The 71,673-nt window shown below is 48.5% G+C and overlaps 1 long non-coding RNA gene and 1 other non-coding gene across 2 annotated transcripts; both read left to right on the top strand.

Moving 5' to 3' along the window:
- Window positions 1–1,859: 1,859 nt before the first annotated feature.
- On the top strand, window positions 1,860–1,966 carry LOC142862263 (U6 spliceosomal RNA). The gene has a single exon (XR_012913338.1). It is a non-coding gene; the product is annotated as a U6 spliceosomal RNA (small nuclear RNA).
- Window positions 1,967–37,785: 35,819 nt separating this feature from the next.
- On the top strand, window positions 37,786–51,920 carry LOC105856336 (uncharacterized). Its single transcript, XR_012912998.1, has 4 exons — window positions 37,786–37,870; window positions 48,442–48,509; window positions 50,481–50,512; window positions 51,203–51,920. It is a non-coding gene; the product is annotated as an uncharacterized LOC105856336 (long non-coding RNA).
- Window positions 51,921–71,673: the final 19,753 nt, after the last annotated feature.

The following is a 71,673-nucleotide window of genomic DNA, read 5'->3' as shown; positions in this document are numbered from 1 at the left end:
ATTAAGAAGCTCAAGACTTTTACAGACTAATTTTAGCTAAACAAGGAAATAGAATCCAATAGCTACTAGGAAACACAAATGAGCCTGGCTTGCTAGTAGTTCCTGGAAGTCTGTGTTTTCCAATAAATCCATGTGAATCATACAGTGAAAGAAAAGCCACAGAGCCTCCCAGTATTGCTGCCAAAGTGGATCTGACTAGGTGGCCTCTCACTGTAAGAGATTAAAATGAAGCCTCCTGCAGCACTTTTCTCCAGATACACAAAGAAGGGACTGGGCTGAGGCTCAAGGGCATAGTTCCAGTCCCTGTTGGCAAGGGCAAGGCAGGGCTCCAGTCCTGCCAAAGGGTGCAAAGGACAAGATTGTTTCCTAGGAAAGAAACCAGGGAAGGAGACCAAAGTGGAACCAGCTGATATGCAGCTAGTACGTGGAACCTGAAAACTGCTTTAATGCTACTTCAGGGTCAGATTATTGGGCCTGGTACAGTGGCTCATGCCTGTAATCTCAGCAATTTACCAGGTGAGGTAGGAGGATGGCTTGAGGCCAGGAGTTCAAGACCAGGTTGAGTGACACAGCAACACCACACCCCCACAAAAAGTAGAAAAATTGATGGTGCGATCCTGTAGTTTTGGCTACTCCAGAGGCTGATGCAGGAGGATCGCTTGAGCTCAGGAGTTCGAGGCTGCAGTGAGCTATGATTGCACCACTGCACTCCAACCTGGGTGACAAAGTGAGACTTTGTCTCAGAAAAAAAAAAAAAAAAAGATTATTATGAAAACTAAAGGGAGTCTGAGCCTTCGAGTAACACGACTGGAGGGGTCAGTGCAAAAGAAGTAAAGTGGGCCAGAAGGGGTGGCATTAGCAGAGCATGCATTTGTGGCCAATACTACTTGTTGGAAGAGGTTGCTTGGAAAAGGTTTGCAAATACCACAAACATAGGATTCAAGGTGGCTTTGTGTATTGTGATATTGGTTTCAGCACTAGCAGTAGGTGAATAATTATATATAGCCACAGTCCAGAACATTAAAACACAATTCCAAATTTTCTGTGCATATTTAATAACCCAAGATGATCATGATATAATGTTGAGTTTTGAAAAGAAGTATATACTCTTTTTACACTTTTATTTTCCATAGTCTTGAAAGTGAACATGCATTAGTTATAAAACAAAAGTTTTATTAGATTTATTTTAAAATATATTATTTACAATTTTTTTAGCCTTTATATTTGTTTTTCTAAAAACAGGGATACTGAACAATGGAAAATGACAAAATTATGTACATATGTATTTTTTTTTTTTTTTTTTTTTTTTTTTTTTTTTTTTGAGACAGAGTCTCGCTTTGTTGTCCAGGCTAGAGTGAGTGCCGTGGCGTCAGCCTAGCTCACAGCAACCTCAAACTCCTGGGCTCCAGTGATCCTTCTGCCTCAGCCTCCCGAGTAGCTGGGACTACAGGCATGCGCCACCATGCCCGGCTAATTTTTTATATATATATATCAGTTGGCCAATTAATTTCTTTCTATTTATAGTAGAGACGGGGTCTCGCTCTTGCTCAGGCTGGTTTTGAACTCCTGACCTTGAGCAATCCGCCCGCCTCGGCCTCCCAAGAGCTAGGATTACAGGCGTGAGCCACAGCGCCCGGCCTGTATTTTAATAATTAGTTTTTAATAATACATACTTGTAAAAATTAAAAAGAAAGTAAAAACTATCCAAATCCTCCCAATTGGAAATAATTTTTGTCAATATTCAGTGCTAACCTTTCGATGCATACCTGCACATAGAAATATAGATTAATTCTTAATTATACTTTTAGAAAAACAGAAATAATTTCACAGATGTTATAGTTTTTAATAAAACAAATCCAGTGCTTGCCTCGGCAGCACACATACTAAAATTGGAACTATACAGAGGCAATTAGCATGGCCCCTGAGCAAGGATGACACGCAAATTCATGAAGTGTTCCATATAAAAGAAAAAAATTAAAAATAAATTAAAAATAAAACAAATCCAATTGAATGTTACTGGAAAAGAAATTGAAGTGAAACTGAATAACTTTAACTTGAGCTAAACTTCAGTAAATGTTTCCATCTAATTCAATTATAATGAATTCATTCCTAAAAAATATATCCAAAATTAGAAAAAAAAGATAATGAAAGGTTCTGAGATCACTAATGAAAGGTTAGTGAGGTTTTGTTTTTGTTGTTGTTGTTTCAAATTATTTACTACTTCTACTGACTGCCTAGAGGAAGTGAGTGTGCCTGGCCTTTTCCCTGGACACCCCTCCCCAGATTCCTGTTATAATGTTTACGACGTTTTCTTTTCAAAAACCAAGATTCTCACAGCTGTTTAATCTTAATCCTGTGTTGAATTAGCCAAAGTATGATTAGTCTGTTTTACTGTGGTTTCTCTGTTCCTCAGTTCATTGTTTTGATTCATCCCTTAATAGGAATTCATTGACCAATACGTGTTTTGAAGAGTAGCACAGAGATGCTGTATTTTTGTATGTTTGAGAATACCTGTTTGTCGTCTTTATACTTACAGGACACCATGGGCAGCTACAAAATTATTGTGTTATACTTCCTTTTCTTCTGTACACATTACTTTCCTGTCTTCTGGTAGTAAGTGTTGTGGAGATTTCTGATACCAACCTGACTTTTTTTCTGTAGAAGAAAACTGTAGAAGTTTTTTTTATCTTAATACCAAGTGATTTTCTTTATCCTTGAGGTTCCAGAACTTCACTATGTTTTGGTATTGATTCTTCTTTTACCCTATTGTTGTTTTTTGTTTGTTTTTGTCTTTTTTTTTTTTTTTTTTTTGAGACAGAGTCTCACTCTGTTGTCTGGGCTAGAGTGTTGTGGTGTCAGCCTAGCTCACAGCAAAGTCCAACTCCTGAGCTCAAGCAATCGTCCTTCCACAGTCTCCCAGAGTGCTAGGATTACAGGCCTGAGCCACGGCTCCTGGCCCATATCTCCCTTTTAGACAGATTTCTACCGGCAGTTGAAGGAAGGATGGATGTGAGGAAATGAGATCAAAGAAAAGAAAATGAGGAAAGTACAGTATGATGGAGAGAGCTCTTGTTCAGGAGTCATGAAATGCAGGTTCAGGTGTGGCTCTGCTACAAACCAGCTGTGTGTATTAAACACTTCGGCCAATGATTTCCCCTCTCTGAGCTTCTCTCTTCTTACATGTAAAATGGCTGAATGAGATGGTGATTTTACCTAAAGCTCCTGAGATGAGGGTTCCTAGGTCTTCTTCCTTGGGATCAGAATAGAACATGTTTAGGTGTGACTGTTCTATAAATGTGTGGAGGTTCTCATGCTCTGCTCAGCAATGTATCTGATATTTTAAACACTTTCCATTTTCCCAAGCATTTTTACATTAATGACATATCCACATTACAACATGTTCATTGTGACAAGCTGGAGCCCTTTCATTAGAAGCTGAATAGGAGTATAAAGAAAACTCAGAAGTAGGCCTTTACTTATTAACGAAAGTAAATCTAGCTGGCTCACCTTCACCTCTGCAAAATTGTGCTGTGGACCAAAAACTCTGGGTATGAGGTAGTTAATTCCCTAACATGTAAGTTGTATAACAAATAATCTTAGGTCCAGAAGAAAGGTTATTGGGTCGGTCTTTCGGATTATTCCCACATAACACCAAGTTCCAAGAAATAGTTCTTAGGCATTTGTAGGATGTTCGAGAGAGCTCTTGGGATAAGAAAAGTTGCAGCTGTTTGAGTGTGTTGTAATTTTAGATGATGTGTTGCCACATCTTACTAGTTTGGTTAAACTGCCATGGGTAGATAGACCTAGTTCCTCAAGGCTGAGACACGGCTTAATAGGCTAGTTTCTATAAAAGGAAAGATCCGTAGGCTTTATTGTTTTTTGTTGTTGTTTTTTCTTTTTTAAAAAATAATACATGCTACCTTCACATATATAGTCAGTTGATTTTTAACAGTGGTGCCAAAACAATTCAATGGTGTAAGAATATTCTTTTCAACAAATGATGCTGGGACAACTAGATACCCACATGCACAGGAATAAAGGTGGACCCCTCCCTCACACTGTACACAAAAATTATCTCAAAAAGACCTAAATGTAAGAACTAAAATTCTAAAAAGAAAATACAGGAATAATTCTTCCTGATCTTGGATTTGGTGATGATTTCTTAAATATGACACCAAAAACAAAACCAACAAAAGAAAAAATAAACTGGACTTCATCAAAATTGAAAACTTTCTTAAATAATTGCATCTATCTGGAAAAAAAATAAAAAACTGAAAACTTTCATGCATCAAAGGACACTATCAAGAGAATGAAAAGACAACCCACAGAATGAAGATAATATCTACAGATCACATACTATACGGCATATATTTAGAATATATAACGAACTCTTACAACAAAATGACAATCTAATTGAAAAATGAGCAAAGGACTTGAGTAAACATTTCTCCAAAGAAGACATACAAACAACCCACAATCACATTAAAAGATGTTCAACATCATTAGTGGTATGTAAATCAAAACCACAGTGGGGACTGGCCACAGGACTCACGCCTGTAATCCTAGCACTCTGGAAGGCAGAGGTGGGAGGATCCCTTGACCTCTAGAGTTGAAGACCAGCCTGAACAGGAGTGAGACCCGTCTCTACTAAAATAGAGAAAATTAGCCAGGCATGGTGGCGCATGCCTGTAGTCCCAGCTACCCTGGAGGCTGAGGCAGGAGGATCACTTGAGCCTGGGAATTTGAGGCTGCAGTGAGCTAGGCTGATGCCACTGCACTCTAGCTGCAGCAACAGAGTGAGACTACATCTCAAAAACAAAAAACAAACAAAAAAAAATCAGTGAGATGCCACTTCACACCTACATAATTTTTTTTAAAAAGGAAAAATAACAAGTGTTGGCAAGGATACAATTCTATTCCTAGGTAAATGCCCAAAAGAATTGAAAACAAAAACCTATGTATGAATGTTCACAGCAACACTATTCACTATTCAATATTTGGAAACAACCCAAATATTTGTCTTTGTCAACTGATGAATGGATAAACAAAATGTAGTATATTAGTGTATCTATGCAATAGAATATTATTTGGCCATAGATATGCATGAAATACTGGTACATGCTGCAGCATGGATGAACCTAGAAAACATTATGCTAAGTGAAAAAGGTCAGACGCAAAAGGCCATATACTGTATATTCCATTTATAAGAAATGCCTGGAATAGGCAAATCCACAGAGGCAGAGAAGAGATAAATGGTTGCCAGGGCCTGGGAGGAGGGGAAACAGAGAGTGACTCCTATGAGGTTTATTTTGGGGGTGATGAAAATGTTCTAGAATTGATTGTGATGATGGCTGCACAACTCTGTGAATATACTTTAAAAAACACCTCATATGCTGAATTGTTCACTTTAAATGGATGAATTGCATGGTATGTAAATTATGTCACAAAAAAACCTGTTGTTTAAAAAGTAATAATACATGCTCATTGTAAAAACAGCATAGAAATAGATCAAGTGAAAAAAATTAATGTCTCCCTCCTCAGAGAGATCCATAGCTAACTAGTCGGTGTGTAACATTCTAAACCTTCCATACTTTACCAATACAAATGCAGATTTACATACAAGCACATATCATACTATTCTACAATAAAAGTACTTCCCAGCCTTGCTAGAAGAATCATCAAATAAATAAATCCCCTCTGCCATTCACCTTAGAATTACACATAAGGAAGTAGTTCAATTATAAATTTATTTTTTCAATTCAAGCCGGGCGCGGTGGCTCACGCCTGTAATCCTAGCTCTCTGGGAGGCCGAGGCTGGTGGATTGCTCAAGGTCAGGAGTTCAAAACCAGCCTGAGCAAGAGCGAGACCCCGTCTCTACTATAAATAGAAAGAAATTAATTGGCCAACTAATATATATATATATAAAAAAAAATTAGCCGGGCATGGTGGCACATGCCTGTAGTCCCAGCTACTTGGGAGGCTGAGGCAGTAGGATTGCTTGAGCCCAGGAGTTTGAGGTTGCTGTGAGCGAGGCTGACGCCACGGCACTCACTCTAGCCTGGGCAACAAAGCGAGACTCTGTCTCAAAAAAAATAAAAAAATAAAAAAATAAAAAAATAAATAAATTTATTTTTTCGATTCAAGACCAATTTATTCACAAGTTTTGCCAACACAGAAATACTTTCCTTGAAGTGCTTTCAATTCACTTTAACACCTCTTGCTTAAAATTTCAACTGTAATGCCCATATTCCTAATTTATTTATTTATTTATTTTTGAGACAGGATCTCACTCTGTTGCCTTGGGCTGGAGTGCAGTGGTGTCATCATAGCTCACTGGAACTTCAAACTCCTGGGCTCAAGCAATCCTTCTGCCTCAGCCTCCCAAGTAGCTGGGACTACAGGCATGCGCCACCATGCCCAGCTAATTCTGTATTCTTGGTAAAGACAGTGTCTTGCTATGTTGCTCAGGCTGCTCTTGAACTCCTGGCCTCAATGGATACTCCTGGCTCAGCCTTACAAAGTGCTAGGATTACAGGCATTAGCCACAGCACCCAATCCCTTCAATTATAAATTAATGCCTGCAGTGCCCTAGGCCTCTACCCTGGGATGTCACCTGGGGGCTCATATTTGAAACCACTCTTCATTTTTCTGCCCATAGTGCCTAAATATCAGAGGCAGATCAGCTGCTCAGCAAAGTAACTGCCTCTCTTTGAAATACCTCACCTGGAATGCCCCAGGAGGAGTTTTGTGTATGCCATATAACCTCTGCTTTAAGTCAAACCAGTCATCCAAACACACTTTCCAACATTATCGAAAAGCTATGTAGCTGTTTCACATGACAACGTGAATGAACAAGTTTAGTTTTATAATGTTTCAGGTCAGTTTATATAGTGCTTCTAAGATAGCCCCTCTGAGGAGGTCAGGGCCTTCGGGAGGAATCAGCCCGCTGACCTGTATCTGCAGATTCGAGCAGTGGTGTTAACCCTTCCTGTGTGATGGGGAAGTGACCCGGCTCACGATGAGTGACAGAAAGAGGGTTTTGGAGAAGAACGCTTGGGAATAAAAGGAACGGTGCTACCTTAAGAGTAACACTCAGGTGTGGTAAGGGAACTGAGGGTTACCTGGGGGTGCTCGTTAGGTCATGGCATAAACGGGTCAGGGAGAGGCAGAGGGCACAGAGTGAGCAAGTTCCAGCAGGACGTGATCGGGACAGACGCTTTAGGCCTGGAGCCTCCCTCGGGGGTTCATGTGATGACTGTGCAGGGGCTCCAGGCTGCCCGTGGGGGAGCTTTAGTCCCCACAAGCTTAATAGGATCAAGAATAAAGGTCTTTCTTAGAAACAGCTGGGGCTTCGTGGGCCCAGCAAGCAAAGCAGGTTTCTGGCATTGGGAGCCCGGGGTCACCTGCAGGCCCTGAGGAGTGGGCGGACCCTGTGCTTTAAGGGAGAGAGAAAGTCCTGAGTCCTGCTGGGACCCTGCCCCGGGCAGCTTCTCCTCAGTGAATTCACCTCATCCTGAGGGGAAGTGAACAAGCGTATTTGGAAATTATTCCAGGATAAGGAATCTGGCTGGTATGTCTCTTTCTAGAAAACTCTCAGTGCTATTCTACCTGAAGTGGTTCACCCCCAGGCTCGGACTGAGTGTCTCCCTCACCCCACTGCTGTGCCCGTGCACTGGGAACTGAGGATTGACACAGCTGGGCTTCGTCTCACATCACAGACCTCTCGGCTGACTGAATCGAGAACTTTCCGTGCCTACGGTTGTGACTAGCATGGCAGCTGCTCAATAAATAGTCCCTTCCTTTTTTCTTTTCTTTTCTTTTTACTTTAGGTTGTGATGGAAACCAAGTTCATGAATCTCCTTGATCTCTGAATTCTTCAAACACCACCACCCAGCAGTGCCTTTGAATAATTTTTGAAACTAGTCACATGTAGGAGTTCTTTGGCCTTAAGGTCTTAGGAATTAATCTGAATTTATGGTTTCTAATTTGGCAATTAGTCTTTCTTTGACCCCAAGTTCAGACTCAATACCGTCACTGAGAGCCAGCCCAGGGCTCCAGCGGGGGGCTCAGAGGCTCCGGGGCGGCTAGCCGTGGTGAGGTGGCCGGGCGCCCTGGGGGAGGCCGCTTCTGCTTTGCTCACGTCTACGCGGCCTGTGCTGAGAGCGGGGCTGGCCGTAAGCAGGACAGCCCCCAGGGAGCTCCCGGGCTAGGGAGAGACGAGGACATAAATGTCTCCGTGCCATGGTCAGGGCGGAGACGGAGCGCGAGGGGCGTGCGGAGGAAGGTCTCGGAAGAGAGGTCCTTCACCAGCCCGAGATTTAGGGAAAGTCCCGTTGACAGTGCTGACTGTTCCGTGGGCCCCGAGCCACGACTGAGCGCGTGGAAGGTCGGCTGGGGAAGAGGCGGGAGCGGAGCACGGCAGGTAGGAAACCCCAAGCATCGGGGCGCAAGCTGTGGTGTGGCTGCTCGGGTGGTGGCACGACAGCGGGGCAGCGGTGTGAAACGGAGCACTTCACCTCTTCCGAGCCATTTCCTTTCTGTTGCCACTTCCTTGTCCCCTTTTAAGTGAAACCTTATCAGGAGCCTAAAAATGATAATAGCTGACATATATTCGGTTTTTACTCTGTATCCGGCACTATTCTACCTGCTTCAAATTTATTAACTTGTTTTATTCTCAGTCCTTTGAGTAGATGCTCTTATTACTCCCATTTTACAGATGAGGAAAGTGAGTCAGGGAGAGGTTAAGTAACTTGTCCAAGGTACATCTAGGGCCATGTGGTCTCTCATCTCTGCGTTAGCCGACAGGTGGCCTCTGTGGCCCTGGCTTCACCTGGCCACTCTCCGTCCAGACTAACTAGAGTGGTATTTGTAAATCACAGGGGTCGATCTGCAGGCTGGTACAGTGGAATTACCTGGGGTGTTTGCGGCGCCACTCTGCAATCCTGAATCTAACGGGGTGGGTGACCAAGAATCTGCATTTGTTTTACAAACTCCCCAGACGAACCTGAGGCACAGTGACGTTTGGGGAACCTCTGGGCTGGAGTCTCCGAGGTGCAATTCCACATTCCTGCAGAGAAAATGGGGGTGAACATCAGGTCAGCTGGCCTAGGATGGCAACATTATTTGGTCTTTTGCTTAGGAGAACAGGCATGGGAGCAAGCTTTCTGTTGAGAAGGCCAGAGCAGATTCTCTAAGAAAGGACTGTGGGGGCCAGGCACAGTGGCTCATGCCTGTAATCCTAGCACTCTAGGAGACTAAGGTGGGAGGATCTCTTGAGGCCAGCAGTTCTAGGCCAGCCTGAGCAAGAGCAAGACCCATCTTTATAAAAAATAAAAAATTAGCCAGGCGTGGGGGAGCATGCCTGTAGCCCAGCCACTCAGAAGGCTGAGGTAAATGGATCGCTTACGGCCAGGAGTATGAGGTTGCAGTGAGCTATGAGGATGCCACTGCACTCTGACCCCAGCGAAAGGGAAAGACTGTCTCAGAGGGGAAAAAAAAGGGCTGTGCGGGTGAGTGCTTTCTCTAGGAATCTCTTGGCACCCAGTGTTCTGGGGGGAAACCTCTGCGTGTACCCCAAAGTATGCCACCCCCTTACCCAGTGTACAGAATAATATAACCTTAGCTCTGGCCGCAGTTACTTCCTGCGAGACCTCAGAAGCGGCCGCGGGTTCTGGGGTCTTGGTTCCTGGTCGGGCTCCCCCGGCCCACAGGCCCGTCTCAGCTCCTCCCGCCTCACGGGGAGAGTGCAGCTCCTCTGCTTTTCACAGCGCTGCTCTGCGGACACTTTTCTCTCCCCTCACCCTCCAGCCCAGTGTCATCCTTAACTTTGGAAATCACTACTTCCCAAAGAAAAGCCCTGCATCTGTAATGTAAGAGATGGAGACACTTTTCCACTGATCTTGGCTGAGCTGAAGAAGAATCTAAACGTCTCGACACTCCTATGACACAGCCTGCAGAAGTGTCTGTAGAGCGCAGGGAGCAGTGGTGCGGTAGGTGACAGTGTGGGCACTTGTGATCCCTCGGCCCCCAGGTGGGGCTGCAACGCATTCTGCAGGGCAGGGCGGGGCGGGGCGGGGACTGTCAGGGAGGCCAGAGCCAGAGGCACTCGGAGCCCTGAAACGTGAAGGAAACCCAAGGCTGACACTCAGGGGAGTCAGGAAGGGCTGGGGGGTCAGAGCCAGGAGACGGGACCTAAGGAACTGGGGCTGGCGAGCGAGCGTTTGCTTTGCTCGTCCAGGCCCCTGGGCTTTCTGGCAGACAGAGGAAGCAGGGATTTGTTTAGTAAAGAATGAGTCACTGCATCTCCCAAGTATTCAACCAACATTATCCTCATAATCTTGCGTTTCGTTCATCAGTCTGTACAAAGTTACAGAGCTGATTCCATGTCCCAGCAGTTTTCCTTAGCACGAGTCTAAACATTTAAGATTCTGATCAGGTGCCAGCTTCGCTGCCACTCTCCAACCTGCCTACAATGCCCCGTGGAATCCCTGCGCCAGTTTCAGCATCCTGCCCAGGTTCCGATTTCGCACGTGGTTTCCTGGACGGATCCTCCGTGATCCCACAAGTAGTTTCAGATTACTAAATAACTCTGAGAAGGATATATGCAGTTTTGTTTCATTAGATAATTATCAGCCTCCTACCAACAAGCATGCTAGATGTCACCCCGAAAACTTAAGTAAACATAACCTCTGCCTTGGACTTACTTCCAGGGTAAAGTATTTTGTAATTGGGATATGTTATGAATGATCGCTCAGTTTAACAATGTACCTTTTCCTCAGTAGCTCCCAGAGAAGTCATGTAATATATTAATATATATTTCTTTTTTAAATAGTCTATTAAAATTAATCTGATTATAAGGCCTCTTAGAGAATTTCACTTTGTCTCCTGAAGCTGTACTCGGAAATAGAACTGGGAATCACTCCTGTGTAGCAGCCTGGCGGGGTGTGATCGCCCAGCTCCGCCCTGGGACGGCGGGCAGGCACCGCGCGCTCACCCTCACTCAGGGCTTCTCTTCGGCGTCAGAGAGCCGCGTGAGAGTGTCCCTGAGGTCTTTTCCACAACTAACATTTTGTGAGTCAGTAAACCATAATTGCCCTGCAAAAAGGTATGTACCTTGAATAGGGTTACAGACAAAATACAAGATGCCAAATTAAATTTTAATTTCGGGTAAACATTAATTTTTAAATGTTAAGTATGTTATGCTCCAAATTTCACATGGGACATAATTATACTACAAAGTTATTGTTCATCTGAAATTTTAACTAGCATCTAGTATTGGCGATTCTAACCCTAAAACCATTCCTTTTTTTTTAATTTTTTTTTTCTTGAGACTTAGTCTCTCTTTAATGTCCAGGCTAGAGTGAGTGCCGTGGCGTCAGCCTAGCTCACAGCAATTTCAAACTCCTGGGCTCAAGCAATCCTCCTGCCTCAGCCTCCCGAGTAGCTGGGACTACAGGCATGCGCCACCATGCCCGGCTAATTTTTTCTATATATATTAGTTGGCCAATTAATTTCTTTCTATTTTTAGTAGAGACGGGGTCTTGCTCTTGCTCAGGCTGATTTCGAACTCCTAACCTCAAGCAATCCACCCGCCTTGGCCTCCCAGAGTGCTGGGATTACAGGCGTGAGCCACCGCGCCCAGCCTAAAACCATTGCTTTTTATCTCATTTTGTGAAAGTCAACTTCACTACTTTCCTAATGTGACCTTTTTTTTTTTTTTTTTTTTTTTTTGAGACAGAGTCTCGCTTTGTTGCCCAGGCTAGAGTGAGTGCCGTGGCGTCAGCCTAGCTCACAGCAACCTCAAACTCCTGGGCTCGAGTGATCCTTCTGCCTCAGCCTCCCGGGTAGCTGGGACTACAGGCATGCGCCACCATGCCCGGCTAATTATATATATATATATCAGTTGGCCAATTAATTTCTTTCTATTTATAGTAGAGACGGGGTCTCGCTCAGGCTGGTTTTGAACTCCTGACCTTGAGCAATCCGCCCGCCTCGGCCTCCCAAGAGCTAGGATTCTAATGTGACCTTTTATCCTTAGCCTGAAACAGGTTGTGAATATCAAGCTGGGCTTACTCAATTGCCTTACCTGTGAAATAAATCCCCAGAATTCAGACAGCGTGGTTGCCAACAACCTGGTTCTAGGACTAGCTGCCGGGCCTGCGCCTGGCATCTGCTACGTACGTACAGCCTCGTTACTGACGTACAGCCTCGTTACTGACGTACAGCCTCGTTACTGACGCTTCGTCAGCGACCCTGACCCGGGCTGCATAGCCTGCGGCACCCACAGCACGCTTGGGTGGGGATTTTCATTTGCCTCTATTGGTTCTTATTTCATTGTTTTGGAATCTGTTTGCTTGAGATTCTCTCATCATTAGACACAAACAGAAACCTCCACTTAACCCTCCCCACCCCGTTACTGCCCTACTTCTCTCTGGTCCCTCACACTCAAGTATCATCGACACTCACGGTCCCACGCCCTCATCTCCATGCATCCCCCAAGGCCATCAAATCTGGCTCGTGTAGTCCTCCCTCCTCCTCTGTTATTGAAGCTCCTCTTTGTCAGGGTCATTGGCAACTTCCTGTTTGTGAAATGAGGGGGACACTTTCCATCCCCATCTTACTGGGCCTCTCAGCAGCTCTGGTCAGTGGTGACCCCTCCCCTACCTGGAGGCTGCTCTTGGCTTCTGTAACAGCACCTGGCCCCACTGGCCTCCTGCCTCCTGCCTTCCCTGGCCACTTGGTCTGTCGCCTTCAGCCTCTTTATTTCATCTGCCTCGTCCTGGACGGATGCCAAAGGTTTTATCTCAGGTCTTTTCCTCATTTTCACCTTCTCCCTAAGCCTATGGTTTTCCGTGTCTGATGCGCATTCTGTAGTTATGATTGAGGCTGTTTACAAAACACCGGTGCCCCACTGAGCCAGGTTCATGTGAAAGTCAAGAGGAAACCAGGCAGATGTGGTGACTCACGCCTGTAATCCTAGCACTTTGGAAGGCTGAGGCAGGAGCATCACTTGAGCCCAGGAGTTTGAGGTTGCTATGAGCTATGAGGACACCACCGCACTCCAGCCAGGGCAACAGAGTGGAACCTTGTCTCAAAAACAAAAACCAAATGTTACTCCTATTGTACCTAAATTCAGTTCCCACTGTCCCTCTCTCTCTCCAGATTGTGATATCTCAGACAGATGTCTGCCAGAGGTGCTGCAGGGACCTCAACAGCACAGGCCAGTGAGTCAGTCGTCAGATTACAGTAGCCTGGGAATGGGCGAATGCCAGCTTGAAGTGCACTGGTGTCTGCTTCCAGGGAGGCCCAGTCTAGTAGTGAAGCCGTGGCAGCAAGTGTTTCTAGCTAACGAGTTGCCCAAAGGCAGGCAAGTGGCCCTGCTGTGATTCTGGGTTGACCTTGTTTGGAGCTAGACCATAGCCAGCATCTAGGAGAGAACACTGAGTCAAGCACCAGGCTTGAATGTGCGATCGTGCCAGACGCTTTTATAGTTTGGACCTCTGGGGCCGGCTCCGTTCTCAGTAAAGGAGCAGACAAGTGAATCGAGGCAGAAGCCCAGGCACGTAGACTTGGAAAACCACAGGCGTTGTTGAGGGAAAGACTCAGAGAGGCCTGAGATTCACCGCAGGCCCTTTGGATCCTGAGTCTAAAATATGCCTTCACTTTGGTAATTCTAGGCCTTGCCTGCTCCTGGGGATGAGTCCCACCAAGTGGCACCTGCATGGGCCATGTCAACTCCACACAAGGGGGCTAAGGAGGGGGCTAACCCCTGTAGGGCTGGAGGAAGAGGGTCAGCACAGATGGCCGAGCCTCCGTTGCCTAGAGAATGCAGCTGGTTTCCAACCCACAACGGGAGCAGGATTTGTTAGCTTTGAGTGATGCATGGATATTTTTTTCCTTCTAATTTAATTTTCTGTTTATGTTTAGCTTACATATAGTATTGGGTCCTTTTTGGCATTTTTTCTTAATAGGTTTAATATTTGAGAGCAGTTTTATGTTCACAGCAAAACTGAGCAGAAGATGCAGAGATTCCCAAACACCCTGTGTCCCACACATGCATGGCCTCCTCCACTATCGACCGGAGGGCTGCCTCTGCTATGCTTGATCAGCCTACATTGACACGTCATTGTCACCCAAAGTGCAAAGTTTGCATTAGGGTTCACTCTTGGTGTCTTTAAATGAAAAAATCTCAGGTACTCTGAGAAGACTCTGTGTCCTCACATGTGTAAATACAAGTGCTAAAATCACAGGAATGTGTTCATTTTAAGTTGTCAAGGAAATGATAATGACATTTTTCAGATTGTTATCTAAGTAAAACATTTTTCTAAGAACTCATGGACTCCTGAGATTTTAGCCCCAGGCTGTCAGGGATGTGTAACCTCATTTGGAAACATTGCTGGAGAACAATAGTTTATTTTTAACTCTTCTTTACAGCTAAATTTTAGGTGCTAATTCTAGGAATGTTCTGCCTTGTCTTACAAAAGTCTATGCACTTTTTAATTTCTCTGAAAGAACATCAGCTGTTTTTATGTTTCCAAGACTGGGTACAAGAGATTGTTAAACAAATGCCATCCTGTCCTTGAAAATGTGCCTATGCATTTGCTCTCTAAAAAACCAGATGCAATGTTCAGAGTAACTAAGACTATCTTCCAGCCTGCCCTGCAAGTGTGTCTGTATTTATACCGTGTTTCCCTGAAAATAAGACAGTGTCTTATATTTAGTTTTCCTTAAGAAGACATCCTAGGGCTTATTTTCAGGGCATGTGTTATTTTCCCCTCAAAGCCTCACCTTGCAGAACACAGAGGATGGCCAGGACCTGACAGGGGGAGCCGACCTTGTTGGTGGGGCTGCCCGTACCTTTCTGGTCACCTCTGGGTTAGTAGCTGTCACAATGGGGCAGAAGAGAAGGGCTGTTCATCTTCTTTACCGCTCCAAGACGAAATGCATGGCTTGTGCAGCTACGATGCATAGCCATGCCCATCACTAGGTCTTATTTTCTGGGTAGGGCTTATAATGCACAAGTGTTTAGAAATCCTGCTAGGGCTTATTTTATGGGTAGGTCTTATTTTCAGGGAAACAGGGTACTTTTAAGTAACTACACCAAATAGAATCAACATAATTAGGAATGATTTTGCAGTGATTTGGATTCTCTCTTGTATATTTTCCCTATAAATCTCTAATCTTGTAAATGTGTGTATTGTCTGCTGCAATATTTAATCTATAGTTATTGGCCTATGTAAGTATTTTAAAAGGATTTGGATGTGGGTATTTTTGTAGGACTGGCTAAAGGAGAAGGAAGAAGGGGGCCTGAGATAGAATCTTCCGTGACTAGGGGAGACACTGGCCTAGACCTAGAGCAGAAGCAAGAGCAGGCGTGCTCTGCGACACCGTGTGGAGCCCGTAGGATGTGGCAGGAAGCAGCAAGCCAGGGGGACCAGAGCAATGAAAACCTGCAGGCGCTCGTCCCCAGAGATTCGGCTTTTGCCCCAAAGGAAGGAGGGAGGGACAGGCGTCCACAGGGCAATGCTAAGATGGGCTGATCATCAGATCAGGACTGTAGCTCACAGCAGTGGAGGCCTCTGATCTGAAGACCGCTGCTGGTCAAGAACTCACCCTGCAGGAGCTGTCTGACCACCGGCAGACAGGGGCTTCCTGGGAAGAGCGCATATCCCGAATTCTCCTCTGCTCTGTCTGCCCACAGTCCCCCGAGAGCCCTCCCTGTTCTAGGTGTGAGGGGGATGGCCGAGGGTCCTTTGACTTAGTCTCCTCCTCGCCCCCCACAGCCAGGGGCTCAGAGACGTAGTGCAGGAGGTAGAAAGGATCCATATTATTGTTCTGTACAACTTCAGAAAAGCCCACATTTTAGGAGAGAGATGGCACAATGGAATGCAGAATTAGAGTTGATAAATCTGGGTTTTTTCCACCAGACAGTTGATACTAGCGTGGAAAATACCTGTTCCTACATAAGCTAAATACCCACACCTAGACACCTTGAAAAGGGAGCCATTTTACCTCCCAAACATACAAAGTTGGGGTTGGTCTTGTAAAAGAGCCCTAGAGTGACTCTTTCTAACCGCTTAGATGGCTGCTAAAGTCCTTCTGACTCCTACATTCTCTGGTTAATGAATCAGCAATAATCATGTTGGGAGGAAGGTATACCTGTCCAAACTAACACTGTTTTTAAGAACAACATTAAGGATCCAGAGTGTTCATTAAGTTGGTGGAATGGTCAATGCAAAACGCCACTTGTGCAGAGATCCTGATGTTGGCAAGAAGCTGGGCAAGACGTCCACACTGGCCATAGGACTTAGCCCCCATTATGGGCCAGCAACCAGGAACAGTGGATAATGCCTACTTCAGAAGGTATTTCTGGGGAGCAAAATCTCTCATTCAAGACTCACTGCTCTTGGAAGAGATGTTAATCTATATTAAGCAATGGAACAGTGTGAAGATTTTGTAATAATCCTTAGATCACCCATTATATAAAGGTTCTTGTTGAATTATTAAGGCATTATCAAATATTATTAACGTGGTTGAATTCAAGTAAGAATCCACTTCAATTCCATCAGAATCCACTGATCAAGCTTAACCACTTCGGTACGGCGCTCACCGGCCGCGAACCTCGCCCGCAGCGGCACTCGCAGTCCGCGCGATAGTGTGCGCTGCGCATTGACGACGGGTCCGTCTTGCTCTTGTGTGACGAGGAAAGCTTTAAAGCACTGGAAGCTTGTTTTACTTTACAGGCAGCTTTCCTTGTATGTAAATCAGAATAGGTAACGTATACATATATGTTTTCATTACGTTATTTTTACATGTTCACAATTTTATTTTGATAAATGAAAAGTGAGAAAAGTCAATTCAAAATTATAGTTTTATTTCATTCATAGCATAAAGAAATAAGGCCAGTTCTTGAATATTACGATAAATTTTATTCTTTGGTATGATAAATTTCGAAGCATGGGGCTACACATAGGCCAACGTTACATTGTTTACAATAGTATCTAGTACTGCGCCTTTTATTATTTTTTGAGCATACAATCTTATTGGATTTTTCCTTTTTGTTTTATTACTATTGTAAGGTGCTGGAAAATGTCTTTCTCTAAAACACATGAGATTTTCTGATTGTATTGCCTAGATTTGGAGTACTGTGGTAGAAGTTTTGTTCTTAACTCCAAATGATATGCGGACATTGATATAGTTGTTTCTGTATTACATTTATATAGACTATGCATTCCATATTGAAATGTCTAGTAAGTGAAAAAAGAATTTCTTGTACCATTTCAGCGTCTTTCTTGTGAATGAAACCGTATTTGTAATTCCGTCACTTTTATCAACTATACCCATCGATTTGCTATCGATTTGCTATATGAAGGCTTTTGAATATTTTCACCTGTTTGATAATTTTCTTTTCACAATCCTTAAATTCAGCCGAATGGCTTGTGGACGACATCCAGACTTCACGTTTGTCTTGCCATTTCAGTGCGAGCAAATTTCCTGATGATCTAAAACTACTCCTTTTTCTAATTTTTCTGGCATTTCTGGCATACCTTCTCGTGGCTTTTTTACTGTCCCACATGCGTTTGTTGCAAAGCTGTCCAAATACCGGAATAGTGCAGGACTTGAATACCAGTTATCAACGAATAATTGATGACCCTTTCTAAATAAGGTTGCATCAATGTTACCACAATATTGCCGCTCTTACCTAATTTTTCAGAAAATGTTTGCACTTCGGCAATTAAGCCGGTATAAACACTAATATCCAAAACGTATCCAGTTAAACAATCACACAGCACAACTGCTTTATCCCAAACCTACTTCTCTTGGATGGTATATATTGCTTGAAAAATAACTGTCCTTTAAAAAGTAAGAGACTCTCATCATTGCATAAAATCCTGAATGGATAAAATTATTTTTTGACTGTTTCACGCAGCTTATCAAAAGGTTCACGGATTTTTTTTTTGTCAGTCGGTCTTCTGAACTTTCAGATTCTTTATCGCTGAAGCAAAGCATCTTTAGCAACATTATATATCTACCTTGTGACACATGTTTATTGAATATATCCGTTCTAAGCACTTCATTAGTACTCCAATATTCTTTAGTGGATAATTTTTTCACAGGAGACATTATGAGCGTTAGTGCAAGGAAAGTATACAGTTCATTTATTGTTGTATCGGATCAATTTTGTAATGAAGGAGCTATATTGCCATATGCAACTGTATATTGATAGTAACTGTTTGTCGCATTTACTATATCTGTCATTAAATTCTTAGAAAAGAATATTTTGCAATAATCCAAAACATTGAATGAATCATTCATATTTTTTTTTTTTTGGAGACAGAGTCTCGATTTGTTGCCCAGTTTAGATTGAGTGCCGTGGCGTCAGCCTCGCTCACAGCAACCTCCAAACTCCTGGGCTCGAGCGATGCTACTGCCTCAGCCTCCCAAGTAGCTGGGACTACAGGCATGCGCCACCATGGCCGGCTAATTTTTCCTGTATATTTTTAGTTGGCCAATTAATTTCTTGCTATTTATAGTAGAGACGGGGTCTCACTCTTGCTCAGGCTGGTTTTGAACTCCTGACCTTGAGCAATCCACCCGCCTTGGCCTCCCAGAGTGCTAGGATTACAGGCGTGAGCCACTGCGCCCGGCCCTATATTTTCTGCTTTAATTCCACTGTCTTCATCAACAAATGTGTGTATGTGTGGATCCAAGTTTTCACGCGACCACGTATTTATTACAGAATTTTCTTTTTTCCTCTTTAATTCTTCTGCTTCTGAATCCAATGATAGAATTAATTCCCTCCTCATTTTTGAAGTAACGTTTTTACGTTTCAAAACATTGCTGCCTTCACTTGACGTGTCAGAATCCATTATGAGTCTCAGAATTATAAAAACAAAGACGTAACATAAAAAATAAAAACAGAACAATCTCAGAAATAGGTAAATTATATTATTACTTACACGAATCCAAAGCGTACTATAATAACTCCTACTAAGGACTTATTAAAAGGTCACAGATTCGTAGTAGCTTATTAGCTGAATATACACACTGCAACTGCAGAGATAAAAGCTGTAAAAGTAAAAGCTTTTGGCTGTCGGCTAAAGTCGCTGTGCGCCTTCATCTGCGGCTGTCAACTATAGTCAATGCTTGGACGGAAGTGGTTAAAGCCTATCTCACAGCCCCCTCCGGGCCTGCCCGGGCTGCCTCAGGACTCCCTGCAGATCAGCCCGGCTTCTGCGTCACTCTTGGCCCTACGTCAGGGATCCTCAGTAGTTCGGTCACTACCCACTAGTTGCTTTTGGCCGGCCATTAAACTCGCGGTGGGCTCTGCACTCTCCTCCTCATAGCTGCGGGAGTTCTTAGGGGGGGACACACGTCCTGCATCTGCCTCACCAAGAACTTGGATGGCCACCAGGACATTGCTCAGGAAAGCTGCTCTATAAAGCGTCGGGCCCTGCACGCGTTATGATCAGTTCCCAGCACCCACCCAGTCCCCAGCGCCCTGGTGGCGTCTGGGGAACATCGCGTGGTGTCCTCGGCAAGTCAGACGGGCCGTCTCCGACGGCTCCTTCTCAGGCTCCTTTGCCGGCTCCTGTCTTTGCCAGCTCCTTCTTTGCAGATCTTCAAAGCACTGTCTCAGCCCCTTCTAGTCAGTTTCAGCTCTCACATCTGGGCTGCCAGTGCCACCACCCTCCCCACAGTCCCTCTAGCGGCTGCCTCGGGTCCTCTGGCTCAGCCTGCCCCACTTCTCGTCATGTGGAGTCCGGTTCCGTACCATTTCCCAATTCGTCTCCGTCTTCTCCTTCCCACAAGCTTAATTCGGGCCCTCGCCACCCGCTCTGTGCACTTCTGGGAGACTTGTCCCTCATCGGCCTGTTCCAGAGGACGTCTTTCTAAAACACAGATTGAGGCCCGGCGCTGTGGCTCACGCCTGTAATCCTAGCACTCTGGGAGGCCGAGACGGGTAGACCGCTCAAGGTCCGGAGTTCAAGACCAGCCTGAGCAAGAGCGAGACCCCCGTCTCTACTAAAACAATAGAAAGAAATTAGCTGGACAACTAAAAATATATAGAAAAAATTAGTAGGGCATGGTGGCACATGCCGGCAGTCTCAGCTACTCAGGAGACTGAGGCAGGAGGATCGCTTGAGCCCAGGAGTTTGAGGTTGCTGTGAGCGAGGCTGACGCCACGGCACTCTAGCCAGGGCAACAGAGTGAGAGTTTGTCTCTAAATAAATAAATAAAAATAAAACACAGATTGAATCCCCCAAAAGCCTTGAAGGCTGTTGAGTCCTGTTGGGCCCAGCAATAGTCTGATCACTCTAGCAGAGTCCTGAAGGCCCGTCACGGCCCGGCTCTACTCGCCTTCACAGTTGCCATCTAGTCACATAGGCCTGTCACCTGTTCACTGACCGCTTCTTTGTCAAGTCTCATGGCCCACTGCTCATTTTGTTCCCACGCTGAAGTAGCTTCCACTCACGAATCAGCTCGATAGCTAACATTTATTGGACACTTGCCACATGCAGGCTCCGTTCTAAGTGCTTTTCAAATGCTGTCCATTTGATCCTCCCAGCAGCCTGGCGAAGTGGGAGCAGTTAGCCCGGGTAAAGCCGTAGCTCCTTGCTTGATACGTCCCTCCCACGGCCACAAACCACCCGCACTTTCGCCGGTGTCTCCTTTCGTCTGTCTCTGCTATTTCGCCCCTCAGATAGCTTCGTCCCTACCCAACTCTACTGACTCCTTTGCCTCAATCTTCAAACATCCGCAAGATTGTAAAACTTCCTTTAGGCTTCCATTCTGTCTCCCGATTTCTTATCACTCCCCAACTTTTTTTCTTTAGAGACAGGGTTTCCCTCCGTCGCCCAGGCTGGAGTGCCCGTGATGGGGACAGATCATGGCTCACTGCAGCCTCAAACTCCCTTGAGGGGCTTAAGGGATCCTCCCACCCCAGCCTCCCAGTTGCTGGGATTACAGGCGTGACCCACCGTGCCTGGCATCTCTCCCAAACTTCTCGAATGCACTTACTGGTGCTGCTTTCTCATCTCGCTCTGAGCCCCTCCCTGTCCAGTAGTTGAGTTTCCTCCTCCCCCACTCCCTGCCCTGCGTCCAGCGGCCACTGGTGACGATGTCTTAGGGTGAAATGCAGCGGCCGAGTCTTAGCACTCGTGTCCTCCACCTCCTGGCAGGCTGATCCTGCTGACCACGCCGACCCCTCGTCCCCGCTCCCATCTCACCTCACCCTTTGTTGTCTTTAAACGCCCCATCCTCCCAGTCCCTGTTTAGGAGTTTTTCCACCTGGGGTTTTGCGCTCTGAGCAATCCCCAGATAGTGTCTCTGTGGCCACAACTTCTTTATGAGGATTTTTTAGATGTGCTGTTGTAATTCTGATGACCTTAAACCAACAGAGTAAAGTAGCCTCTGGACGAGCTCTCTATAGCTGAGCACCACCACCGTCAGTGCCCATGCTGGGCTTCGGATGGTTTTCTCAGGTGAGCACTAAATAGAGGGACAGCATTTGACCTTGAAGGGATGCAGTGTCTCTAAAACAGGAATTCCCTCATGGTGAAAACTGGAGCGTTTGTGCCATCCAGTTAGCTGCTGAATCTGGCAGCATCTTCAATAACACCCTGGCTGCTTCCCCGCTCCATCCCGCAGCAGGCCTTTGGGCGGGACTGCTGGGGTTGCCACTGTTCTCCCCCAGCACGTCCTTCAGACTCTGTCCAGGTCCGTTTGCTAAGCTGACCTGACCCCCAGCCCCTGTTGAAGCGCTGGGTGACTCCGCGTGGTGCAGCAGTGTTCCGCAAGGGGGCAGGTGCCGTCTTCCCCAGCCACCGAGCTTCCCGCAGCCGCAGCCTGGCGGCCTTCACCCTGGCACACCTGGCTCGGCTGCTCTGCTCCGCCCGGACCCCGCCCTGCACCTGTGCATCCCCATCCAGCCCAGAAGCCTCCTCCGCCCTGTGGTCTTTGATCCACACCGCGGAACCTGACAGTCTCCTTCTCTGAGGCCGTAGCAGTTGGTTTGACTTTTTCTTACAGTCCTTTTTGTCTTGGATTTTGTTATTTGAGGCTTGTCTGTTCCTCCCTCCACTTGCGTCCCTGATATCGTCTCGCACCGTGCCTTGCAGCTTGGTGGGACCTAAATATTAGAGCACCATTTCCGCTTTGGCCTCCACTCAGTTCTCTGCTCTCCTGGGGGGTCCCGCGGGCACTTAGCGAATCGGGGCTTATCTTGAGCAGTTGGCGGCCCACAGGGGCCCCTGCTCGCTGCTTTCTGTCTTGTTTCTTCAGCTTATGACCGTGTTTCAGGTGCTTGCCAAAATCACAGATGAACCCCTTCTCTGAGATAACTCTAATTTCAGTTCTTTTAAAATAAAGAACGAGGCAGAAATTTGGGGCATCACAAGACTTAGAGACCAGTCAAAAGATTATGCTACTGCCTCTTCTGTGTTCAAAATAATATTACACAGCCTTCTGCTTAGGGGGTTTTTCCCTGTTTTCATACATCCAAGAACACTTGCAAACCCATTCCCACCACCACTGTCTTTGTGGGGGCAGAGGGAAAGGGCCAGAGGGGTTTGGATACAGACATCTGCCTTGTAAACCACCCTTTGGGGACTGTAAGGGCCAGCAGAGCTATGTGACCTCTTTGAAATGAGTCTGGTGAACAGATTCTTTTCTGTTTTTTAGTAGCTACACTAATTGGCTATATATATATATATATATATTTTTTTTTTTTTGAGGCAGGGTCTTGCTCTGTTACCTGGACTAAAGTGCAGTGGTGTCATTATAGCTCACAGCAACCTTAAACTCCTGGGCTCAAGCAATTCTCCTGTCTCAGCCTCCTGAGTAATTGGGACTACAGGTGTGTACCACCAAACACAGCTAATTTTTCTATTTTTTGTAGAGACAGGAGCTTGTACTTGCTCAGGCTAGGATTGGCAATTTTTGAAGAAAATTTTCTCCCATTCTGTAGGTTGTCTGTTTGCTCTCGTGACTGTTTCTTTGGCTGTGCAGAAGCTTTTTAGTTTGATCAGGTCCCATTTATTTATTTTGTTGTTGCTGTGATTGCCTTTGGGGTCTTCTTCATAAATTCTTTGCCTAGGCCAAAGCCTAGAGGAGTGTTTCCAATGTTTTCCTCTGGAATTATAATAGTTTCATACCTAAGTTTAAGTCTGTTATCGCGTGTGAGTTGATTTTTGTGAGAGGTGAAAGGTGTGGATCCTGCTTCAGTCTTCTACATGTGGCTATCGAGTTTTCCCAACGCCATTTATTGAATAAGGATTCTTTTCCCCAGTGTATGTTTTTGTCTGCTTTGTCAAAGATTAGATAGCTATATGAGGATGGTATTATATCTGGGTTCTCAGTCCTGTTCCATTGGTCAATGTTTCTATTTTTGTGCTAATACCAAGCTGATTTAATTACTACAGCTTTGTAGTATAGTTTGAAATCTGGCAAATTGATACCTTCCATTTTGTTTTTATTGGCTAGAATTGCTTTTGATATACAGGGGTCTTCTCTGGTTACATACAAAGTGTAAAATTAGTTTTTCTATATCTATGAAAAATGATGTTGGTATTTTAATAGGGATTGCATTGAATCTGTAGATCACTTTGGGTAGAATAGACATTTTAACAATGTTGAGTAAAGACACCTGCACTCAAATGTTTATAGCAGCACAATTCACAATTGCAAAGTTGTGGAAACAACCCAAGTGCCCATCAATACATGAGTGGATTAATAAAATGTGGTGTATGTATACCATGTGTTCTATTCAGCTTTAAGAAACAATGGTGATCTAGCACCTCTTGTATTTTCCTGGATAGAGCTGGAACCTGTTCTGCTAAGTGAAGTATCTCAAGAATGGAAAAACAAGCACCACATGTACTCACCAGCAAATTGGTATTAACTGATCAACACTTAAGTGGACATATACATTTATTGGGTGTCAGGCAGGTGGGAGCGGGGGAGGGGGGATGGGTATATATAAACACAATGAGTGAGATGTGCACCGTCTGGGGGGGGGATGGTCATGCTTGAAGCTCTGACTCGAGGAAGGAGGGGGGCAAGGGCAATATATGTAACCTTAACATTTGTACCCCCATAATATGCTAAAATAAAAAACATTTTTGAAGAAAGATTTCTAAGAAGAACCTTGTAAACTTTATGAACTTTATTTGTTGCAATAATGCAAAATGCATCTTTCTGAGAAAGGTGAGCACAAGTAACTAATTTTGGTATAATACCTAACATTCAAATGATTTGCTGATTCCCTTTATGTCATATGAGAAATGAAAAATCCATTGTATGGTTGGGTTTGGGGGCTTGAGACAAGAGTCTCTTGGGTCTCTTGGCATTTGGTCTATTCTGAGCTCCTAAATTGCTTGAGGATGACTCCCTTATCACAGGAGATACTTAATAAAAGTGGATTGATTTTTTAAAATTTTTTGTAGAGACAGGGTTTCACTGTGTTGCCAGGCTAGTCTCCAACTCCTGGCCTCAAGCAAGTCTCCTGCCTCAGCCTCCCAAAGTACTGGGATTACAGGTGTGAGCCACCTTGCTGGGCTGGATGGACTTTCATGATTTTTATATCCCTCTTTTTTCAGTTCTCTTTCTTTTTCTCAGATTGTCTTCTCTTTTCCCCTTCTCATCTTTCCCCCATTTCTTTCCTTCTCTGTGTTTTCCTGGGTTAGTCCTGGGTGGTGCAGAGACCCCCGACCTTGCTGGGCCCTGCTTTGGGATGCCCTGCTCCAAAGCAGTTTAGGCCTCATTCCTTCGCACTCCGTTGTGTGGCAGCTGCGCGTCAGCAGCCCTGCTGCAGCTGGGCCTCAGGACCTGAGACTGTCACTGCCTCCCACAGCGGCCCTGGGGCTGCTGCGTTAGCGGCCTGAGGCCCCTGGGACTGCAGGGCCCAGGTAGTCTAAGGTGCCCTCGGCCTGCCTTAGTGTCCGCTCTGAACTCTGCTGACCTTTGCCTGCTTTGGATGACAAAGGAAGTAATGGAGTTTAGGAGAGGGCTGGCGGTGGGTGGAGGAGGGGCAGCTGACCTTCCAGCCTGGGCTGTACAAGCCACAAGACCAAATAAGGCGCGTGAGCCGCCTCCGTGGGTGTTAAAGTTCAGAGCGCAGTGTGCAGAAGTGGGGCTGGGTTTTCAGAGAGCTAAGCGATCGCCCAGCCCTGCTGGGCTCCAGCTGCAAAGGCTGTGGGGTCTGCCCGCGTGCAGGGCTGGGTCTGGGGGGACCTGGGCCCATGGGCTTGCCCAGCTCGGGGGAGGCGGGAAGGGGGCTCCCCTTGCCAGCGTCTGGTGACCGAAGGGACCTACGACCCTGCAGATTTTGGCAAAGCGTATCCATGACGTTCCTGACCTGGTTCTAAAGCGTTAGAATATGTAGGAAAGGTCAGAGTTTGAGGATATTCAGCAAACGTTATTTTTATGAACTCTCACAGGCGAGGGCCTGGCTTGTGTGCTGAGCACACTGTAGGGTGGGGCTGAGATCTGGGGCCTTTTCCAGCAGTGTTCACACTGTATTTGCCAAACACACCCCGGGGGAGGAGTTGTCAGGCTATAGGCGTCCTAGGAGAGGCTGGCCAAAGTCCCCTTCCTCTGTTGTGTGGGGCAGTGTCCAAAATGCCAGTCCCTTTCTCCTCGGGGCATCAGAGCCAGGCTCAGTGCCGTCGCCTCCTCGAGGGGCTTCCACACCCACTGGCGGTGGCAGCGCCCTGAGCAGCCCCGCTGCCGCCCCCGCCTGGACCCCTCCTCCCCGGCCCTCTCTCTCCTTTCCATCTGGTGACCAAGAGACCGACAACCCCACAGGTTTCACAGCTCTACGGCCAAGGCAGTCGCCCACGCCTCCCCCCATAGGCCCCGAGCTCCCCGAGGGAAGGGATCCCGCTTGTACTCATGTCCGTGTCCCTAAAACCTGGCCCCATGTTTGGGTGCGAGTGCCACGGTGCGCGGTCCAGATCACCGCAGTGTGCGGCGATTTCCTTGGTCAGAGCCCCAGCTGGTGTCGTCCGCGCCCTCCAGACCCTCCTGCGCCTGACCTCAGGCCGATCCGTCCCACAGCCCCTCGCTGGCCACAGCCCTTTGCTTCCCGCCCCAGCGTTTCCCCGCCGTGGCCAGTCGCAGGCGCCCCGCATGCCCAGCCCGCAAGTAGTGGGCGCTGGCACCTGTGGACAGAAGCACGGCCCTCTGTCTCCCCTGGACAGGTGGCAGTTCCAAGATGCTTCTCCTACGCTTTTAGACATCTTGTGGGATGGAGCCTGTAAGCCAGTGCCTGTAAGTCGGGCCAAGTCACGAAAGCCCCTGCTCCCCTGCCTCTCACCTGCTCCCCCCCCCCAAAAAAAATACATGGCAAGTTTAGAAAGCTTAAAAAAAGAGCTTAGTGACTTGTTGTTTTTTTCCCCCTGTTGTATGTTGACATTCCTTACCTTGGGTGTGTCTGTGCTTTCTTTGCTTTCACTCTGAATGTGCCCAAAAAACTCTGTGTTATCCTAGCATTTTTTATAAGCCACACTTCAAGAAGTTGGATAAATTGCTCCCTGGTGGGCCGGGCGCAGTGGCTCACGCCTGTCATCCTAGGACTCTGGGAGGCCGAGGTGGGCGGATTGCTCGAGGTCAGGAGTTCGAAACCAGCCTGAGCAAGAGTGAGACCCCCCCCCGTCTCTACTATAAATAGAAAGAAATTAATTGGCCAACTAATATATATAGAAAAAATTAGCCGGACATGGTGGCACATGCCTATAGTCCCAGCTACTCGGAGGATGAGGCAGCAGGATTGCTTGAGCCCAGGAGTTTGAGGTTGCTGTGAGCTAGGCTGACGCCACGGCACTCACTCTAGCCTGGACAACAAAGTGAGACTCTGTCTCAATAAAAAAAAAAAAAAAAAATTGCTCCCTGGTGGCAGAGCCACAGAACTGCCGGCCTCTTTCTGCTCTGATTCCAGTGAAAGTGATATCTCTGCCTCAGCCTTTAGGCTTCTCTATTTCCTTAGGATAAATTTCTAGACATATAGGGTTAATAGTTGCATAGAGCCAAGCTGCCTTCTTACTGAGATGCAGCAGTTCAAACTCACACCAGCAGTAGGTACTGTGCACCTTCCTGGGCCTTTCTCCAAACACACGTCTTGCTTTAATCTTGGATTTATTTGATTCTTCCTGTGAAGTGGAAAGAATGTACATTGGCAGTTTGCATTTCTACCTTTGTAAGTTGCCTGTTTTCTTTAAACACTCTTTAAAATGCCTTTTTAATGTTCTATAAAATATAGTCCTCAGACTTCCTTTATGAACAGCCTTGGAAGTTCTGCCTTTTATTCCCAGTTCTCCTTCGCTGGTTTCTTATCAGGACACACCACCTGATTGCTTTGCGATGTAAAGTCACGGAGTGCAAAGACCACAGGTCTCCGAACTTGAAGTCTAGGTGCAAGATACAACCTTGCGGGTATTTCAGAGCTTGCCTGTCATCCTTTCTGAACCGAGAGCGCCAGGCAAGACGAAGGTGTGGACTGGAGTCCTGAAAGGACAGCGCACGTCGAGCAAGATACAACCTTGCGGGTATTTCAGAGCTCGCCGGTCATCCTTTCTGAACCGAGAGCGCCAGGCAAGACGGAGCTGTGGACTGGAGTCCTGAAAGGACAGCGCACGTCGAGCAAGGAGGACTCCGCAGTCGCCTGGTGCGGTCCTCGTCATGCTCGTACCCTGACGCTCCCTTGTCCAGCTCCATTCTTCAGATTTGTCTTCTCCGCTTCACTTGGGCAAAGCCTGGCCCGAACTTGGCTTGCTCCCGCATAGACACCTGTTTCAGTCAGAGTTGCTCGGCTTGACGTCTCTGCACACTTAGCCAGGCACATCAGCGCCTGAGAAATGTCCATACTCTTTCATGAAAATTGCAGTAAAAGCCATGAAGGACCTTGCTAATAATTAATGGAAGTTTCGAGGAACGCTAAGCTCAATAACTTACTACCATTCCCTGTAGGCCTGTGAAGGGCTAGATTTGGACAGCAGCACGCGGGCAGGGAACGCTGTGGAACACCTGTCTGCGGCGGGCAAGCCCATCGTGGGGCCGAGCCGCGGCACACAGGGAGGCGACGCCCGTTCTTCAAGTGTAAAGCTTGACTGCCCTCCTCTCCGGGGCTCGGCCTCCACTTCGTATTGGCTTTGAATTACATAATGTGATTTCCAAGGAGGAGTGCCAGTTAACAAGATAAAACTGTGCTCTTTGCCCATATGTATTCTGTTATGTTCCCGGGCAGCCCCCTCAGTGCCTATATAAGCCCTAACTCCATGTGTACTGAGTAATTCTCTTTTTTTCTTCTTTGCCTGGACTTTTAAACTGAGTAATTCTCTTCTAACTAGGTCTTTCCAACTGTCAAAGGAAGTAAATGAATTGAACTTTTCTGGGGGCTTATAAGGATAAGAAAGTACATAGATTTTTAGAAGGAACAGAGCACTTAATATGTTATACTTATTAGTTTTCCCTTTCATCCTATTAAATGCACAAATCTCTCTCTCTCTCTCTCTCTCTCTCTCTCTCTCTCTCTCTCTCTCTCTCTCTCTCTCTCTCTCCTTTTTTAAAATACTCCCTGTCCCTGCACTTTGGGAGGCCAAGGCAGGAGGATCACTTGAGGCCAGGAGTTTGAGACCAGCCTGGGCAACATATCAAGACCCCATCTCTAATAAGAATAAGAAAAATGAGCCAGGCGTGATGGTGCACACCTGTAGTCCCAGCTACTCAGGAGGCTGAAGAAGGAGGATCACTTGAGCTTAGGAGCTGGAGGCTGCAGTGAGCTATGATCACACCCCTGCATTCCAGCCTGGGCAACAGAGTGAGACCCTGTCTCAAAAAAAACCTACTCCCTTGCTGCTGCACTCCTTGTGAGTTAACACAGTTCCATCTATTCTTCATAACAGCTCTTCCAAGAGAGACCCACACCTGTGCCTTTCACTTCGCTGTGGACTTTCCAGTTACATTTATATGATTTTATCACAAGGAAATATTGAGAGATACATACAAAGAGTTACGTAGAAGGATGCTTGTTACGACCTTGTGACAAAAGTAGAAATGAGAAACAGCCTGAGCAGTCACAGGGAGGCTTTAGAGCCTAGGGCATCTGCAAAGCAGGATTCGGGTCTGCTGCAGATAGCGGGAGGCCCACGCTGGCCGTGGCGGGAGGAGGAGCACGGTCTGGCGCTCCCCGGAGCCTCGGGGCCTGGCTCCCTGCGCTCGGCCACTCTGCTGCGTGGCTTTCATGCCCAGGATTACTTCGTGGACCCAGGCGGTCACTCCGGTTCTGGACACCATGTGCGGTTCCCGCCAGCGAGAAGAGGGACCCGGCAAAGGTCACTCATCAGCTGTCTCAGGAAGGGTCAAAGGCTGACGCGCAACACTGTTTACGTGCCGCCGAGGCGTTTGTCTAGGGCAGACTGTAACTTTGCCAGAGAAGACAGAAACCGTGTAAATGTTATTACTCGGGTCCGGGCCTTGAACCGACTAGGGCTGAACTTTAGGCAAAGGACAGCTCAGGTTGTTTATTGGTCTTAAAGGAGGTTTTTCTACATTTGTCTGTTTGACATTTCCCAGTATCAAATTTTATTATTTTCCTACATTGAGGAGAAGGGGTCCCATTGGGATACCTGCTCGCCACCCAATCCATACCCTTTCCCCCTAACCTGTTGTATAAAGTTGCCGTCCTCCAGCCCCTTGCTTGCAGGCATAAGCCCCAGAGGCTGGTGTGACTGCCTTCGGCTCAGCCGCGCTGCTTCTGTCGCCCAGCTAGTGCTGTGAAGCTGCCCGGCACGCTGCCTTGCCCGTGGGAGAAGCACCATTACTTGTTGTTGTTGTTTATTTAAATAAATTGTTCTGTGACTTGAATTAGACTAAGAACTGCTTGAGAAATAGAAGAGTGAGACACAGACCTACTCTCATATTTTGACTTCAGATAAGGAGACATAACAAAACACAACAAAAAAGTAATAGAATATTACATCTAATTAGGTGGTCAGGGTGACAGTTGGTTGTGGGGTTCAGCGAAGGCCCCTAAATACCAGGAGGGAATGTAGTAAAGAATTTGTTGCCCACGGAGAAGTCTGGCCTTTGCCCTGGGCTTCTGGAGGTGACCTCTGTCACATCTGATACCAGTGTCTTTGTCTGGGGTGGGGGCTTTGGGCCATGCAGTGTCAGTCCACCTGGGGGCTGAGATCAACCATGGACAATCAGTCAGTCAATTAGCCGTGCCTACGTAACGAGCCCCATCAGATACTCCGAACACCGAAGCTCAGGCAACCTTCCCTGGCTGGCACTTCTCCTCGTGCGGTCACACGCTGATGCGCGAGTGACGTGTCCCCACTCCACGGGGAGGACGACAGATCCGCTGCGTGGGGAGCCCTGGACTCTGCGCTGTGTGTCTCTTCCTTTGGCTGATTTTATTCTTTCTCCTTTCCCCGATATACACTGCAACCATGCTTATAACACACAGCTTTCAGTGGGAAGGGGGTTTGGGGAACCCCTGAACTTGCAGTTGATGTCAGAAATGAGGGAAGTGTAGGGGATTGTGCCTTCTAAATTTCACAGTTGGCCCTAAACGCCTTGCAGAAGGCATCTTGGAGGAGGCGGCCCTGAAGCTAGGCCCCAGAAGACGTGTTGGATTTGGCCGGGCAGAAGGAAGAGCAGGGAGGAGTCCCAAGCTGTCGGAGGACAGAGGCAGGCATGCCACGAGAAGGGAGGATCCAGGGCATTGAGCAGAAGGCTCTGTTTTCTGACTTCAGTGTCTGCATCTTTCTGGGAGTGCTGGTCGTATTAGAGTCTGCCACAGACAGGCTAGATGGCACGGGGATTTTGGAGAGAACATCTATATGTGCTCAGCCCTTTTTAGGGTCACAAATCAGCAGCTGCTGAATGGCACTAGCCTAAAATCAATCAGTATTCTTCCTAACACTGGTGAATAGTCCCTCCAACTCTTGGCTACCAGAGGGAAATAGTGAAGAAAATACTACAAAATGTTAAGGAAAAAACAATGTTTAATAAGTGCCTCTTATGTGTGAGGTACTATTCTAAGTGCAAGGTACACAGTAATGGAAAAATTTGAAAATATAAACAGATCTCCATAAATATTGGGAGCTTGAATGAGCTCTGGTAAAATAAAGGAGACAGAATTTCAGTGGCCTGGTTTTGACCATCCTAACACTATTTACTGTCCAAGAGCTCTGCTCCTGCCTGAAAATTATGATCTATGGTCAGCATTTTAAACTTACTTAGAAATTGCTTATGACCTCAAAATGGATTAAAGACTTAAATGTAAGGCCTAAACCCTAGAAGGCAACATGGGGAAAGGCTCCTTGACACTTGTCTTGGCAATGATTTTATGTCACAACCCCAAAAGCAAAAAGGAGCAAGTAGGCCTACATCGAGCTAAAAACCCGCACAGCAAAAGACACGATCAATAAAATGAAAAGGTGGCCTATGGAATGGGAGAAAATATTTGCAAATCGTGTATCCAATAGGAGACTAATATATAAGGAACTCACACAACTTAATGGCCCAAAACCAAATAGCTGATTCCAAATCAATTTTTCATGGTCAAAATAAAAAATAAAGGACCTGGATAGACATTTTTACAAAGAAGACATACATATGACCAACAAGTGTATGAAAAAGCGCCCACCACCACTGCTCATCAGGGAAACGCACGTCGAAACCACAGTGGGACACCACCTCACGCCTGTCGGGAAGGCTGCTGCCCCAAAGCCAAACGACACACACTGGCGGGGACGGAGGAAAGGAGACTCTTGAGCACTGCAGGCGGGAGCCCACACTCGTACAGCTGTTATGGAAAACAGTATGGGGCTCCTCAAAAAACTGAAAATAGAACCATATATGATCCAGCAGTCTCATGCCTGAGTATATACCTAAGTGAGTTGAAATCAGGATCCCAAGGAGGTACCTGCACCCCCGTGTTCATTGAAGCATTATTCATGATAGCTACAATATGGAAACAACTTAAGTGTCTGTTGATCAATGAATGGATAAAGGAAATGTGGCATATCTATATATCTGTATCTATATGTCTGTATTTATATACACACACAATGGAATATTATTCAGCTCTAAAAAATAAGGAAATCTGAAGCCAGTCACAGTGGCTCATACCTATAATCCTAGCACTTTGAGAGGCTGAGGAGGGAGGATTGATTGAGGCCAGGAGTTTGAGACCAGCCTGAGCAAGAGCGAGACCCCGTCTCTACTAAAAATAGAAAAATTAGCCAGACATGGTGGCGCGTGCCTGTAGTCCAAGCTACTCAGGAGGCTGAGGAAGGAGAATAGCTTGAGCCCAGGAGTCTGAGGTTACAGTGAGCTATGATCACGACACTGCACTCTAAACCGGGTGCCGGAGAGAGATCCTGTCTTAAAAAAAAAATAAAGGAAATCCTGCCATTTGCAACAACATAAATGAGCCTAGAGGACATTACGCTAAGTGAATGTAATCCAGACGCAGAAGAACAAATCATGCTTGCTCTCACCTGTGTGTGCAATAAAAAGAAATCAGACTCATAGAAACAGAGAGTGGAAAGGTGGAGGTGGTTGCCAGGGACTGAGTGGTGGGGGATTTGGGAGGATTTTGGTCGAGGGTACAAATTTTTGGCTGGGTGCAGTGGCTCACACCTGTAATCCCAACACCTTGGGAGGCCAAGGTGGGAGGATCACTAGAGGCCAGGCACTTAAGACAAGCCTGGGCAGCAAAGCAAGAGCTTGTCTCTACAAAAAATAAAAAATAAAATAGTTTGCTGGGCATGGTGACGCATGCCGGTTGTCCCAGCTTCTCCGCCGGAGGCTGAGGCAGAAGGATTGCTCGAGCACAGAAGTCTGAGGGGGCTGTGAGCTACGATAATGTCACTGCACTCCAGCCTGAGGGACAGAGCAAGGCCTTGTCTCTAAAAAAGAAAAAAATGGGTACAAATTTTCAATTATAAGATGAAGATGTATAAGTTTGGGAGACCTGATGTACAGCATGGTAACTATAGTTAATATATATGCTTGGAATTTGCCAAGAGTGGACCTCACGTGTTCTCACCAAACACGCACGTGCGCATACACAGAAGCAAAAGGTAACTGTGTGAGATGATGGTTATGTTAATGAACTTGATTATAGGAATGACTTGTAATAAAAATATATGCACATTATCAAAATATCACGTTGTACGCCTTAACAATATATAATAAATATAATTACAATTTTTGTTAATTATACCTCAATAAAGTGTGTGGGGGAGAAAAATAAATAGCTTATGACATAAAACCCTAAATTTCAGAGCTGGAAGGGCTCTCAGACGTCATCAGGTACACCCGGAGCTGTCCTGGCACCACTGAGGGCGAAGCTCCTGCCCACGGTCGCACGGAGAGCAGGGAGCCGGAGCTCGGGTGTTGTCCGCCCATTGTTCTCGCTGCCACACCACACTGTCTTCTGATGACACGGGGCCACCGTAGTCACGTGCAGCCCACTGTCCTGGAGCTTCTGGGGTAGAGCTGGCCATTAGCTCTTCCGCGTCTCCCTTCCCTGAGCCGTGAATCCTGCTCGCCCTGTGCTGCTCCTGCTGCCCGCTGTACCTGAGCACCTGGTGGGGCACTGCCTCCCTGTGGCCAGACTACTGCTGTCCTTTGAAGGTTTAGGACCAAGATTAAGCAGCAAGAGAAAATAAATATCCATGAACCTCAGCCATCAGCAAGACATGGCCGATATCTTACCCCTTTGCTCTGCACCAATGGAAACTACACTTTCAGGCTCCTGTGCCAATTGGCTTCTGGGTAGATTTAACCAACAGATGGCAGTGATGGAAGGCTGGGAGGTCAAGGAGGGGAAAACCAGGGCATGTCCCTCTCCATGCACCTTGGGTGGCATGTCCCGTAGCCGCTTGGTGTTTACCGTGACGCTAGCTCCTGCCATCTGGTTCCCACCGTCACTCCCATTCCACGGCCCTGGTGTCCCATCCTAGAGGCGGCAGTGCCCTCCCGCTGTTGCCAATCTGTGGCTATTTCATGGTTCCCTGTTTGGCCTCTCAGCTCTTCTGGTCAAGTGGGTAGATAAAACCTTGTATGAAATTCCTTCTTAAATACTCCGTGGCTTCCATTTTCCTGTTGGAACTTGATAAGTGGCTAATCAGCGGCTACCGTCAGTCCATCAGGGGACTTATGATAGGTTGGAGAGTCAAGAGTTAAGCACATGCAAAGCACTAGTAAAATGAAGTGTAGAAATTCCACACATTTACTAAAAAAATCACTGTACATTTAAAATGGGTGAGTTTTATATTATGTAAATAAATTTGTGTTTAAAACATCCAGGGAAAAATAAAATGGGGAGTGAGTAGATTGGTGAGTGATCTCCAAATATTGTGTTTTTTTGAGGCAGAGTCTCACTCTGTTGCCCGGGCTACAGTGTCGTGGCGTCAGCCTAGCTCACAGCAACCTCATACTCCTGGGTTCAAGCGATCCTGCCTCAGCCTCCCGAGTAGCTGGGACTACAGGCATGCGCCACCATGCCCGGCTAATTTTTTCTCTATATATTTTTAGTTGTCCAGCTAATTTCTTTCTGTTTTTAGTAGAGACGGGATCTTGCTCTTGCTCAGGCTGGTCTGGAACTCCTGAGCTCAAACGATCCTCCCGCCTTGGCCCACCAGAGTGCTAGGATTACAGGTGTGAGCCACCACGCCCGGCCATGACCTCCAAACATTGTTTAATCATACTCCCCTAACAGCTAGAAACAAAATTTGAGTAATGTGCCTCATATGGACTTATTCAGTAAATTGTATATGCATTAAACCCTGTTAGTACATGACACTTTATAAAATAGCTACAAAATAGAAACTTAACAGGTAGAAAAACATGTGTATAGAAAGTCTAGTGGTTTCTTGCTTTTCCCCACTGGGTCGCCTCACACATCTCCCGGATGCCTGTGCCCCACTGCCCTGACCGCTGGCAGACACGGCTAGCAAAGAGCTCTGCAAGGGACTCCAGAGCAAGAAGGGAGGATTGTGTTCTTTCTTTTAAAAAGAAGAGGCTTAAGGCCAGGTGCAGTAGCTCACGCCCATAATCCTAGCACTTTGGGAGGCTGAGGAGAGAGGATCACTTGAAGTCAGAAGTCTGAGACCAGCCTTAGCAAGAACAAGACCTTGTCTCTATAAAAAATAGAAAAATTAGCGGGATGTGGTGGCATGTGTGTGTGTTCCCAGCAACTCAGGAGGCTGAGGCAGGAGAATCACTTGAGCCCAGGAGTTTGAGGCTGCAGTGAGCTATGATGGTGCCACTGCACTCTAGCCTCGAGCCAGACCCTGTATCAAAAAAAAAAATAAAAGGAAGAAAGAGAGAAAGGAGAAAGGGGGGTGATTAAATGAGGCAATGATTAAATGCAGCAGTAACAGCCACTGTTTTGGCATTTGCACATCGCTTTACGGTTTATAAATGCTTTCTCACCTACCTTATCTCATTTGCTCTCTCAAATAAAGAGAAATGAAGTGGATTAAAACAGGCAGTAGACTGGGGAAAACTTGGATGCCTGACCAAGAAGTCTGGACTTGGTCACAGACGCAGAGCTGCCTGGTCAGCAGTGTCCCGTCACAGAGCAGATGTTTACAGTCCGCAGTCCCCAAACATTGGCCTCGCCTGTGTGGGGCCTGGCTCCAAGGGGCTTCCCCGCCGCCGCCCGGAGCAGATCCCAGCTCTCTGGGGGCAGATGGAGCAGCCAGTGGCTTCCGCTCCTTGGGGCTCGACTGTCAGCGCTGCAGGACCGAGCGTTAACAGGCTCCGCCCGCCTCCCCCCCCCCCCCCCCCCCCCCCCGTTTCTCTTGCGTGCTGAAGCTCCACGCGAATGTCGCCGGTGTGCTCCCTTCTAAACCATGCCTTGGCCCGTGTATGTGGCGCACCCAAGGCAGGAGTATGTATGCAGCTACTGTCACTCCAGGGAATTTTCTGTGGCTCCTGCATCTGTTTCTCCTTCAGCCATGTGAGCACAGCAGGTCGTGTTTTACACACCACGTTCAGCTCCATTCCAGGAAACAAGCCTGGACTCTGTCCTGGTCCTACTTCATCCCTTTCTCCCTGTCCCTCCCCCCTTGCCGAGCTGTCTGTCCTGCTTGCTGCAAGCACCATGAGAACCGCATGGAGTGGCTGACAGTCAGGGCTCTGAAAAGCACAAAGCCGCCCTCTGCAGAAGCAGCCTAAGGGGTTAGCAGAGCAGCCAACGGAGGGAAGGAAATAACAGCATTAGTTAGTGCTGAGGCTGGTGTCATTTTCCTGCTGAAAAACGCCCAGTGACTCTCCTTTGCCCAAGTCCTATGAGGGTCAGTTAATGACCTTTGTCCACAGGGAGGTGACAGCAGCCTCCCTGGTAGGAGCAAAGGGAGCCCATGTCCTCTCAGCATTGTGGGTGTTGCCGCAGGACCTGAACGGAGAGAGTCGGTTATCTGTTTATGAGACTGTGAATAATATTTTCCAAAAAGGGGGTCAAATTGAGGCCTTGGCCTCATGTCAGCTGACACCATAGATCAAAGTGCAAAAAAGGGACAGGAAGGATTTCAGCAGGTGGGAGGAGATGGGCCTGTGGAATGGCCAGGTGGAGACACGGAAAAGTTGCAGATTATTCTGGTAGAGACTCTGCTCCTGACGTGTGGCAGGCCCCATTCCCGATGGCGGGGAGGGACGTAGCTGGCTCCCCAGGGCTACAACATCTTGGCTTTGCAGTCAGGAAACCTAGGTTCAAATCCAACTCTAACAACCTTGCAAGCAGCTACTTAACTTCATCTGTAAAGGCTCCTTAAAAAGATGTTCATGTGGTGAAATGAAGTATCATACTTTTATAGTTTTTTAATTTTTTTTTTTAGAGATGGGATCTAGTGTGTTGCCCAGGCTGGAATACAGTGGCGAGATCATAGCTCACTGTATCCTCAAACTCCTGGGTGCAAGTGATCCTCTGGCTTCAGCCCCTCAAGTATCCGGGACTACAGGGGCATGCCCCCATGCCTGACTGATTTTTATTTTATTTTATTTTTTGTAGATAGGAGGTTTTGCTATGTTGCCCAGGCTTGTCCTTTTTTTTTTTTTTTTTTTTTTTTTGAGACAGAGTCTCACTTTGTTGCCCAGGCTAGAGTGAGTGCCATGGCGTCAGCCTAGCTCACAGCAACCTCACACTCCTGGGCTCAAGTCATCCTCCTGCCTCAGTCTCCTGAGTAGCTGGGACTACAGGCATGCACCACCATGCCTGGCTAATTTTTTCTATATATATTAGTCGGCCAATTCATTTCTTTCTATTTATAGTAGAGACGGGGTCTCGCTCTTACTCAGGCTGTTTTCAAACTCCTGAGCTTGAGCGATCTGCCCGCCTCGGCCTCCCAGAGTGCTGGGATTACAGGCGTGAGCCGCCGCGCCTCAGGCTTGTACTTTTTATGAAAGCACTATTACTATTATTCTTACACAGTGCATATCATCCTGCCTTGTGTTCAAGTTGACAGTTAACGCATCTGTCTACCCAACTTGTGGACGAAGCCTTGTCTATTGATACTGTTTCTTCCCCTCAGCAACAAACACAAAGCTCCAAAAGTATATTGTATAGGATTGTGCATTGATTTCTAGTTGTTTCATGTTCGTAAATCTTATCTCTTTTAACTGAAATCTGAGTGCCTTCAGGGTAGGGACCCACCCCCAATATAATTATTGTCACAAAACTGGGCACCGACCTACTGGAGCTTAGGGAGAAGGCTGTGCCTGATGAGAAAGCATGTTCAAGTCATGCCTCTCCCTTGCAGGGATTTCCCAGATGGCCCAGGAGTGCAGTGGGGCACAGAGCTCGTGGGCAGCATCCTCCTCCAGCATGCAGAAGCAAGTGGCATCAACCTGGTAAGGGGACACGTCCCTGAATGGGAACCCCGGGGTCTCGGTCCCCGTCACACCACACAGTTTGTGCAGCTTTTTCTGTGGCCCCTCCCACCCAGTGCCCCTCCAGACCCGCTCTGTGAAGAGGCCCAGACTCCAGTGCTCCCCTCAGCCTGCTGAGGGGCGGACACGCCTTTCAGCGTCTTCTCGCTCTTCTGTGAGACTGAGTAACTAACTGAATTATCACGGCCCAGGTAGAGGCAGAGGTTTTTTCCAAACTGTGTCCTCGGTAATCACCCCCTGCACTCCCACCTCTGTCCTGCACCTAGAAACCCAGGTCCCCAGGAGCCGGCACTGTGACTCGCATTTGTGCAGAACTTCACCTTTCACCAAGCATTTTCACATTTGGAGTATCATTTTAACTTTAGAAGTAAATGGTAATGGGGTGTGGTGGTGCACACCTGTGGTTGCAGCCACTTGGGAGGCTGATGCAGGAGGATCGCTTGAGCCCAGGCGTTTGAGGCTGGAGTGAGCTATGATCGCAACACTGCACTCCAGCCTGGGTGACAAAGAAAGGAAGGAGGAGGAGGAGGAGGAGGAGAAGTCGTAAATGTTGTAATTCTCATTTTACATTGAGGAAATTGAGGTTTCCCACAGACCAAGCAGCTTGCCCAAGGCAGGCAAGTGGTGAAGCTGGGATTTTAAGCCTCAGTTTCTTTACTTCAGTAAAACACAAAGATAAATTCACACCCATTACAGGAAGAAAATTTTAGTGGCATTTAGAGCAATAGCAGAGGTTCACATTACTTGCAAAAGTGGACAAGCCTAGTGACACACACCCCAGCTCTTCTGGGATCAAGACTGGACTTAGCCCATGGTCAACCCTAAAGCTGCCAAAGAGGCTTACTGTCTACCTCTAACAAAAGCATAATAATCATCCTTCTTGCCTTACTACCTACAGTTCCACCATTTGAAGCCCCACTCATTTGGTTTACGTTTTGATTAATCTTCATTAAAAGATGTATCCTGCTGGCAGAGGAACATATTAGGCTGTTATCAGTGACAAATTCACTGAGTGAATTGATTAATTACATCTTTCTTAAGAGTGGATTTTCACTCATATATTAATCAGACTGTTTCTGTTTTCTAATGACAGACTACAACAGAAACTTAGTACACACGGGCAAAACAAGCCCCTAACTGGCTCGCCCGGAATCCCATACAGGCCGAAACACAGCTGGGGCTCTGGCGGCATCTGGGGACACTTTTGGGGTGCGGAGGGGCTGCTACTGACACCTCGCGGGCAAGCCGCTTGGAATGTCTTGGTTCCTCATGTGTGAGATCAGGAACGCAATACCTGCCCTACTTCGCTCGCTGGCCTGAGGTGAAGATAAAATGAAATCACGTGCAAGTGTTAAAGACTGTCCCACAGTAAGTGCTCGAGAACCAAAGCCCTACAAACTGGAGCAGTCCTCCCACTGCCTCCTTGATTGTTGGGGTCTGGGTCAGATTTCCTTTGAACAAAGACTTCTGCAGGTTAGGACAACAGACACGTGGGTGCGGTTCCCTGAAGCTGAGGTCCCCACCCAACCTCCTGGTGGCAGTCGTCTGACCCGTCCCCGCCCAGGCGGCCTGCTGGAAACCCAGCGGAGCAGCACCACCCGAGCCCCCCGCCCCACCCCCCGCCCCACCCCTGGAAAAATCATCTCTAGGAAACCGGCCCCTGGTGCCAGAAAGGTTGGGGACCGCCGCTGTAAAGACCTACAGCTGCCGTTGTCGTGTACACGTCTGCACAAGCCCAAGAGCTGGCTGCAGTTCAGCTCCACCCTGCTTGCCACAGAAAGAAAGGGGGAGATCATGAGAGGAGGTGGGACGAGGAAGAAACCAAGGCCTTGGAGAGTTTCAAAAGGGACTGAGCTGAACTCCCGTTGGCTCCAAATCCCTTAGCTGGGCGGGCGTGCCCCCAGCACCCTTCTGATAATCATCAGGTGGCAATGGGCTTGCAGTTGACACTCCAGCACTTACTGCGGGACAGTCTTTAACACTTGCACGTGATTTCATTTTATCTTCACCTCAGGCCAGCCAGCGAAGTAGGGCAGGTATTGCGTTCCTGATCTCACACATGAGGAACCAAGACATTCCAAGCGGAAATAACCTCTGGCAGTAACGTTCTGTGACTGGACCTGGTGCTGTGGTTAACTAGTGCGAGAGATAAGAGACTTTGGTCCCCCCACCCCGCCCCCAACGTGTTGCATGCAAGAGTGGGATCAGAACCAGGTATTTGAGTTATGCAATTAACTTTTTCTTAATAGACTTTATTTTTAGAGCAGTTCCAGGTTCAAAGCAAAACTGAACAAAAAGTAGTTCCCTCATACCCCTCTCCACACACCCAGCCCTTCCCACCATCAACGTCTGGAGCAGGTGGGACATTGGCACAATCCCAAACCTGCCTTGATGCATCATCACCCAGAGTGGTGTTTCTGTTTTATGGGTTTTGACAAATGAACCCACTGTTATATGATTAGCTTTCTGTAAGTCTTTAACTCTTTTTTTTTTTTTAATTTCTCATTATGGGGAATTCCAAGCATATAAAAGTAAAGAGATACAGTTCAATGAACTTCCTTGTTCCAATCACTAAGCGTTAATAATTATCAAATCATAGTCAATATTATTTCATTTAGACACCTGTTCACCTTCCCCACCTCCTGCATTATTTTGAAGCAAATCTCTGGCATCATATTTCATATTTAAATAGTTCAGTGTGCATTTCTAAAAACATAGACTCTTTTTAACATAACTGCAGTACCACTATCATACTTAAAAAGTTAATAATTCATTAATATCACTGTTTTACATTTCTAATTATCTCATGCCATAAACATGTTTTTATTTTATTTTTATAGTTTGAATCAAGATCAGTTGACAGGACTTCAGATTTTCTTTTAATCCATAGCCAACCCCACCTCCCTACACACATCTTTTTTATTCCCTTGCAATTTATTTGCTGAAGAAAGCAGGTTGTTCTGAGAAGAGTCCCAGGGTCTGGATTTGCTGAACGCATCTTCTGTGATGTAGTTTGACATGCTCCCTTCTCCTCTGTATTTCCTATAAATTGGTAGTTGGATCTGCTTTAGAACTTGATCAGATTTATTTTGACAAGACTCTATCCTAGGTGGTGTCTTATCCCTCCAGGAGGTGCAAAATGGCTGGTTGTCTGTCTTTGGGTGATGTTAGCAGCCATTGACGATCAGTCCCTAAGTACGTCAGTTCATTAGGGCTGTAACACTTCTATCACTTCTTCTTTTATTAGCAGGAATATTTCTATAAAGAGAAACTCACCCTCAACTGCCCTTTAGTTGTTCACTGACACAGTTTGCATAGGGAAGGCAAATTAAACGCCTGATCCCTTGTGTATCTCTTGGCAGAAGAGCATAGTGCCAACTACAATATGGTCTTGCCAAAAAAAAAAAAAATTGAGTCTTTCAAAATAATGAGTTGGTTGCCTAGCATCCTCAATAGTGATCAATTAATAGTATCTTGAGGCTGGATGCTATGGCTCACGCCTATAATCCCAGCATGTTGGAGGCTGAGGCAGAAGGATTGCTTGAGCCCAGGAGTTGGAGGTTACAGTGAGCTATCATGGTGCTACTGGACAGCAGCCTAGGTGACAGAAGGAGACCTTTACTCTAAAAATAAAAAAATAAAAAAACCTGAAGATAATATTTTGATCTTTTATTGTTATTGATGATAGTAGAATTTAAGCATATTTGAGGGGCTGCCGTCTCCTCCACTTGTTACCTTTATTGCTGCTCACATAGTCCCATATTTTGCCAGCGGGCACCTCAGCTCCCGAGTCCTTCTGATACTGCTCAGGTAGCTTTTGGTAGTTCCTTGCTGTCCTCACGTGTGACAAGATGTTCAGGTTCATCTGACACATTTCCTGCCCCAGTCTGGAGGCAGCCGTCGCTCCAAGGAGCCCTGGTTCCTTTCGGTGAGAAACAGTATTTCTAAAACCATGATGTGGGCATGCGGGACGCTCATCGCTGTTAGACTAAACTTCGTTTCTAGGCCTTTTCAGTGGGCAGAGCTAGGAAATCGCTGCAAGTAGTTACCTTCTAAAAAGAAATGTTTTTATTTCATTCTATGTTGCAATTGTCTTGCTAAAACATTTAATTTCCTTTTACCAAGAAAGTGAGTTCAATATTGTCATGACGGGTTTGCTGAGCCTCAGGGCTGGCATTCGGAATGTCCTTGGTCTCTTTCTCAAAAGTGCGACTTATAGGGATGGTACAGGAACAAGTAGGGACTCCCACCTGGCTTTTGGACAGAACTTGGAGGCTTTTTAACCACTTCGGTCCAGCGTGAAAAGCTTGTTTCACTTTACAGGCAGCAGCTTTCCTTGTCATGTAAATCAGAATAGGTAACATAGACATATAAGTTTTCATTACGTTATTTTTAAATGTTCACAATTTTATTTTGATAAAATTAGACAAATTGAAAAATTAGAAAAGTCATATCACGCCTGTCGGCTAAAGTCGCTGTGCGCGTTCATCTGTGGCTGTCGACTATAGTCGACGCTCGTACCAAAGTGGTTAAAAAGCTGAAGCTGCTTTATAAATAGTTTTTATATGGTCTCTATGAATTTGATTTGATTTTGCCATTCCCCTGTTTCGGGAGACTTGGGCAGGGAAAAAACTCTCTGTTTAGTTGCATTTTGGTTCCATGAGAATTGCAGTGTCGTGCCCGGAAGCCTGGAAGATCGTCTCAGAGCCTGGAGCCGCAGAAAGGAAGAGCCTCTCTCGCATGGCTGGACGGTCAGGCTGCCTAGAGGGGTGGAGCGGGGCGAAGTGCGATCGTCCTTCTCACCCAGAAACCCTCTTGGACACAGGGTAGCAGCTAAAAATGGTTTTTAGTCCCCAGGGTGGCCCTTTGTGTGAAACTTCGGGCAAGGGCTCAGTTTCTGGACCTCAGTTTCTTACACTGTCATTTTGGGTTAGTAACGTCTGCCCTGCCTGTCTCGTAGGAGCCTTGTAAGAACCAAGTGGGTAAGGATGGGAGAGAGTTCTGCCAAGGACAACACACTGTAAACACGCTGGGTGTCACCGTTCCTACTGGTGGAGCCTTCAGAAGGCCGGGAGTTGACTATAGGTGGGTCAGCCTGCGGTCGAGAGCAAGAAGGGTGACGGGACTAAGCCCAGGTGGGACTAGGGGACTGCAAAATGGAGGTGCAACGATTCTTTGTATTCCTACCTGTGACTTTAGAAATCTATCAAGCGATGGAGTATTTGGAGCCATGGATGTAGTTGAAGAGGAATGTTGTCACTTAGAAGTAGACAAAATGGGTTTTGAACGGTTCGGTGTGCGGAAGGCCTATGTGAGCAGGAAGTTGACAAATATTAGACCGATTTGTAAGGTTGGTGACATTGCCATGTCCCAAACCTCATCTCCAAGGTAGTTTTTCTCCTTCTATTAGTTTCCTGTGGCTGTTGTAACAAAACACCACAAATGGCTTAAAACAACACAGATTTATGCTTTTACAGTTCCAGAGGGCAGAAGTCCAAAGTCCTCTTCCCTGAGCTAAGATCGGGGTGCGGGCAGCCGCTCCTTGGAGGCTCCGCGGGGAGAGCCAGTTCCCTCGCCAGCTCCAGCGTCTCCTGGCTGCCTGCGTGCCTTGGGTTGTGGCCCCTTCCTCAGTCTTCAGAACGTGTCACTCCAATTTCTGCTTGTTGTCACATTGCGTTCTCCTCTGACTCCGACCCTCCTACGTCCCTCTTATAAGGACCTCTGGGGTCATATCAGGCTCACCAACTAACCCCGGGTAATCTCCCCACGTCAGCATCCTTAACTCACATTTGCAAAGTCCCTTTGCCACGTGAGGTAGCGTTCACAGGTTCCAGTGATTAGGACACATTTAGGGGAGGATCATTCATCCTACCAAGAAATGTTTCTCTGGAGCCTCGTTCACACCGAGGTGACGGCCCTCCAAGGATAAGTCACTTTTTAACTGGGACTGAGCTCTGCACTGAAGGGCTGGGACTCCGAGAGGGACAGGGCAGGGATCGGCAGGTGCCGGGGGAGAGGGAGACACATGCTGGTAGTAAAGCTCAGCTTTGGCTGCGGCCCTGGGGCGCACGTGATCCACGGACACTCTGCAGCCACGGCTAAGACAGAAGGAAGGGCGGGGGCTCTGTCGAGAGCTGCTCGGTTTTAACGCAGGGGCATTCCCATGGCAGAGCCCTTCTCTCTGTCCCCGCGAGACCGCCTTGAGATTACCTGGAGTTCACCTGAGTTGGCGTTGGCTCTTCGTGATGTTCCCAAAGATTCCCAAATCTCGAGGCAGGCAGATTCTAGCCGGTCTCCCCGAGGCCACGGCGCATTGGTGCCCAGTGCGTATTTGGCGACTGGACCGTGTGTTCGGTGGTGGTTCCACTGTTTCTGCCTCTCACACTTGGCCTTGCTAGGCCAGCGGGTGTCAGCCTGACCCGGTTCAGCAGGGGCCCGTGCAGCAGGCCCGGCGCCTTGGACCAGCCCTGACTCCTCAAAGTCTCCGCCCTGCGTCCGCGGCTGCGCGTGGCGGTGAGTGCAGCGGTCACGCCGAGCTCGGCTGGCAGGACGCTTGTTTACTGCTTTGGAGAAAGCTACATCAACAGCGTGTCCACTCGCGTGTCCTCTGGGCACTGCACGTCATTCTGCCATCACAGGGGAGTGAGGACGGCTTTAACTCCAGCGCCCGGCTCGGTAACGCCGGGTAGCTCACATCACGTCTGTTAGCGCAGTCGCTAGGAGAGACAGCCGTCTCCCCGTCCCCGCTCAGTCTCCCAGGAACCCCAAGGGCAAGGTGACAAAGTGGGCATGAAAGAGTTTGGAAGGTGAGAAGTGGTAGAAGCATGGAAATTGTCATTTATCCCTATGTGAACTCCGTTGATGAGCACGTGAGGGTGATCTGGTTGGGGACAGAAACACAACGACACTGGTCACTAGAAGGAGATTCGAGTGAATTCTAGCACCCTGCTCTTAAATCCCCACATAGCCCCTCTGCCGGCGCCGCCCACGTGGGGGGCACTGAGGGTCACAGCGGGAACGTGTGGGGGACACTGAGGGTCACGGGGGGAACGTGTGGGGGACACTGAGGGTCACGGGGGGAACACTAAGGTGGACAGTAAGGGTCACTGCGGGAACGCGTGGGGGACACTGAGGGTCAGGGCGGGAACGCGTGGGGGACACTGAGGGTCACTGCGGGAACGCGTGGGGGACACTGAGGGTCAGGGCGGGAACGCGTGGGGGACACTGAGGGTCAGGGCGGGAACGCGTGGGGGACACTGAGGGTCAGGGCGGGAACGCGTGGGGGACACTGAGGGTCATGGCGGGAACCTGTGGGGGACACTGAGGGTCATGGCGGGAACCTGTGGGGGACACTGAGGGTCAGGGTGGGAACGCGTGGGGGACACTGAGGGTCAGGGTGGGAATGCCTGGCGGATACTGAGGGTCAGGGCGGGAACGCGTGGTGGACACTGAGGGTCACGGCGGGAACGCGTGGCGGACACTGAGGGTCATGGCGGGAACGCGTGGGGGACACTGAGGGTCACGGCGGGAACGCGTGGGGGACACTGAGGGTCACGGCGGGAACGCGTGGCGGACACTGAGGGTCATGGCGGGAACCTGTGGGGGACACTGAGGGTCAGGGCGGGAACGCGTGGCGGACACTGAGGGTCATGGCGGGAACCTGTGGGGGACACTGAGGGTCAGGGCGGGAACGCGTGGCGGACACTGAGGGTCATGGCGGGAACGCGTGGGGGACACTGAGGGTCACGGCGGGAACGCGTGGTGGACACTGAGGGTCACGGCGGGAATGCGTGGTGGACACTGAGGGTCAGGGCGGGAACGTGTGGGGGACACTGAGGGTCAGGGCGGGAATGCGTGGTGGACACTGAGGGTCACGGCGGGAACGCGTGGTGGACACTGAGGGTCACGGCGGGAACGCGTGGCGGACACTGAGGGTCATGGCGGGAACCTGTGGGGGACACTGAGGGTCAGGGCGGGAACGCGTGGCGGACACTGAGGGTCATGGCGGGAACGCGTGGGGGACACTGAGGGTCACGGCGGGAACGCGTGGTGGACACTGAGGGTCACGGCGGGAATGCGTGGTGGACACTGAGGGTCAGGGCGGGAACGTGTGGGGGACACTGAGGGTCAGGGCGGGAATGCGTGGTGGACACTGAGGGTCAGGGCGGGAACGCGTGGGGGACACTGAGGGTCAGGGCGGGAACGCGTGGGGGACACTGAGGGTCATGGCGGGAACGCGTGGGGGACACTGAGGGTCATGGCGGGAACGCGTGGGGGACACTGAGGGTCAGGGCGGGAACGCGTGGGGGACACTGAGGGTCAGGGCGGGAACGCGTGGGGGACACTGAGGGTCACGGCGGGAACGCGTGGTGGACACTGAGGGTCACGGCGGGAACGCGTGGGGGACACTGAGGGTCAGGGCGGGAACGCGTGGGGGACACTGAGGGTCAGGGCGGGAACGCGTGGGGGACACTGAGGGTCAGGGCGGGAACCTGTGGTGGACACTGAGGGTCAAGGCGGGAACCTGTGGTGGACACTGAGGGTCATGGCGGGAATGCGTGCGGGACACTGAGGGTCAGAGTGGGAACCTGTGGCGGACACTGAGGGTCAAGGCGGGAACCTGTGGTGGACACTGAGGGTCATGGCGGGAACGCGTGGGAGACACTCAGGGTCAAGGCGGGAACCTGTGGTGGACACTGAGGGTCAAGGCGGGAACCTGTGGTGGACACTGAGGGTCAAGGCGGGAACCTGTGGGGGACACTGAGGGTCATGGCGGGAACGCGTGGGAGACACTGAGGGTCAAGGCGGGAACCTGTGGTGGACACTGAGGATCACGGCGGGAACGCGTGGGGGACACTGAGGGTCACGGCGGGAACCTGTGGTGGACACTGAGGGTCAGGGCGGGAACCTGTGGTGGACACTGAGGGTCAAGGCGGGAACCTGTGGTGGACACTGAGGGTCAAGGCGGGAACCTGTGGTGGACACTGAGGGTCATGGCGGGAACGCGTGGGAGACACTGAGGGTCAAGGCGGGAACCTGTGGTGGACACTGAGGATCACGGCGGGAACGCGTGGGGGACACTGAGGGTCACGGCGGGAACCTGTGGTGGACACTGAGGGTCAGGGCGGGAACGCGTGGCGGGCACTGAGGGTCACGGCGGGAACCTGTGGTGGACACTGAGGGTCATGGCGGGAACCTGTGGTGGACACTGAGGGTCATGGCGGGAACCTGTGGTGGACACTGAGGGTCAGGGCGGGAACCTGTGGTGGACACTGAGGGTCACGGCGGGAACCTGTGGTGGACACTGAGGGTCACGGTGGGGACGCTGAGGCGCGATGACAGGACCCTGAAGTGTCTTCTGCATGACTAAAAACAGGCGTGTGTGTTTGGTGCCACGAACGAGGACGTCAACTGTGTTCTTTCCTTTCATTTGGGGTCCACGTGGCTCTCGTGAGAACCCTGCTAGCCCGCGCGTGGCTGCCCACAGGCCACTGCCTCACAGAGGGGACGTCCAGACCCCGGGCGAGGCGGCTTTCTGAACCCACGCAGCCACTGGCCGCCGCGGCCCCCCGCACCCCGCAAGGCCACCCGGCTGCAGCCTCTGGCCTCTGCGGCCTCAGCCTCCGCGGTGTGAGAGGGGGTTGGACCTGTGCTCGGCAAGTGTCACTGCTCTTATTATCACACGGGGTTTCCTATGCATGAAGGTGACACGTTTTACAGTTTGAAAATGGACCGAGTGAATCCCTTCCCAGCCTATCCAACCCCAGTTCCAGGTTCCTTCGTCCTTGCTGTGTGGTCACCATCTTTCCCTGGGGACAGTTTGCCTCTCCCCGACACCCCTAACCAACCATCCTATTTTTTTTCATGAGTCCTTGTTTGCTGTCTTAGATTTCTTTTATTATTCAAGTTATACATATTATTGTTATTACCGTTATCATTAGTATTTAAACTATGCTTTGGTTCTTTTAATCCATCTGTGCAGAAATGAAATGTTGGAACCTAGACAGAGCTTGTGGTTAATAAAATATGTTGATAAATCTGTGAAAATGGAAAAAGAGGCAGTCTCTGAATAATAGGCTTTTTCCATGAACTCGCCCCGGGGGTGTGGTGGACATTGTCCCTCAAAGGTTTTGTGCCCTTGTATGGCATGAGGGAAAGAAACCAAATAAATCAGGCCACGTGAGTACGAACAGAGTTCACGCGGCGCCAGCCAGGAGCACAAACGTGCTGAGAAACGGCAAGCAGATAAGCAACAAAGACACCTGAGCCCGCATTTCTGCCTTTGCTGAACTGCAGGTGCTCCGCTGCAGGAGCAAGAGTAAACAACCAAACCCACAGGAGCCGTCTCCACGCAGTCACCAAGCAACGGCGGCGTGCCACCGAGCTGCTCGGCAGTCAGCTCGGGTGTGCCCGGCGTGACAAGTTTCAGGGTTCTGCGAGCTCCTTTCCTCCCCAGGGAATGGAGGGCTGCTCTGGAGCGGGCGGTGGAGAAAGCCCTAGACAGTCACGAGTGGGCCTGTGTTTCTCTGCAGGTGGTGACTTTCGACGCAGGGGGAGTCAGCGGCCACAGCAACCACGTGGCCCTGTACGCGGCTGTGAGGTATGGCTCTCTGGTGATGGGTGGCTCATTTGGCTCAGGGTTCCCGGTTTCTAGAGCACTTTCCCTCGTGTTCCCTGAGCCCCATGAAAGTCACTGCGGGATTGTCCAGTTGCTCACTACGTCTCACCACGTCCTGTCCGAGAAATCTCTCTCGAGTCCTGGCGGGAGGGCCCGTCCCCTATGCAGCTGAATTGTTTTTACCCTCTGGACACTGAAAACGGGGTAATGCTATATTTCTCTTTGCTGTGGCCACAGAAAGCTTTAGGGCCACATTTGCAGCCCCTGTAGCCCATGGACAAGACTTTGACAAATGAGTTCTGTGACTCGGTTGCCTCCCGGTTTCTTTACCCTTCCCGTAAGATGACTTATTGCGTCATCTTCCATTATGGATTTTGTTCACTACCTCACATTTTTCTTTGGAGAAGGAGTATATACACAGATAACATGAAATCTCATTTGTTCTTCACAGTCACCCTATTCTACTGATAGTTATGTATGTTTTACCGGTAAAAACGAAATGGAACCCCAAAATACTGAGTGACGACATAGGGTCACACAGACATGGACCATGTCTCCTGTCCTCCAGTGAAGTGCTTCTCTTGGGCCCCTGACCAGCGGTGTGGGGCCGCCCTGGCTCCTGAAGGGAAGGGCCTATCGGACACCTTCTTCTAAACAGGCCCGACGCTCTCAGGCTAGGGCAGGTGACACGTGGAGTTGGACAGGACCTCACCCGCCGTGAGCTCCAGCCACCTCCCCTACCTCGGCCGAAGCGTGTCTGCCTGGCACGGCACGGCTGAGCGATGGCAGCGGCTGCACCGGGACCCCGGGATCCTGGCTCTCCGCTCGTTACTCTGTCAGACGCGAGTGACCAGTCCAACCCGAGGACCCTCTCGTCTTGTCCCTAAATTGTACGTCGCCTAGTGGAAGGTGCTATGAATGGAAATGGTCACCCATGTGTTCCCTCCAGACGGCTCTCTGTGCCGCTGCCGTGGGATGAGGGCAGGCCAGACCGCTGTCCCCTCTTGTAAAGACTGCCCGCTTCCCGGCCAGCCAGAGGCCGCAGCCGTGGAGGAGACGTGCTGCTCAGGGCATCGGGTCCCTTCACGTTCGGGAAAGACACACCCCCAGTCCCAGTGCGAGATGCGATTTTCTGTGGAGATGCGTGGGAAAATGGGGCAGCCCACGCGTGGTCTTCCCAACCATATGGTCGCCATGCTCCCAACCTGGCCCTTCTCAGAGGAGAGTCCTCCGGGCGTTAAGGACCGTGAGGGTGACTTCGGGGCGTGCGCCTCCAGCGCTGCCTCTCTCCTGGGTCCCCTGACCAGCTCACACTCAGAATGGCGCCAGGGCTCTGCCCAAAGTGAGGGACAAGTCAGGTCACTCTCAGGGTCCCAGAAACCTATTGCAGGTTTTTCCACTTCTCAGGCTGTGTGGGCAGGCGGTTCCACAGTTTGCCAGCTGTCCCTCAGCACCTCTGCCCTGCCCCCAGGAGCCCCTGTTTCACGCCTGCATGTCTGTGGGGAGCCCCACTTGGTAAACGCAACGCAGGGGAGAGGTGTGGCACTCGCTGCTGCGGGCTGCCTCACCACCCTGCAGGCAGAATGGCCTTCCCTGTGAGAAGGGGGGCGTGGGAGGTGGGAAAGGAGAAAGGAAATATCAGGGAAGAAAGAGCATTAATATTCTAAAACATTCCCCTACCATACTCGCAATTTCAAGAGAAAAACTTTGAAAAGTCCCAAGTAGCTACCTCCATCCTGTAAGGGCGAAGCTGGGAACAGGTCACTGGGACCACAGACCAGCCTCCGATTGGCTGTCCTTGGGCAAGGTGCCCACCTGGCCCTTTGTGTGAAGGAAACCACCTGGAAGCCCCTGTGGAGGGGACCGCAGGCAGGGCGGGCCTCCGCCACGGCCCCTCTGTTCCCTACAGAGGGACAGACGATCTCACTCTCTCATTCGTGCCCTTTTCTCCAGGGCCCTGCGCTCAGAAGGGAAGTTACCTAAAGGTAAGGCCTGTCCCTCTTGCAAAAGGCTGCCACTTTCTCCCTCTAAAAACTTACTCGAGAGAAATTTGCAAACTTGCAAATACACACACACACACACACACACACACACACACACACACACACACACATATTTGGGGCAGAGGGCTGCCCCAGGCTGTGCAGAGGCCAGGAGGAGGAGGCTGGTTGCGCCTTTCCTGACCCAGCTCAGGTGCCCGGCACATTGCATCCTGGGCATGTGCCTGCAGCAGGGCCCTGGAGACATGGGCAGCTCAACACCATTTCACAGATTAAGAAAACTTGAGGCTCAGAGTGGTTAAGGGACAATGTCAAGTCTGTCGTCAGTCCTTGAGTGACAGAGCTGCAGCCAGGTCTCTGGCCTCCCGGTGCAGCAATTCCTGTCCCCATCACCTTTCCCTTGGCCTTGAGGTGGCCAGATCCCAACCCGCGCAACCAGCCACTTCTTGTGAGGGCACGTGGCGGGTGGCAGGTAGCCAGCCGGGTCTTCAGTGGCCCTTTTGTTCTTCCTGGCCCCGGGAATGATGGGCAAAGAGCAGCTTTGGTGCCATGGCGACACCTGGCAACCCTGCGGCCACCGGCCTGCCCTGCTCTGAGCCACAGGGGAGAGGGAGGGTGCTGGGGGGAGTCTGGCTGGGGCCTCCAGGCTCCTCACTGTCCCCGCCCTCCCACCAGGGTGCTCCGTGCTCACGCTGCAGTCTGTGAATGTGCTGCGCAAGTACCTCTCCCTCCTGGACCTGCCCTGGTCCCTGCTCCACGCCCGGGACGTGCTCTTCGTGCTCACCAGCGCAGAAGTGGCACGGGCCAAGGTGAGGACGGCAAATTCCTGGTCACCTCGACTTAGGTCCGTGCCCCAGACCCCCGGCTCCTCAAAGCCCTGCCCTGCAGAGGCCCGGAGCGAAGGCCTTCCATGGTGGCTCAGCTTCTGTGCCTGACTGTGAGGAGCAGGCTGGACTTTGGGAGACATAGATTTTCAATGACTTTGTCCTTCTTTTCTGATTATGAAAGTGAAGATGGGCGTGGTGGCTCATGGCTATAGTCCCAGCTACTCAGGAGACTGAGGCAGGAGGATCGTTTGAGCCCAGGAGTTCAAGACCAGCTGGGGCAACATAGCAAGATCTGCCTCAATTAAAAATAATAATAACAATAATATGCTTTTTAGAAAAGTAAATAACACGTGCTCATTGTAGACAATCTAGAAATACATAAAAGCATCAGGAAGAAAATGAAAATAAGAAAAATTACCTGGAATCCCACCACTCAGAGGTAATAATTGTTAACATAGTGGGCTACATCCTTCTACTTCATGTGTGTGTGTATGTATAGATATAGATACAGATATAGATATATTTCAATGAGATCACACAATGTGCACTGTTTAAAACCTGCTTTAACAATATGGTATGAGCATTTTCTCATGTGTGATTAAGTATTTGAGTTATATTGGCTGCCTATTATGCTATTGTATGGCTGTGCCATAAAATATATCGTGAATCCCTTATAGTTGGACAGTTGATTTACCAGTTTTTCACTGTTACACACGGAGCAGTGCTCCCAGCGTGAGCCCAGGAGGATTCAGAGCTGTGGGAGGCTCTGTGGAGAGCCAGTGGGGCAGCCTGCAAAAGCCGCTTTGCCAGCTGTGGAAGAGCTGGGCCCAGGGAGGCCCTGCTAGGGACACTCTCAGCTGTCAGTGGGGTGGGTGGCTCTGAGTGCCACCATTGTTAGGGAGAGGGAGAGTGCAGGAGACTTGTTCCTTCCATCGCACAGGGAAGGGGAGCAGGGAGGGAAAACTGACAGAACCGAGCTGTGGATGTGGGCGTGGTGGTGCATGCGTAGTCTCAGCTACTCAGGAGGCTGCGGTGGGAGAGTTGCTTGAACCTAGGAGTTCAAGGCTGGCTTGGGCAACAAAGGGATACTCTGTTTCTAAAAAAGAGAAAAGAAAGAAAAGGAAACTGAGAACCATTTTGTTTAAAACTCAAGATAATGATTTTGTTGGTTTGTTTAGCTTTGTTTTCTAAATTCTCTACAATAAACCCTTATAACCACTAAGAGGCACCTTGCTAGGTGCTGATTATGAACTGCTGAGCAAAAATGTCAATATCTTGTTTCTTCGATAGCTCATTAATTTTGTACTTTATTACAAAAAGGAGTTGCTAAGGGCAAGATAGTGGATGAGAAAAATTGCCAGCCAAGAAAGACAGACTTTAGAAGAAAGTAAAAAAAAAAAATAAACAGGCAGACAAATACAGATGGGATGAGGGTTGGAAGGAAGGGTGCCTGAAACTACAAGAAATTCCACAGGAAGACGTTGTGGAGGAGAAATGGAAGGGGAAAGGCCCCCCGAGAGGCTTGGAGACCAGCAACAAGGGTAGGTGGACTGGTTACACTTCCCCTCCCTTGCATCTCAGACTGCCAGTGGGTTCCTGTGCAGTTGGAGAGACTTGCTAACACCTGCCCAGAGACAGATGCCACCAGTGAGTGGTAAGCCTCTTGCAGATCTGGCACCAGACTCCCAGCTCCCTTGGGCACCTCCCGGCCCACAAACCTGAGCTGAGCAGCAGGCACGATATTGTATCATTCTCTTCCCCTTCCCTTCCATACCTACGGCCACTGAGAGAGACAACTTAGCCACCTCTTGGAGGCATTTGCAGGGAATAGGACCATTCCCTTTGGTGCCCTACTCAGGGGAACTAAGACTGCGAGCTCCCTACCTGCCAGCTCTCCCAGGTGCTGCTGGCCTGGTGACTCCAGCAGAGTGGGGCAAATACTGAGGCACAGAGACAATGATCCAGCTTGGGCACCCCATGGGTGACTTGAGACCAGCACCCCTCTCCCTGGCAGGGTCAGGGACTGATCTCCAAGGCCCAGGGGACAGGCCTGCAGACCAGATCCCATACACCAAGGTATTGATCACATTGCCCCAGGGCACAGAAGGGATATTTGTGAACAGCCTACTGAGGTATGTGTGCCTCCAGGGGCAGATCAGCGTCCTAGAGTGCAAGCCTCCTCCCATGAGAGAGACGTGTGCCCAGCCCAGGCGGTGACCCTGCACAGGGAACCTCCCAGCCAGCATCACAGCCAGGGGAGACCTAGTGGCGTTAGGTCCTGCCTGCAGGCAGAGGCCCAGGAGTGGCTGTGGAGTTGGGAAGGGTGGAAAGAAGCAAGGCCCGCTCCAGACTGTGGGTCTCAGACAGCCCCACCCCCACAGGTAGACTCTCTGACTCAGCGGGGCCATTCCAGCCCCTCCCTGACTGCTTTTCCCCTAAGCAGAGAACAGAACTTTGACCCCTGCTAACGGCATTGGTGGTGCCGGAGGGCAGGCTTATCCAACCCAGCTCTGCCCAGACTCACTCCCAGACCAGCCCTCACTGAGGGGGAGAAGAGGACACACCTGGAAGAACCAGGGCCCCACCCACCACCTGAGGCACTAGAGTGCCTCTCCAGGGGAACAAGAGCTGGTTACAGGACACAAAAACAACAGCATAGCCTGTTCCTCCAAGCAAGCACCACCTACTGACAGGGAGGTTATTCTGCACACCCTTTAAATACATCTATTGACTCATCATACAGGGTATGGTTGAATCTAACCCACAAACACCACCTACTTGCTCAGAGACTAAACAGGGTGTATCATTGTCCAGGCAAAAATCTAAAGGTAAGCAACAGCTGGTCCAGATGGGAAGAAATCAGCAAAAGAACTCTGGAAGTATTAAGAATAAAATGGAAAGCACACCCCCAGAGGGGAACACCAGTTCTCTAGCAGTGGACATCAACCAAATTTAGAATAGTAAAATGACAGAAGAAGAATTTCAAACATGGATTGTAAGAAAACTCAATGATATGCAAGAAAAAATGGATAGCCAACACAAAGAAACAACACACACACACACACAAAATCCAGGACTTGGAAGAAAAATTCACTAAAGAAATTGAAATATTAAAGAAAAATCAAACAAAACTTCTAAAAATGAAGAATTTATTCAAGGAATTACAAAACAGTGGAAAGCCTTAAGAACAAGGTAGATCAAACAGAAGAAAGAATCTCAAGGATTGAAGATAACATCTTTCCATTAAATAAGTCAGTCACAGAGATAGAGCAGAGAAATAAGAGAAAAGAGCAAAGCCTATAAGAAATGTGGGATTATGTGAAGAGGCCTAATATGAGACTCATAGGCATCCCAGAGAGTGAAGAATAAAATACACAAGGGGTGGATAAGCTATTTGAGGATATAATACAGGAAAATTTCCCAAGGCTTGCTAAAAATTTAGATATTCAGGTATAAGAAACTCAAAGGACTCCTGGGAGATTCATTGCAAACAGGAAGATATCACGACACACACTCATCAGACCAACCAAACTAACTACCAAAGAGGACTTCCTATGAGCTGTAAGCAAAAGAAACAAGTAACTTACAAAAGAAAACCCATCAGAAAAACATCACACTTCTCAACTGACACCTTACAAGCCAGAAGAGACTGGGGCCCCATTTTCACTCTTTTCAAACAGAATGATGCCCAGCCTAGAATCTTGTACCCTGCAAAACTAAGTTTTGTTGTGAAGGAGAAATAAAGACCTTCACAGACAAGTGAAGACTGAGGGAATTCATCAAGACAAGACATGCCCTCCAGGAAGTACTCAAAACAGTATTATACATGGATCAGCACAATAAACAGTCATGAATGTAAAATTGTCCAAAAGCCAAATTGTCAAAGGCCAGATATCACAATGGCTCAAGAGAGAAAACAAAGCAACAAAGTTCAACTCAATAGGATGAACAGAAATCTACCCCACTTATCAATTCTCTCACTAAATGTGAATGGCTTGAACTGCCCACTAAAGAGATATAGGGTGGGCAAATGGATAAATACACACAAGCCAAGTATCTGCTGTCTTCAGGAAACACATCTAACTCAGAAGGATGCATTCATACTCAAGGTGAAGGGATAGAAAACAATATTTCAAGCCAACACAGGCCAAAAGAAAGCTGATGTGGCAGTTCTGGTTTCAGATAATGTACTCTTCAAATAAACAAATGTGATGAAAGACAAAGAGGGTCACTATATAACAGTGGAGGGTACAATTCAACAAGAAGACATAACAATTCTAAATATGTATGCATGTAACTCAGGTACACCCAGATTCATAAAGCAAATCCTACTTGATCTAAACAAAATGATAAACAGCAACAACATAATAGCTGTAGACTTCAGCACTCCTCTGACAGAGCAGGACTGATCCTTCAAACAGAAAATAAACAAATAAACAATGGACTTAAACAGAAGTCTAGAACAAATGGGCCTGACTGACATTTACAGAACATTCTACCCCAAAACCACTGAATATATGCTTTTCCTCATCAGCTCATGGGACATTCTTTAACATTGACCATATCCTAGGCCACAAAGCATGTCTGAAAAAAAATTTAAAAGTATAAATTATACCATGCATCTTCTCAGACCATAGTGGAATAAAATTAGAAATCAACTCCAACAGAAACTCTCATCTCTACACAAGTCATGAAAACTTAACAACATTCTGCTGAAAGATTATTACGTTAAGGAGGAAATCAAGATGGAAATAAAGAGTCTTCGAACTAAATGATAAAGGGGTACAAGTTATCAAAATCTGTGGGACACAGCTAAAGGAGTCTTGAGAGGAAAATTTATATCTATAAATGCCTACATCCAAAAGACAGAAAGATCACAAATAAACAATCTAATGAATCATTTCAAAGAACTGGAAAAGGATGAGCAAACCAACCTCAAACCCTGTAGAAGAAAAGAAATGACAAAAATCAGGCAGAAATAAATGAAATTGACAACAAAAAAACTATATGGAAGATTAATAAAATGAAAAGTTGGTTATTTGAAAAAATAAACAAAATTGACATGCCTCTGACTAGATTAACAAGAAGCATAAAAGAAGGAACTCTAATAAGCTCCATCAAAAATGAAAAAGGAGAAATTACAACTGATGCCACGGAAATACAAAATATCATCTATGAATACTATAAAAACCTCTATGCACATAAACTGGAAAATGTGGAGGAAATGGACAAATTCTTAGAAACACACTGCCTCCCTAGGCTCAATCAAGAAGAAATAGAATTCCTGAATATATCAATATCAAGTACTGAAATTGAAACAGCAATAAAAAAACCTTCCTAAAAAGAAAAGTCCTGGACCAGATGGTTTCAACCCGAATTTTACCACACCTACAAAGAAGAACTGGTGCCTATGCTGCAGAAATTATTCCACAACATTGAGAAGGAAGGAATCCGCCCCAACACATTTATGAAGCGAACATAACCCTGATACCAAAACCAGGAAAGGATGCAACAAAAAAAGAAAACTACAGACCAATATCCCTTATGAATATAGATGCAAAAATTCTCAACAAAATCCTAGCCAGTCGAATCCAGGTGCTTGTCAAGAAAATAATTCATCACAACCAAGTGGGCTTCATCCCAGGGGTGCAGGGATGGTTCAACATATGCAAATCTATAAATGCAATTCACCATATAAACAGAAGCAAAAACAAAGACCATATGATTCTCTCAATAGATGCAGAGAAACCATTTGACAAAATTCAACACCCTTTTATGATAAGAATGCTCAACAAAATAGGCATAGATGGGGCTTACCTAAAAATGATACAAGCCATATATGACAAACCCACAGCCAATATCATACTGGGTGGGGAAAAATTGAAAGCATTTCCACTTAGAACTGGAACAAGAAAAAGTTGCCCACTATCTCCACTTCTGTTCAACATAGTGCTGGAAGTCCTCGCTACAATCAAACAAGAGAGCGGAATTAAGGGCGTCCAAATGGGAGCAGAAGAAATCAAACTCTCACTCTTCACTGATGACATGATATTATACCTAGAAAACCCCAAGGATTCAACCAAGAGACTCCCTGATCTGATAAATGAATTTGGTAAAGTCTCAGGATATAAGATCAATACACAGAAATCAGAGGCATTCATATATACCAACAACAGTAAAAGTGAGAACCAAATCAAAGATTCAATTCCCTTCAAAATAGCAACAAAGAAAATAAAGTACCTTGGAATATATTTAACTAAGGAGGTAAAAGACCTCTACAGGGAGAACTATGAAACACTGAAGAAGGAAATAGCAGAGGACATAAACAGATGGAAGAATATACCATGCTCATTGATTGGCAGAATCAACATTGTTAAAATGTATATACTACCCAAAGTGACCTACAGAGCCAATCCCTATCAAAATACCATCATCATTTTTCTCAGATATAGAAAAATAATTTTATGCTTTGTATGGAACCAGAGAAGACCCCGCGTAGCAAAATCAATCCTGGGCAATAAAAACAAAATAGGAGGTTTCAATTTACCAGACTTCAAACTATACTACAAGGCTATAGTAATTAAAACAGCTTGTGACTGGCACAAGAACAGGGACATTGACCAGTGGAACATAACAGAGAACCCAGATATAAAACCATCCTCATATAGCCAGCTAACCTTCGACAAAGCAGACAAAAACATACACTGGGTAAAAGAATCTTTATTCAGTAAATGGTGCTGGGAAAACTGGATAGCCACATGTAGAAGACTGAAACAAGACCCACAACTTTCACCTCACAAAAATCAACTCACGCTGGGTAACAGACTTGAACCTCAGGTGTCAAACTATTAGAATTCTAGAGGAAAATGTTGGAAATACTCTTGTAGACATTGTCCTAGGCAAAGAATTTATAAAGAAGACCCCAAAGGCAATCACAACAGCAACAAAAATAAACAAATGGGACCTGATCAAATTAAAAAGCTTCTGCACAGCCAAAGAAACTGTCGAGAGAGCAAAAAGACAACCCACAGAATGAGAGAAAAATTTTGCAAGCTACACATCTGATAAAGGGCTGATTACTAGAATCTATTTAGAACTCAGGAAATTCAGCAAGAAAAAATCAAACAACCCTATCAAAAAATGGACAAAGGACATGAACAGAAACTTCTCAAAAGAAGACAGAATAATGGCCAACAAACATATGAAAGAATGTTCAACATCTCTAATTATCAGGAAATGCAAATCAAAACCACAATATGTCACTTAACTCCAGTGAGAATGGCCTTTATCAAAAAGTCCCCAAACAATAAATGCTGACCTGGATGCGGAGAGAGAGGAACACTCCTACACTGCTGGTGGAACTGCAAACTAGTTCAACCTCTGTGGAAAGCTATATGGAGATACCTCAAAGCGATGCAAGTAGATCTACCATTTGATCCAGCAATTCCACTACTGGGCATCTACCCAAAAGACCAAAAGTCACTTTATGAAAAAGACACCTGCACTCGAATGTTTATAGCAGCACAATTCACAATTGCAAAGCTGTGGAAACAACCCAAGTGCCCATCAATTCATGAGTTGATTAATAAAATGTAGTATATGTGTACCATGGAATACTACTTAGCTTTAAGAAACAATGGTGATATAGCACCTCTTGTATATTCCTGGATACAGCTGGAACCCATTCTACTAAGTGAAGTATCTCAAGAAAAAACAAGCACCACATGTACTCACCAGCAAATTGGTATTAACGGATCAACACCTAAGTGGACATATAGGAGTAACATTTATTGGGTGTCAGGAGGGTGGGAGGGGGAGGAAGGGATGGGCATATACAAACATAATGAGTAAAATGTGCAACGTTTGGGGGATGGACACACTTGAAGCTCTTACTCGAGGGGGGAGGGGGCATGGGAAATATATGTAACCTTAACACTTGTACCCCCATAATATGCTAAAATTAAAAAAATGAAAAAAATAACCATATGAAGCAACTCAAACTACTAACAGCGATATTATTTGTTAGTAGTGATATTATTGGTGATTTTCATTTTAAAGTTTTGCTTCTCTGTAGTTAAATTTCTATAATTAAATCTTTGATTCATTCAACAACTACTTAGCATTTGCTATGATTTAGTATTTATAAGAAGAAAAAATTTAAAAGAAAAATGTATACTATAAATCTAAAGTTGTATATTTTATTTAAAAAAGCAAGAAGGTAGTATATTATGCTTAGAAAAAGACTGGACACTAAAATATTAGTAGCAGTTATGTGTTATGTGTCAGTGGTGAGTTAGCAGAAATTTTATCTTTTCTTGCTACTTTTCCATGCTTTCCCAGTCTTCAGCAATGTGTTAATTATATATTCAATTCCTGGCCGTGTCTCCAGAGCCTAGAAGAGTAACTGGCACGTCATAGTAGCTCAAGAATATTTGTTGAATGAACGAATGCTTTTGTGCACAAACCCTCAAAATACTCTCTAACCTAATTTTCTACAGTGTTCCCCTTGCTCACTTCACTCTAGCCACTTAAACTTCCTTGCTGTTTCTCATACATGCCAGGTACACTTTGCTTTTGTAGTTTCCTTTACAGGAAGCTGCCCCTACCTCCATCCAAATGGTCCCCTCTTTCTCCCTTATGATCTCTCCTCAAATATTAGCTTATCAGAGGGAACTTCCGTGACCATCTGTGTCAAACAGAAATCGTCTACCTAAACACCATCTCCTTTGCCTTGGGTTTTTTCTTCAAAGAAATCATCATTATCTGGGACAGTTCTGTCCACCAAGTGTAAAAAAAAAATACTAGCCTCATTTAACTGTGTTGTATTTGTGGAGATGAAATTGAATAAGATTTTCTACAGGTAGAGAGAAGGGAACCATTGGTAAGTAATAAATAGGTAAAAATACTCTAAAAAATTTAAAAATTGACTTCTAAAAACCCACTCACCACCTGCTCATGAATCTCAATTTCATAATGTTGTAACACTGCAGGGAGCTAGATATGAATGTCGCATTCCATGTCCCTTAATTGAAAAGAAGGTAAATTTTGTATGGTGGTTGTCCCTTTTAAACAAATTACCTCAATTATTCAAACTAAAACAACCTGACTAGTATACCTAAACAACAAGGTGAAGATAAAAAGGAGTAACCTATTGGGCACTGAAAATTATCTTTCTATTTTGCAAATTATTTTTACAAATATTCTATCAGTAACTATTTTGGACATTAAAAACTGAGTACTTGAAAATAATTATAATAAAAACATACAAAATTAATCAACTATTATTAAAACAGCTATGCATCTAAGCCACAATAAAGGAGTGCCTAATGGTAGTTTGAAGAGAGATTTTTTAATATTCTATGATTTCTTCTAGAACCAATGTGTGTTCAGTCATCCCCACAAGCGGTTTTCTAGGGTAGCACCTTACTGTGCCTTAGTATTTTCATTTACAACAACAAGGTGATGTTAGCACAGACCGCTAACGTGTTATTTCCTGTCATTCCAGCAAACGTGTTATGCATGTCTCTCACTGCCTGGCATACAGCGAATGCTGCGCGCACAGGAGCTTTTCAGTCCCGGCTCGAAACTGCACCGCAGTGCCTGACAGCCCCGAGTTTCTGCCTACGTTCGAAACACTGGTTGCAAGAGCAGGAGCAGAAGCAGAGCAGGAGCAGAAGTAGAGCAGGAGCAGGAGCAGGAGCACACAGAGCAGGAGCAGGAGAAGAAGCAGGAGAAGAGCAGGAACAGAGCAGGAGCAGGAGCAGAGCAGGAGCAGGAGGGGAGCAGAGCAGCAGCAGGAGCGGAGCAGGAGCAGAGGCAGGAGCAGAGCAGGAGCAGAAGCGGGGCAGGAGCAGGAGCAGAGTAGGAGCAGAGCAGGAGCAGGAGCAGGAGCAGAAGCAGAGCAGGAGCAGGAGCAGAGCAGAGCAGGAGCAGGAGCAGGAGCAGGAGCAAGGCAGGAGTAGAGCAGAAGCAGGGCAGGAGCAGGAGCAGGAGCAGGAGTGGAGCAGGAGCAGGAGCAGGAGTGGAGCAGCAGCAGGAGCAGGAGCAGGAGCGGAGCTGGAGCATGAGCAGAGCAGGAGCAGGAGCAGGAGCTGAGCAGGAGCAGGAGCAGGAGCAGGAGCAGAGCAGGAGCAGGAGCGGAGCAGGAGCAGGAGCAGGAGCGGAGCGGGAGCAGGAGCAGGAGCAGGAGCAGGAGCTGAGCAGGAGCAGAGCAGGAGCAGGAGCAGGAGCTGAGCAGGAGCAGGAGCAGGAGCAGAGCAGGAGCAGAGCAGGAGCAGGAGCAGGAGCAGGAGCAGGAGCGGAGCAGGAGCAGGAGCAGGAGCAGGAGCGGAGCAGGAGCAGGAGCAGAAGCAAGGCAGGAGCAGAGCAGAAGCAGGGCAGGAGCAGGAGCAGGAGCAGGAGTGGAGCAGGAGTGGAGCAGCAGCAGGAGCAGGAGCAGGAGCGGAGCTGGAGCATGAGCAGAGCAGGAGCAGGAGCGGAGCAGGAGCAGGAGCAGGAGCAGGAGTGGAGCAGGAGCAGGAGCGGAGCAGGAGCAGGAGCAGGAGCAGGAGCTGAGCAGGAGCAGGAGCAGGAGCAGGAGTGGAGCAGGAGCAGGAGCGGAGCAGGAGCGGAGCAGGAGCAGGAGCAGGAGTGGAGCAGGAGCAGAGCAGGAGCAGAGCAGGAGCAGGAGCAGGAGCAGGAGCGGAGCAGGAGCAGGAGCAGGAGCAGGAGCAAGGCAGGAGCAGAGCAGAAGCAGGGCAGGAGCAGGAGCAGGAGCAGGAGTGGAGCAGGAGCAGGAGCAGGAGTGGAGCAGCAGCAGGAGCAGGAGCAGGAGCGGAGCTGGAGCATGAGCAGAGCAGGAGCAGGAGCGGAGCAGGAGCAGGAGCAGGAGTGGAGCAGGAGCAGGAGCGGAGCAGGAGCAGGAGCAGGAGCAGGAGCTGAGCAGGAGCAGGAGCAGGAGCAGGAGTGGAGCAGGAGCAGGAGCGGAGCAGGAGCAGGAGCAGGAGCAGGAGCAGGAGCAGAGCAGGAGCAGGAGCGGAGCAGGAGCAGGAGCAGGAGTGGAGCAGGAGCAGGAGCTGAGCAGGAGCAGAGCAGGAGCAGAGCAGGAGCAGGAGCAGGAGCAGGAGCAGGAGTGGAGCAGAAGCAGGAGCGGAGCAGGAGCAGGAGCAGGAGCAGGAGCAGAGCAGGAGCAGGAGCGGAGCAGGAGCAGGAGCAGGAGTGGAGCAGGAGCAGGAGCTGAGCAGGAGCAGAGCAGGAGCAGAGCAGGAGCAGGAGCAGGAGCAGGAGCAGGAGCAGAGCAGGAGCAGGAGCGGAGCAGGAGCAGGAGCAGGAGCAGGAGCAGGAGCAGGAGCAGGAGCTGAGCAGGAGCAGAGCAGGAGCAGAGCAGGAGCAGGAGCAGGAGCAGGAGCAGGAGTGGAGCAGAAGCAGGAGCAGAGCAGAAGCAGGAGCAGAGCAGGAGCAGAGCAGGAGCAGGAGCAGGAGCTGGAGCAGGAGCAGGAGCAGAGTAGAGCAGGAGCAGGAGCAGGAGCAAGGCAGGAGCAGAGCAGAAGCAGGGCAGGAGCAGGAGCAGGAGCAGGAGTGGAGCAGGAGCAGGAGCATGAGTGGAGCAGGAGCAGGAGCAGGAGCAAGAGCAGGAGCAGAGCAGGAGCGGAGCAGGAGCAGGAGCAAGGCAGGAGCAGAGCAGAAGCAGGGCAGGAGCAGGAGCAGGAGCAGGAGTGGAGCAGCAGCAGGAGCAGGAGCAGGAGCAGAAGCAGGGCAGGAGCAGGAGCAGGAGCAGGAGCAGGAGCAGGAGTGGAGCAGAAGCAGGAGCAGAGCAGAAGCAGGAGCAGAGCAGGAGCAGAGCAGGAGCAGGAGCAGGAGCAGGAGCAGGAGCAGGAGCAGGAGTGGAGCAGAAGCAGGAGCAGAGCAGAAGCAGGAGCAGAGCAGGAGCAGAGCAGGAGCAGGAGCAGGAGCAGAAGCAGGGCAGGAGCAGGAGCAGGAGCAGGAGCAGGAGCAGGAGCAGAGCAGGAGCAGGAGCAGGAGCAGGAGCAGGAGCGGAGCAGGAGCAGGAGCAGGAGCAGGAGCAAGGCAGGAGCAGAGCAGAAGCAGGGCAGGAGCAGGAGCAGGAGTGGAGCAGGAGCAGGAGCGGAGCAGGAGTGGAGCAGCAGCAGGAGCAGGAGCAGGAGCAGGAGCAGGAGCGGAGCAGGAGCAGGAGCAGGAGCGGAGCTGGAGCATGAGCAGAGCAGGAGCAGGAGCAGGAGCGGAGCAGGAGCAGGAGCAGGAGCAGGAGCAGAGCAGGAGCGGAGCAGGAGCAGGAGCAGGAGCAGGAGCGGGGCAGGAGCAGGAGCAGGAGCAGGAGCAGGAGCAGAGCAGGAGCAGGAGCAGGAGCAGGAGCAGGAGCAGGAGCAGGAGCTGGAGCAGGAGCAGGAGCAGGAGCAGGAGCAGGAGCTGAGCAGGAGCAGGAGCTGAGCAGGAGCAGGAGCAGGAGCAGGAGCGGAGCAGGAGCAGGAGCGGAGCAGGAGCAGGAGCAGGAGCAGGAGCTGAGCAGGAGCAGGAGCAGGAGCAGGAGCTGAGCAGGAGCAGGAGCAGGAGCAGGAGCTGAGCAGGAGCAGAGCAGGAGCTGGAGCAGGAGCAGGAGCAGGAGCAGGAGCAGGAGCAGGAGCAGGAGCAGGAGCATAGCAGTGCTCTCCACACCAGGCGCTCTGCTCCACATGGCCGGGGGGCCCAGCAGCTGCTGGCTCCAGCAGGAAGGATCTCCCCAACCGTGAGGCGAGTGGCTGGGGAGGGAGCAGCAGCAGTCCCCGTGTCACTGGTGTGCTGTCCCCTCCTCGGATCTTGAAAGTGTGAGCCGACGACCTGGCGTCCTTCCTGTTCTCCACGTGGACCTCTGCAGTCCAAGAGCATCTCTTCCGACTGATGCCACATGTCCCGTCACCTAGGAATCTGTGTCAAAACTATAAACTGTTTCATAAAGGTAAACTGAAGTATTACTTTTAATAACTAAAAGGACTGCTATTTAAGAATGACATGTTTATTGTTTTCTTACAGTAAAGAAAGCTATGGAAAGTACACAACTTCTTTAAAACCAACAAGAGAATTTGATTTGTAGGAATCAGAATATCCCAACAAGAGACGATCTCCTTAGAGCTGAGAATCTGTTTGGCAAAGGATGCCTCCCGCTGCGTGTTTGTTAGCCCCGGCACTGCCCACCTCTTGGACTAGACACCCCTTCATCGTGGGGCGTCCTGTCTCATGCAGGATGCGCAGCAGCACCCCTGACCTTCACTCAGGGATGACACTGCATGCCTCCCCCATGGTGGCAAGGAAAACAGTCTCCAGACACTGCCACATGTCTCCCGGGAGAGACAGGGGCCCTCCAGCGAGAGCACTGTTACCTTCTGAATGCAAATCCACGTCTCCAGCCCATAATTCTGCTGGACTTGCCATTATGCTAAGTACTGGTCACATCTAAAACACCACCTCTGGTCTATGTGATTATTAACACAACAGTCCTCACCCTTGGGGAGTGTAGGCAAGTGGGAGAGAAAAACCAACAGCTCATCCATGAAGTCATGGTACTAGAAAGACAAACTTTGATGGCAGAAAGGCTTTGTCTGAGGTGACATTTAAAGTGACGCCTGAGTGGTGGAAAGAAACCACGTGAGTTGAGGGTAGGGGGAACTTCCAGGCCTAAACTTCCAGCTGTGTAAAAGCACCAAGATGAACAAGAGCTGGGGACGCTCAGTGCGGGAGGAGCACGGCAGGCGGTGCTTTGGGAGGACGGGCTGAGGCCAGAATGGAGTCGGGGCCAGACCACACAGGAGGGCACCTCACACGTCCAGAGGGACACATGGTAGAGGCTGATAAGGGGCTGTCATTAGAAACTGTGCCTGTCATTCCGGGGCAGGCTTATCACCGCCACAAATGTGAAAGCAGCAGAAGAGGAAAATCTCTCAAAACACAAGCAGGAGATTCCCCGTCTCATATTGATATTTCCACAACAAGCCGAGAGCCAAGTATATGGCTTCGTTCTCGCAGTGTCCAGAGTAGCTGATCAGTGCCTGGCGAGGAGGGACTTGGACACACGCAGTTTCTTCTAAATCCTGCCTGAAACCAATTAGCTTTAAAAATCATCTACATTTTTCTCCATCACGAAATGTTTATCAAATCAATTTTAACATTCTTGATAAAAAAATTTAAGTATATAAACATTAGTTTCAAAATTCTGGTTCACAGCAAAACAACGACATCAAGTTTCCAAAGTATAAGGGAAGTCCCAGGAAAGCGTGAGAACAGGAGCCACTCGTAGAGCATGCTCCTGGACTGCTGTCCTGTCATTGGGATGGTACAGACTCTCAGCTACCCAGGCTGCGGGGTCACTTTCCCAATGTGTAGGTGCCCCAGGCAAGGGAAAGTAGGGACTTTTGACCTCGCTCCTTCTGATAGAAACAAGGTATCCAGGAGGCCCCATTTTCTGTGCTAGATTTAAGTACCATCCCTCCATGGCAGTCAGTTTCAAAAGATTTGCAAAGCGAATTTATAAGCTCTTCAACCTTGTGAGCACACCCTGAACACTACAAACAAGAGAACTGGGGAATCACTGAGAGAGCCAGGTAGGGAGGCCAATTCACTGTGCAGTGCTGCCCAGCCTACACCTTAACTGGCTCCTGTGGGAGCCCCAGCCTGGCCCGTGCTGCACCCCAGGGCCCCCAGATCCTACAGCTTGGACACTGCCTCGAAGGTCAGCGCCCTTGGAGCTCTTGCTGAGACCCTGGCAGGAGCCCAGGAGGAACAGACCCAAGCTCAGCCCAGTGTGGCCGTGCACCCTGGTGAGCCTGCCTGCTCTGTCTCCAGTCGCAGCTCCACTTGCCTGCTGCCAGCCAGAGTGCACACCAAGAGCAGCCGGCAGCGTGCCCAGCTCTGTTCACCACCAGACGCCGACAGTGCCTAGCTGGCCACACCCACCCTGCCAGACAGGAAGGTGACTCGGTACAAGGGGACCCTGCTCCTGTGCCCACCCCTCTCCCCAGGGAGCCTGAGAGGTGGTGGTAAAGGGGGCTCAGTGGGCTACATGGGGGGAAGTGAACGGAGCCTACAAGTGCCTTTGGGGACACCCCTTCACATCTCACCTCCGTCCAGCTCCCTCACCCTCTGGAGTCTGGCTTCCTTAATCAGGATGTGAACTAAAATAAAATCTTAAACCCACCAGACATGAATGGACCCTCTCTTGGCCAAGAGGACCCCAGGAAAACCTTAAACTGAGCTGCCAGCCATGAGGAGAAGGGAGGTCAGACATGCCTCACCACAGCCCTTCCCTTTTGTAGTTAATCTTTGTAACAAAAAGGCACTAAATCATTAACAGGCCTAAGGCCATGCAAGGCCAAGCTTAAATCACACCTGCAGGCCATCAGTTTACTTAACAGATCACTAGTGTCCTGGTATGTGTCCAGTGGCTGGTCTCTGATTAGTAGCCTTCCTTATCTTAACTCAGAACAGTCCAAGCTGTTACAGCTTCATTTCTTAACCAACTGTCAATCAAAGAATCTTAAATCCCACCTAAGCAACCCCCTTGAGATTTCCTACCTTTTCAGGCCAAACTAATGTATGCCTGCCATGTGTTGATTTATGATTTTGTGTGTAATTCCTGTCTCTGTGAGTGTGTAAAACCAAACTGTAACCCAGATGCCTTGAGACCTCCTCTCTGGACTTCTTGAGGCCATGTGCTCTAGGTAGTTGCACACATTTGGCTCAGAATAAACCTCTTTAAATTATTTTACAAAGTTTGGGTTTAGTTCCATTAACAAGGAGCAGGTGTTCTCAGGGTAGTGGGGACCCTTGAGGGTCACAGAATGGCCTCCACGAGGTCAAAACCATGTCTGAATGGACACTCCATGTTACTTAACCTTCTCACTATCATATTCTCAACAGTGAGGAGTGCAGCTCCCCAAAGGCAGAGCAGCTGTGAGAGCCCAGCTGTCTCCTACTGAGGTGGCTGTTACAGAGACACCTGTAACTAGAGCACCAGGGTCCCACGATGGGCAGGAAAAGCCTTCCCAGGGGGTGTGTGGACCTGGGGAGTTTCAGGAAATTGATTTCCTGACCCCCACAGTCCACATGCGCTCATGTAGAAACTAAGTCTGCTGGACAAGAGAGTCCAGGGGAGCACCGCCCTTGGCCCATTCTCACCCTTCCTCCTCCCACTTGCCGCCCTCACCTGCCTGAAACATACAGGGACATTGCCTCAGGCAACCAGTAAAGGTGTAACAGAGGGAACAGCTTGAAAAAGAGTAAAAATGTTTTATGAGCTGTCTCTTAACTCCCCCCACACACACTCCTTTTGGGGCTCAAAACCTGCATCCCTGCCGGAGGCCAAAAACCAGAGGGGTTGGGGAGTGTTCTTTGTTTTTTGTAACACAGGCGATGATTCAATGGAATTGTGTGGGCAGAGATCATGAAATTGTCTTCAGTGGAGATGCTACAGGTAAACAGCAATAACCCGAAGCTGAAAACCCCATTTAAAAGCTCTGTATTTCTGCTTATAGTTAGGATGTTGGCACTTTAAGATGAGAGTCCTCCTCATTTGCCAGCAAATTAATAAACTTCTCTTTCCTTCTCCTCAAACCACTTGTTCTCGTTCTTCTCATGTGGCCTTGGGGACAAGTGCTGAAATTTTGGTAACAGAATTTGGTGTCCCTGGGTGGCTCGTTGGTGCCCCAGTGGAATGGCACCCCGAGACTGACGCCATGGCTGGGAGAGGCGAGGAGCAGCTGCCAGTCCAGCCATGGTCGGAACATCGCGTTTTGGGTAAGAGTGAGGGATTGCCCCAGGGGCTGCCTGAGCCTGTTTTGCTCTGGGAACTCCCACCTATCTTCTCCAAATCAGACTCAGCTCCGACCAACTTTAACCTTGTTGAAGAAAAGCAAACAGACTTGGGAAGTGTTGTGATGCCTTGGCCATTTGTTTGGGCAAGTTCCCCAGGGTGCACAGTGAGACCCCTGATTCCACCCATTTGGGGAAGGTTTTCAAACCTCCCTGCTCTATGGCAGCACAGTTGTTTGTAGGTGGCATTTGGGGGTGGAAGTCACGTCTGATGGAACTAGGGAACCTGGGGGATCTCTTTTTAGATTTGGAGCTCTTTTGTCCAGTTCCCAGGGAAGCTGGGGATGTAATTCCCTTTTGGGATGTTGGCTCTCATTTGGGAATTTGATTCTCATTTGGATGGTTCCCATTTGTTGGAAGGCCTTCACATTTGAGATTGCATGGGAATTACCTGTATTGTCTGTGTTTGTTGTTCATGAGTTTTGTTTAAGATCTTGGCATTAAGATGATTTGTGTTGGGAATTCCTTGTATCGTCTACTTGTCATGTTGTGTTAGTTGTTTTTGTCAATGTAGGAGGCTCCATTTCTATTCCATCTGAAAGCCCCTTGGGGAGATTATTGGCGGAATGGCCAACTTATAGCTATAAAAGAGAAAGGTTTTATTTTAATCCAATGTACATAGTGGAGTGTGAGAAGAAGTGGCCATTACTGGAATATTAAATTATTATACAATCTTAAAACTAGAATTATTTTGTTAAAGGTCCAGTAAATAGGATAAGATCCCATATGTACGATCTTTTGTGCAATTGCATAACAAAGAGGCTGAACGGCCGTGTGACAAAATTGGGGAGGGATTAACCAGGTTGGATCTCATGAAGGCACTCCCCTGCCAGCAGCTCCCCACCCGCCAGGGAAGGTTCCACGGACTTGGCTATGCTTAGGCTCATACCACTGGGGCCCTGCTGCCCCAGCTCTGTGGTTCCCAAGGAGCACACTAACAGGAGCAGCTTTCTCCCACTCCACACGCCTATGGTCAGCCCGGGAAGCGGCCCTGTGTGGAGCCTGGCCCAGGGCAACTGCTGCTGCCACCACCCACCACTGCCGCCACCACCATCTTGGCACCATGAGAGGGACTGGAAGGATGTGACAAAACTGATTCTTCAGTTCCATGCCCAGTAGGTATGACTTGCGAATGAGAATGGTCTCTCTTTCTAAGACCCAGCAGGGAACTCAATTTGGCAAGAGGGCACCCATAGCTGGGGCAGGGCAATCTCTATTATGGCAATATCAGATGGGGGCTTGAATGGACAAGGACAGCTGGCAGGGTATTATTGGACTTCTAATGAAGATCCCGCTGAATTTTTAGAATGCACCTACTAGGTATATCAGAAATATACAGATCCAGATCCAGGGGCCTTGAAAATATGTGCATGATTAATATGACTTTTATAGGGCAGAGTGCTCCAGATATATGGAGGAAGCTGCAGAGTGTAGAAAAGACAATTGGATTCCTCACAGCTTGCTGATATCACCTTTAAAGTATATAATGCAAGGAAAGAACAGAAACTGAAATCTATGTGTGTTCTGTTAGTTGCACCAACCAAGGGTCCTTTGAGACAGTGAAAAGAAAAGTGTGGAAAAATTGCCCAGGTTGAAGTACAATCAGTGTGCTTTGTAAAAATGAAGGACGTTGGAAGAATACTGCCCCAAACTGCAAAGGGCTCTAGGTAACAAGAAATCCCTAGGAAAGCAAATGGTGTTTCAAGACTAGGACTCAGATGATGGAGGAGGATGTCTGGGGCTCCATGCCTCAGTGGTGGTTCCAATGCAAATATCCCCATAGGAGCCCCGGGTGCAGTTAACAGTGGGGACTCTGTCAGCAGGCCTTTTAATTGGCACAAGAGTGCTGCCGCCACCAAGCCACCTGGGCAGAAGCAGCCCAGGGCCTCCCCGTTGGCTGCCACTTGGCCCCTAGCACCAGCCATGCATGGTGTGCTGGGAGCCAGGTGTGGGCGGCTCAGTGGTGAGGCAAGCAGCGGCTGAGGAACTCACTGTGGGCCCAGGAGGTGGACCCAGGGAGCTGCTGCCGAAGCTGGAGCTACTCCCACTGTCACCTCCGCCGCCGAACCCGGTGGACATGGGTGAGCAGCAGGAGCAGCGGGCGCTGTTCCAGCAGTGCAGAAGCTCACCTCTGGGGTGCCTCCAAGCTCCTGCTGCATGAATGCCAGGGCCTGTTGAAGCACACAGGATACTTCAACGTGAAGCAGTTCACTTGGAAGTTTGGGCCTCAGCAGACCTGCACGTTGTTGCAGCATTTGCAAGAAGAAAGCTACCAAAAAGTGAGGAAGGCTGTATAGGCCAATAGGACCCCAAGGCATGCAGAAAGAACTTACACCCCCCATACCAATGAGCATAGATTCATGCGGGGTCCATTCATGATGACGTACAAGTGACTATGAATGGTACTCAATCGCATCTGAATGGCAGGGTCCTGGACTAGGGTGGCTTCATGGTGCTGATGGACTGTGTTGCCTCGGGAGTTTAAAAAGGCTCTCCTGCCCTGTCTAGTGACAGCTTAGAGGGTGACTTTCAAACCCTGCAGTTGTACAGATTTACAAAGAGCAGGTTACTTACCTGGGATTCCAAATTGGCAAGGGGAGCTGCAGCAACTGTGCAGGCTCCTGGGAATGACGAAGTCCTGTCATGTCTGGATCCCCAACTTTGGACGAATAGCAAAGCCCTGTATGAGGCCTTGAAGGAACAGATGTGGAGCCCTAATCTGGACCACAGACTGTCAAATGCCTTTGAAAAACTGAAACAGAGTCCTGTGATGGCCACTGCTTTGGGGTTGCCTGGCCTGCAGAAAAAATTAAATTATACGTTCATGAAAAACAAGGAATGAGCCTTGGAGCCTCAGTGCAGATGCTGGGAGGTGTCCCACGGCAGCAGCATGCTTGTCAAAGCCACTGGACAGTACTGTCAGGGGGTGGCCTCTTTGCCTCGGGCAATAGCAGCCACCTGTGAGTTGTTATTAAAGACAGTATCTGCGCCCATCGTGCCTCCCTGTGACCAGCCCCCACCGCAGGGAGTCAGCCTTTGCGGCATGACCATTTGGAAGTCCTGGAGGCCGCCTGTGCCAGCAGGATGGACCTGTCCAGTCAGCTGATGCCAGAGCCAGATTGGAATCTTTTCACTGATGGGAGCAGCTTTATAGGCAATGGAAACAGACAACAAGGGCTGGACGTAGCGGCTGTGGAGTCATGGTGCTGGAGGCATGGCACTGCCGCCTGGGATTCCAGCCCAGAAAGCTGAGCAGATTGCTTTAACCACAGCTCTTCAGTTATCCAGAGGTGGAAAAGGTAAACATTTACACAGGCTCCAATATGCCCTGTGGTTGTGTGTGCCCATGGTGCCATTTGGAAGGAAAGGGGGCTCCTGGTGGCAGGGTGAGGATCAAAGCCTTGGTTCGGCCCTCATGAGGCGCCTGCAGGAATGCACACACGAGGGGCATGATATCTTAATGGACTAGGTGGCACCCCATTT

Source organism: Microcebus murinus, chromosome 18 (genome assembly GCF_040939455.1).
Source record: "Microcebus murinus isolate Inina chromosome 18, M.murinus_Inina_mat1.0, whole genome shotgun sequence".
In the NCBI taxonomy this organism is placed as follows: domain Eukaryota; kingdom Metazoa; phylum Chordata; class Mammalia; order Primates; family Cheirogaleidae; genus Microcebus; species Microcebus murinus.
The sequence above is the reverse complement of the archived record's forward strand: the minus strand, read 5'-3'. Positions and strand labels throughout refer to the sequence as shown.